Here is a 72,089-nt window from a genome sequence, read left to right on the forward strand (position 1 = left end):
GAGGATAGGAAAAAATCTATATAATTCTATAGGGAGGAAAAACCCAAGAGGGATTAATAGCTCTCAAGAATATAATTTTATGACATAGATTATGATTCTAATAATGTACCAAAGAGCCAGCCATTATCTTTTCATCTCTCCATGTATCTTGTATCTTAGTTCCAAAATAGTTGCATTTCATTTTGATCATTATAATCAATTGTAAATTTGAACATAAATGAACAGGAATTGGAAGCAAAAGTCAGAGTCTGAATACAAAAGTGGTCTGTCTATAAGAATAGTGTCATGAATGCTAAAGATCTTAATGATTTGAAATTGCTGATGAATTTTAAGGACAAAAAAAGGAATTTCTTTGATGTTATTACTGTCTAGTCAGTTATTTTGGAAGCATAAAGAAAATAAAATGAAAGAGAACACTGCTCAGAATGGATAGTATGATGATGACAGACAGCAAAGAGAAGGCAGAACAGTATTATTATGAATTTTCTTCTATTTTTTCTGCTAAGGAGAATACTCTCTATAACATGAAGGATATAAATAAAATGATTAATGAGGAACCCGAGACAATTAATGCTAAATTAACAATTGATAATAAATCCAAGATAAGTGAATAGGTTTAATGGAATACTCGTTTCACCTCTATGTGTATAAATCGCCTGATCTTGTTTGTATTACTTCCCAGGACACTGGAGAAAAAAATGACAACTGTTGTTTTTGAACTGTAATCAATAATCTTTGAAAAAGAATGAACAGGGCAGATGCTGCATGACTAGATATGGGTAAATGTCAATTTGTCAGTTTTTTTTTTAATTGGAAGAGGGTGGATTTTACATTGTGTAATCATATAATTGTGTAATCCTGACTTTGATTCATTGGAAATTCTAGAACATGTCATATGGGAACCATTTATGATTATTAGGAAGGAAATCAAAGACCTATAAAAGTCAACAGTTATATCACTAACAGATTAGTCCAGATTCATTCACTTCATTTTGTTTTCTTTTCTACTAAACTAGCATGAGAATGTGATGGCCATATTATCTGCAGATCTCAGCTGGATATGAAATGAAATATTCCATTCTGCCATTGTAAATAAGATGGAGAGTTGCAAGGTATGTATTAGTACATTTAGTAGTACAAATTTGAGACATATTGAATGATCAGTTACAAAGACTAATCATTAATGAATTGATGCTAATTTGAAGAGTTGTAAAAACTGCATGCCTGGGCATCTGTCCCTGGTCCTGTGCTAGTCAATAATCTATTATTTATTTAAATAAAGGCATTGATGGCAGGTTTGTCAAATATGCAAGTGCCAGAATGATAAGAAGGATAGGGAACACAGTGGGTGCCAGATTGAGGATTTAAACAACCTAAAAAGACTAAACTGAAGTCAGATGTAGAACTGAAATTTCATATAGATAAAGTTAAAACCAACAGTAATAGCAACTACACTGTGAGAGATAAAACTAAGCAATGCATGTGAAAACAGTATGGAAATTTGAATGGACAATAAACTCTATAAGAGTCAACAATGTGACATGGGTAGAAAAAGAAAACTAATGTGATTTAATCTGTTTTTATACAGATAAAATAGACAGAATTAGGAAAATGAATGCCACAATATGTACTTCCTTATTCAAACACATTGAAAATTGAATCTAGTTGCTAGCATTACATTTTAGGAACTGCAAAGATGAACTGAAGCCTATCCAGAACAGGGTAAACAGTATGATTAGGGGGCTTAAAAATATCCCAAACAGAGATTGGTTAAAAATACTTGATAAGCAAAAGAAAGCAACTGCTTTAATCAGCACTGGAGTGATGGACAGCAACAAATTGCTCAGAGGAACTGCATTCCACCATATTTTTTTAGCAAGGCTTATGGAGTGGCATTACCAGAAATATTGAAGGACAAGGATGGAATGCTACCAGATTAGCTACATTTATTATTACATATTATTATTGCATTTAGCTATATTTTTCACCTTTGGTATTCTAGATTGTTCATGGAGTTTAAGTAAGACCCAGCTGAATCTCTGAGATGTGGAAAGAACACTGCTACATTGTGGAAATTTCCCAAGGAGAAATAAGTTGTGTCTTCAAGTATTTTCCTTAGAATGCTATCCAAGAGAAATCATCTGAGAAGAGTGTGCATTTCCATGTTTATTCTCCACTACTTTTGGTTGGCTTGTCTGGCATATTACTGGATGATGACTCCTTTTCTTGTTAAATTCAAGGTGATGGGAGCGACAAAATGTCACCAAAGTAGATTGGCCCAGTGGTCCTTAATTACAGAGTTAACCATGTGCTAGAAAAAGTATAAATATGTTGCACATGATTCTACACTGTCTCTAACTAGTCTAGTCCCTAATTACTAAGTATTCTACTTAACTCTCCATGAATTTGAGCTCAATTGTAGGATACCTGAAAATTTAGATTAGTGAGGTGTATTGAATGATGGATCTCTTCTAGAAAGTTGTATATTGGATAGAGTACTACACTACCATATTGGGGTACTATATAGCAATGATGTTAGAAACATTAATGATAAAGCTGTAAGTCCCTGCACTTTTGTCTGTGGAGAACAAACTAGAATCCTGGCCGAAGAAATGGAAGATATTATTTCTTTATGCTTTATAATTTGTAATCTGACATATTTTTATACAGGGCACTGAATAAATATAGCTTGAAGGGATAGGAACCACAGTAGTTTTGTTGGTGTCTATTAACCAATAACATTACCAGTGTAGGAATTCATGATGGATGATCTCAGTCTTTTTAGCATTTTACAAGATAAGATAATTAGGTAAAAGATGGCATTTTGAGCTTCAGGGGGAAAAGGACAAAATTTGGAATAGCCACTGAGGTAAATATTTTAGGGAAACAGTAAATAGATTTCCATTCAGCAGTGAGAGATCAATTTCGGTTACGTATAACCTGTACTCCAGATCTCTGTATACCACCCTTTTAAAAAGAAAAATAAAGCAAAAATAAAATTCTGGCTTCACATAAGGCTTCACTTTCCTTAGAAGGCTCATTTATATTTTTCTTCAGTTCATAATAGTTCTCCCTCAGAGTTTATAACAGGGAAATTTTAGAAAAGTTTAGAGATAGCTTATAGATAGATTTCCCCAAATACAAAGTTTTTATAAGCATGTTGCAAACACTCCACTAAAATTCAATCAGAAATTATCAATTTTCCTTTTAACAAATTGCCAGTACATATGTCTATACTGTAGTGTATACTGAGTGAAGTGTTTAAATTGAATGGGAGTACACTCCCCTCAAATCCACTTTTATTATACATAAATTTGGATTTAAACCAGAGAGCACTATGTAATGATTTCCTCATAGTAGTTAGCTACTCAGGCATAGAAGTGTCAGATGATAGGAGTTAATCAATATTTAGGTTTAACAAAAAAGAAAACTTGAGGAGTCATTGGTTTCAGAAATGGAGGAAGAGGAATGACCCTATGGTACAAAGGGAAGTGAAGCTAGAATAAGTTTGTTAGGGAAATTAGGGAAAAATTAAGGTTACGATGAGGAAACATGATCTGTTTACGAAGATTAAGAGAATATGAGTAGAAAAGTGAGAGATCATAGTCAGAGAGAGATTCCAGAAATCAGGCTTTTTGTCCAACACCCTTCCTTAAAATGTTGTTACATATTACTGAACTAGAGCCATAGCTTACCAACTAGTCACTGTACCCCATCCTCCCCAACATATCCTTCATGCGATTGCCAAATTGATCAATGCTAAGGCATAGGTTGAAACACTTTACTCCTCCCTAAGTAAACTTTAATAACTCTTTAGTGATTCTAGTAGAAAGCATAAGTTACTCACTTTTGATCTTTAAAATTCTCAGAATCTGATATATCTTGCTAGATTTATCCCATTGGTCCCCTCCCCTGTTAGGAAACTCTACATGCCAGCCAAACAAATATACATCATATTAAATGTATATAACGTTTTATCTTCCACCATTCTGTCCTGTTCAAGTTCCCCCCTCCCTTCCTGTCATTTTCTTCCTCCTTAAATTCACCTCTTACAATCCCTACTTTCAGTTAAGGCTTATTTTAAGTGTGATCTCATATTTCAGACTTTTCCTAATGGTCCTTATTTTAACACCTTTCTTTTATTTGTTTTTCATTTCAATTATATTTCATTTATATTAATTCATTTATATTTCATTCACTTGCCAAGAAAAAGTCTAGCTTAGTACAGAGTGGTTCATCACTAGGAGGCTAGGCTACTGAGTAGTGAATTCATTGATGAAGGCAGCCCATGAAGCAAATAAAAAAAAAAATTTAAAGTGAACCCTGTTCCCATGTGACATCATTTCTTCTACAGTGATGCTGGTAATATATTAGGAAAGAGGTCGAGAGTACCCATAAGCAGCATATTTTAACTTAATTATTGTGAAATTTTTGTCATGACCAATAAGTAGTCATATAACAGAAGGAACTGGTGCAGTGGAAAAGGTGGGGTGGAACTGCTCTGTGGTCAGCAGTCTTTGATTCAAATGCTGCTTTTTTGATACTTCTTACCTGTGTGACTTTGGGCAAATCATTCGGTCTCAGATTACTCACCTAAAAAAAAATCAGGGCTTAGATTAGATGGACTTTGAAGCCCTTTCTAAAACTAATTAAATAATCTATGATCTGTGATATTTTGATGGATTTTTATGGACTGAATTGGAATTTATTATAATGAGGAAATAGCAGCTAAATGGAAAGATGGCTCACATATTCTGCTTGGAAAGGTAAAGACACTGATTTGATTTGATTGTGATCTCAAAAACACAAGAAGCATTATTTCAAGGGAAATAATTGCAGATTATACACCAACATTAGTCGCAGAAAGGGAAAGGTGGATAAATTAGAAGGACTTAATATGCTGAAACAAATTTAATCAACATATACTTTGACACTTGATGACTTTAATTCGTTGGAAAATGATGTCAATAGTAAAGAAAATATTGAAAGTGTGGAACAGGAATAACAAATGAGAGGGAGCAAAGACATATAAACTGTGCTTAAATTTCACATGTTTTATATCCTTTAAAAATATTTTATTTTTCCCAATTACATGTAAAAATACTTTTTAGCATTCATTTACACATTTTTTGTCTTCTAAATTCTTTCCCTCCCTGAGATGGTAAGAAAATTGATATGTTATGCTTTTGCAATCATGCAAAACATTCCTACATTGGTCATGTTGTAAAGAAAACACAGAGGAAATAAGACAAAGTTGTTTTTAAGTGTGTTTCAATCTGTGTTCAGACTCCATCAGTTCTATCTCTGGAGGTGGATAGGATTTCTTATCATGAGTCCTTTGGAATTTTCTTGGATTATTGTATTGCTGAATATAGTTAAGTCATTCAGAGTTGATCATCATACAATGTTGCTGTTACAATGTTCTTGTGGTTCTGCTTACTTTACTTTGCCTCAGTGCATGTAAGCCTTTCCAGGTTTTTCTGAAATCATAGTGCTCTTTATTTCTTATAACACAATGGTATTCCATCACAATTATATACCAAAACTTGTTCAGCCACTACCTTATCAATGGACATCCCCTCAATTTATAATTTTTTTGCCATCACTAAAAAATCTTCTGTAAATATTTTTGCACATGTAGATCCTCCTCCCCAATTTTTTTAATCCCTTTGAGACACAAACCTAGTAGTGATATTCCTGGATCAATGGGTATACACAGTTTTACAGTGCTTTGAGCATAATTCCAAATTACTCTCCAGAATGGTTGGATCAGTTCATAACACCACCAATAGTACAGTAATGACCCTGTTTTCTTATATCCCCTTCCACATTTACTATTTTCCTTTTTTGTTGTTAGCCAATTTGATGTATATGAGGAGGAAATTCACAGCTATTTTAATTTGCATTTCTCTAATCAATAGTAATTGAAGGAATTATTTTCATTTGACTATAAATAGCTTTGATTTCTTCACCCGGAACTTGCCTGATCCTGTCCTTTGACCATTTATACATTGGTAAATGAGTTGTGCTTTTAATAAATTCAGCTCAGTTCTCCATATGTTTGAGAAACAAGATCTTTATCAGATTTGAGCTGTTAAGATTTTCCCCCCAGCTTTCTGCTTTTTTTTCTTATCTTGGTTGTATTGGTTTTAATTTTGCAAAAAAAAAAGAAAAAGAAAAGAAAATGAAAATTGTTTGCTTCACATTCTGTGATGCTCTCTATTTCTTCTTTATTGTAAATTCTTCCCATCTTTTACAGTATGACAGGCAAACCATTCCCTGCTCTAATAATTTGTTTAGGATCCTTTATGTCTGTCATGAAGATATTTTGACATTATTTTGGTATATGGTGTAAGATGCTACTCTGTACTTAATTTCTGCCATATTGCTTTCTAGTTTTCCTGGAAACTTTTATCAAATAGTGAGTTCTTGTCCCAAAAGTGTGGGTCTTAGGGCTTATCCAATATGAGATTAATATGGTCATTTGCCTTTTCGTATTGTGTTCCCAATTATTCCATTAATACACCATTCTATTTCTTAGTATCAGATTGTTTTGATTGCTTTATAATACAGTTTGAGATTTGGTATGATGAGGTCATCTTCCTTCACATTTATTTTCATTAATTCCCTACATATTCTTAATCTTTTATTCTTCCAGATGGATTTTATTATTATTTTTCTAGCTCCATGAAATAGTTTGTAGTTTAATGGGTATGGCACTGAATAAGTACATTAGTTTAGGTGAAATAGTAATTTTTATCCTATTGGCTCAATGTATTCTTGAACAATTCATATTTTTCCAGTTGTTTACATCTGTCATATTTTTGTCAAAAGTATTTTGTAATTGTTCATATAGTCCCTCAATTTGTCTTGGCAAGTAGACTCCCAAGTATTTTGTATTGTCTACAGTTATTTTAAGTGGGATTTATTTTTATGTCTCTTGCTGTTTGATTTTTTTGGTAATATATAGAAGTGATGGTGATTTATGTGGGTTTATTTTATATCCTGCAAATTTGCTAAATTTATTTCAATTAATTTTTTAGTTGATTCTCTAGGATTCTTTATGTATACCATCACATTAACTGAAAAGAGTGATAGTTTTGTTTCTTCATTGCCTATTCTAATTCCTTCCATTTATTTTTCTTCTCTTATAGCTTTAGCTAGCATTTCTAGTACAATATTAAATAATAAGGGTGATAATGAGCATCCTTGCTTCACCCCTGATTTTATTTGGAAGGTTTCTAACTTATCCTCTTTACAGATATTGCTTGCTGATGGTTTTAGATATATATATTATTTTTAAAAAGCTCCATTTGTTCCTATGCTCTTTGTTGTTTTTAGAGGAATGGGTGTTGTATTTCATCAAAGACCTTTTCTATATCTATTGAGATAATCATATGACTTCTGTTGGTTTTGCTACTAATTTGGTTAATTATTCTGGAAAAATATATATATATTCACACACCACAGCTATACATATATGTGTGAAACACACATATATGTATATATATGCATGCACATAGAAACATACATAGGTACATACATCTATGCACACACATACACAATACATATATATACATACATACATGCATATGTGTGTATCTATCTATCTATCTATCTATCTATCTATCTATCTATCTATCTATCTATCCATCTATCACTAGACTTCCATCACTGGTATAAATCCCACCTGGTCATAGTATATGATCTTTGTGATACATTGCTGTAATCTCCTTGCTAGTATTTTATTTTAAAATTTATGCATCAATATCCATCAGGAAAATTGGTCTATAGTTTTCTTTCTCTGTTTTAGCTCCTTCTGATTTAGATATCAGCGCTATGTTTGTATCATAAAAGAAATTTGGTAGGACTAGTTCTTTGCTTATTTTTCCAAATTTTCTTTGTCTATGTATCTCTGCCTCTGTCTCACACACTCTCTCTTTCCTTTTCTCTATGTCTCTTTGTCTGTTTCTCTTCCCTTCTCTCTCTCTCTTCTTCCCTCCTTCCCTCCCTCCCTCCCTCTCTGTGTGTGTATATATATATGTACATATATATATACACACACACATACATACATACATACATACATACATACATACAGTCCCTTAAAATATTTGCTGGAACTCACTTGTGAATCCACCTGGCCCTGGTGATATTTTTCTTAGGGAATTCACTGATGACTTGTTCAATTTCTTTTTCTAAATGGGACTTTTTAAGTATTTTATTTTCTCTTCTGTAAATTTGGATAATTTTCATTTTTGTAAATTTTCATCTTTGGTAACTTTTAATTTTTCCTTCATTGGTGGTCTTTTTTCATTTTTGATGCTGGTAATTTGGTTTTCTTCTCTTTAAAATCAAATTAAACATCATCTATTTTATTGGTTTTTTCATAAAACCAGTTCCTAGTTTTATTTATTAATTTGCTTTCTTACTTTAAATTTTATTAATCTCATTGATTTATTTCTGTGCACTTTGTGAGGCATGAAGGGAAATTAATATTTTGATGGTAGATCACTACTGGAAGAATTCTGCAGCTATTTTTTTTTTTATGTTCTAAATCAATCTAGAAATAAAAGGGGCATTAGTATTCTGGCAAGTAGGAAGAAAATAGACTCAAGGAGAAGCTACAGCATGGATATAGTTAAAGTTGGAAAACTTTCATTTCGGCCAGGTGGAAAGAAGAAAAAACTATTTAAGGGCGTATCATTATCAAGCTAGGAAAAAGCATACCACATGGATACGTGCCTGTGCAAGAGTTTTCTCCAGCAAATGGAACAATGGTGATAGCCAGCTTGACAACTGGCTTCACCCACCCCACCCCCCCTGCCCCAACCCCTTACTGTTTGCTTTTGAAGGAACTCTGATACCAGGCAACACGTACCTCTCTGTGGATGAAGCAATTTGATGCAGCACCAGAAAGACAGAGATAACTAGAAAATACTTGTGTGAAATGAATGATTAAATATAGGGCACTGCCAATGTGTTGTATGAAATCTTTTGTCTTCTGATCCATGAAGCTACATTCAGAAGAGGTACCCCAAATTTTTATGGACCTCTAAACAAGCTGTCATCTAAGTTTGTGGATACAGCTTCAGTTTTACTAGGCACTGTGCAATGTTATAAATAGCTATATATTTGTATCATTCTATGACCCAGAATTCAATATTGGCAGTGGTATCTGGAAACTAGAGAGATGGATGCTGACTTAGGAAGGGTTTCTGCCTTTTGTTAGGATTGGATTCAGGAAGTGAGTGGAATGTATAGTCTCTGCCCATATACATAAGTATTCCTTTTTTAATGGCATTTTATGTAATCTGATTAAATGATTTTTAAAGTCAATGACCTTATAAGAAGTCAATCAGTGAAGCAGAGAAATACAGATTTAATAAAGGGGAGTTACTAGTGCATGGACACAGTAAGCCAGGTAATCTGATCAATGGGAGCATATAACCATATTCCTAGATATAAATAAAAGATAGAGAGGCAGAAACTACCCATAGAGAAGTAAAGAAAAGTCTCTGATTGTAACCAGTATGCTGAGATAGCAACAAATGGGTTGATATTTAGCAACCATTAGTATTGGGTGGACTGTGTTACTTGTCATCATTCAGTTGTTCAGTCATATTCAATTCTTCATGACCTCATGGACCATAGTGTCCATGGGGTCTTCTCATCAAAGATACTGGAGTGTTTTGTCATTTCCTTCTCTAATGGGTTAAAGTAAACAGAGGTGAAGTGACTTGCCCTTGTTCCCATAGCTAGTAAATATCAGAAGCTAGATTTGAACTCTGGTCTTGCTAACTTCAGGGCCAGTGCTCTATCCACTGAGCAAAAGCTGTGTCAGGACTGTGTTATTAAAATATGCTAAAACTCAGGTTGTATTGCTATAGTATATATACTACTACACTTATACATCTATATCTATATCTATATATATATATATAAAATATTATATAAGTGTGATTTTTCTGATGTTTTCAAGTCTAAGATAATTCCAAATTCAGAGGAAAGTAAAATAACTAATAAATGAATAAGTACACAACAGCAAAATAGCACCTAGCATCAATAAAAATATTGCACAAAAGTCAAAGATCCAAAGGTGACAACATTCCCTTAGGGAACTATGGATAATCATTTTGCAACTCGGTTTGGTATTTATAAAAAAATAATTTGACTTTTTTGATAAAAAGCAATGAATTATTGGGGAACCAAGTAGAAAAATGGTTTTTAAAAGTGGAGGAATTAGAAAATAAAATGGTAGAAGTTTGAATTTAATTCAATAACCATTATTAAGTGCCTTCTCTTTACAAGGTACTATGCTAGATGCTAGAAATACATACATGAAAAAGAAAGACAGTTCTTTCCCTCAAGAAGTTTTCAATCTACAGGAGGAAGACAACACTCAAAACAGATGAAAAGGAGGGGAACATAGTGATGGTGGAGTTCAAATCAAGGAGTGCAGATGATGGTAAATGACTAGGCTCTGAATATTCTTTAAAATGAGGTTTTAAGAAGAGTTTTACTGTGTCCTCCAGTCCTTAGATTAAAAGAGGTCATAGCACTGGAGACTAAAAATAACAACCAATAGCGTTAGCAGAAGGTTCCTATATTAAAGATGAAAATAACCAGCAGCAAAGCAGTAAAGAAAAAGAAAAAAATGGCTTTATATCATAGGAAGGCAAATTTTCACCAACACCTCAAAACCCAAAATATTGAATATAGAAGTCCTCTTAATGGATCTTCCTCATAGCGATCTCAACCATTTCCCATCTTTCCTTCTCTTACTTGCCAAATATTTTTCCAAGGTGCATGTCTGACCATGTGACTTCCCTGAAAAGCAACATCCGCATTGAGCATAGGGTGAAATAAAACTTCTCATATTGGCATCTAATCCTTCCACAAAGTGACCCCCACCATATTTTACTATTTATTTAATATTACTCTCTTTTACGAATTTTATATTACAGCCAAACTCAACTACTATCACTTTCTTGAACTTGACATTTCATTTCCTCCTTCCATACACTGACACAATCTTTCCATGGATTCTAAGGTATCCAAATGCCTGGATTGCATTCTCTCTTCATCTTGTCATCTCAAAATCCTTGTTTCCCTTCAGATTCTTTTTAATGAAGCCTCCTTCACATAGATTGCACTGATCCCCCCAGATATTAATGCTTTCTGTCTTCTCAAAAGAATAAATCATATTGTCATAGGAGAACTCAAACACCTTTGGTAGGGTTAAGTAAAGTGCAAAGGAGGACACAGGTCCAAAGAAATAGATAAGGTTTCAAGGGGGAAATTATCAGGTTATGGTGGAGATCTGATTTCAAAAGGGATTATAATACACACTAGGAGTGAGGAATGATATGGGACAGTAGCTCCTTCCCACACAGACAGCTAAAGCTTAAAAATTTGTTTCTTGTGTAATGGAAAATTTTATTCTTAGGACATCTTAACTTCTAGCTCCATTTTACCCAGTCCACAAGGCAGAGTGCTGTCTCAGACTTGGTGACTTCTTTACTCCACTTTCAATGTGTTTGCCATGACCTAGACATTGTTTCCATGAAGAAAAGAAAGATAAGGAAAGTTCTTGACACTTCACTGAACAAGCCTTGAATCAGAACCAGGCCCCAAACCATCAACATATATCTTTACCTGGTATTTTGAGTAAATTTATTTTTTTTTCTCTTCTCATTCCCCTCCTCCATTGACAAAGAAAATAAGAAAAACAAAACTTTTGTAACAAGTATACACAGTCAAGCAACCCAAACTTTCACTCTATTCAGGTCTCAAAATGCATGTTTAATTCTAGAACCCATTCCATCATCTGTCAGGAGGCAGATAGGATGCTTTCAAATCGTCAATTTCTACAGTGTTGTCAATGGCTGAATGAAATGTCATATTTGAATTTTTATCAATTGTTATGGTTCCAGAAAAAGGGACAGAGAAACTTGGGAAGACACTTGAACTGATGCAGAGTGAAGTGAGAAAAACCAGAAGAACAATTTATAAAATAACATTGTAAGAATAAATATTGTTCTCTGTATTTAACAGCTATTTCCTTATAAGCTAAGTACAACTATTCTTTTATGTTTACTTGGGCTGGGTCAGTCATTTGCACCATCTAGACATCTTTACTTAGGACAGCTAGCTTCCTGACCTCCTGACCTTATTTCTGAAAGCCTAGTGCCTTGAATATATTATAGATGTAATAAATGCTTGTTGATTTGAACTAAATTGGTGTCAGGCAGACAGACAGACCAGGCAGTGTAAGTCACATGCATAAGCATATACATATATATATATATATATGTATATTATATGTATATGTATTTGCCTTTGAATCTCTAGTCACTGTTTCAATACTTTGCACGTAGTAGGTCCCTTAAATATTTTTAAACTGAATGAAGGGAAAATATTGGGAAGCTTCTGCTGGATTACATTTGGGAGCACAAAGAGCTACATTAAATAAACATCATCACTCTTAAAGATATGAGTGAGTAAAATTGAAGCCAATTCAGTTCATAGAGTTCATTATAGGCAGTATAAATAGTGTTATATTGATAAGATAAATCAGTAAATCAGTCCTATGCCTTAAAACCACCGATATCTATATGTACAGCCCACACAGTCATGCACATCTCAATAGCTGTTAATTATCAAGAAAAAGTTAAATATAATGTACTTTGTTAATGAAGTCAGGAAGGTATATAGTTCATATTATGCATATTTTCATCAATAAATAGTAATATTAAAAAGTTTAGAGCCATTCATAGCTAAAACTTCAGTTACATGGAAAATCTCTGATTTATACTGACCCTTTTTCAATGATGGTGATAATGATAACAATTTCAACGATAAAGCTAGTTTACTGTAACACTTAACCTAGAATGGAGTCAAAAACCGCTAAAGCAACCATTGAAATATGCCCATGAAATTAAAAATAGGCTAAGTAAATGAATTCAATAGCTTTCTGATTGTTTTTTTCTTGCCTCAAGTGTCCCATCATTCTAATTCATCTTTCCTAAAGATACTAGAGTGATTTTCCTTAGTTGTAGCATTGATCATATCACTCTCTTACTTCATAAATTTCAGTGGCTCCCTATTACATATAGGAAAAATATATAAATTGTGTTGAATTATAAAGAAAAGAGAAATTCTAGGCATGGAGGAGGATGGTGAGCAAAGGACCAAATACACGAGTTTAATTTATATTTAAGTCTCAACAAAACTATATTGTTATGATAGTTAAGATTGGGGACCATCTAAAGGGTAAAGAAGGAAATTTCCTGAGATGGGTTATTCCTTTTATGGGGGATTTAGAATCATAGACTGAGAGCTGAAAGGACTTCAAAAACCATATGGTCAAATATTTTTTGTTGTTATTTTTAACCCTTCAAGACCTTGTCCCTCTATCTTTCCAGTCACATTGTACTTCACTTTCCTGGGTAATCATCAGTCCTCCTGATGAATATCGGGTCAGTGGATCCAGATGGCTCTGGAGGAGAAGTGAGGCTGGTGACCTGCACAGCCCTCCCTCACTCAAAACAAAGTCAAGTGCAAGTCATGTCATCATTTCTCTGATGTCATGGTCTTCTTCACCAATGAAGGATGAAAACACACACACACACACACACACACACATACACACACACACGTAGTTTCCTTACTTTGCTCAGTGACCCAGACAAACTGTTCTCCCCCTTCCTCAAGCATGACACTCCATCTCCTAAATTTGTTGCTTTGTACTGGTTATCCTCGTGTCTGGAATATACTCTCTCCAACTTTACCTCATGCTATCACTTGCTTCAAAATTCATCTCAAGAAAGGAAGTTGTCCCTATGTAAAGTTTTTCGTTATCATCTGAACTACTAGAGCCCTTCTTCCTTAACTACTTTGAACTTAACTACTTTATACAGAGTACAAATTTGTTGCTCATATTTATTTTATATCTAGATGTTATCAAACCCTTAGAATGTATATTCATTGAGAGTATTTCATTGAGAGGTTCACCTTTTAAAGTGCAGTTTCAATGCTTAGTAATTTCTGGAACATGAGAGGTCTTCAATAAATGCTTATTTATTGTTTAGAAGCACTGAGCTTGACCCTCATTTTCCTTTCCTAGGTGTTTACTTATAGGATGATTTAGCAGGGGTCACAAAAAATCAGAATGAAAATTAATTTTGTTATTGAGAAAGTTGTATATTACAGGAAGAGTCAGAATAAGAAGAAAGAAAACTATCACTTTTTTTCAGATGACTCAGATTTCTGATGGGGGAAAATCATTCCATACTTCCTAGTATAAAGGGTTATGGCATAACATAAACTTAACAACATCAGCCAATAGTTTCTGCTCACAAGTAAAAATATCTTCAAATTAGAAATAGGGGGAAGCTTAGAGGCAATCTTGTCCAACCCTCTTATTTTACAGATGAGGAAACTGAGGCCCAGGGAAGCTAAATGACTTCTCCAATGTCAGGCATATATCGAGCAAGAGAGGAAACTCAATATTCTTACTCTAAATGCAAAATATTTTTTATAGTGCCAGGCTGCCTAGACAGTCTTGTTATGACTAATCAGGTGATTCCAAATGACAAACAAACACAGTACACAGTGAATTATTGATATCAGGATTCATATTCAGGAACCATGATAATATAGCTTTTATTTTTTTATTAAATAATCATTTTTTGTGACAAATAGATGTCCAATACTTCATGTGAATACTGCTGAGTTGGATTATATTCTAATGTTTCTAGATAGTCTAAACAAAGACTTTTCCACTGGTTTCTCCAGGACATCTCTCCTGGATTCACCTAGCTTCTTATCATTTGGTGTAAGTCACAATTAACACCTTCTAGGAAGGTGATGTGAACCACACCCACAGAAACCAGATGAAGTAGTTTTTGGCATGCTTCCAGTTTCAAGCACTCTGACAGACTTTTCAAGCAAATGCCAATATCTCAGGAAGTCATGCTCTCATGACAAGTTGCTGCTTGCAACTACTTCTAGGTGGGACTGACTTTGCAGAAAAGCAAGGCAGATGGTGGTCTACAGGATATAATTTTAGAAGTATGAGAAAGACCTTTTGTGTACCCTATCCCAATTTCATTCTTATGCCTAATTAGTCTTTGATTCTCTAACTATTGAATGGCTTAAATTAAAAGTTTTCTCTGGAAGGTAATCCATTGACTTCTACTCCACTGACTAATATCAGATTCTTTCCTGAGTATAAATTTTTGGAAGAAGGGAATGGAAAAGAAGATAAAGACCCTGAGTCCTTGAAAGGAATATGGAAGAGAAAAAATAATCACATAAGAAAGGGGGTAAAAAAAAGAGAAGGTTTTGTGCACGGTAAACAAGGTTTTGTCTCTGTCACTTACTTGATATGCGACTTTGAGCAAGCCGCTGACTGTCTTTCAACCTCCATTTCCTCATCTGTAAAACAAGGGGAATGATATTACCCAGCTTCGAGGATTAAATTATAATTTGCATTTCTTATGTACTTATACTGTGCCATCAATGACTTTTCATTGAGTTTGAGAAGAGAGTGAATAATCAGTAAAGGAAATAGCAAAGGAGAAATTTGAGATTAAGATTGTTTCCAGGAAAACAAAATTGTAAGTTGCTATATGAAATCCCTTTCTCAGTACTACCTCTACTCCCTTGATAATTTTATCAAGAAAGAAGAAAATTTAATTATCAAAGTGGATGCTTTTACATTTTGTGCATCTATGGAAATGATTAAGAGTTAATTAACAAAAAAAGAGCTTATATTTGTGTGTGTAAGATTCATAAACTTAGAACTGGAAAGAATCTCAAAGATTTTCTAGTTCTCTGTGCCCTCCCCCCTCATTTTTCAGCTAAAGAAACTGAGGGCTCTAAATTAAGTTATTTCCCCAGCACTGTACAGCTAGTCAGAAATAGAATTCAGACACAGATCCTCTAACTCCAGGATGAGAGCTTTGGGCAATTTTATCATTCTACCTCCTTACATCAGACTCTGAACACTGAGAAAACTTTTCTATACCATGCCAATGTCACCTTCTCCTTCACCTTTCTCTGACAAAGAAGAAAAAAAATTCCTGAATAGGAATGAATACATTTCACCAACAAAATCAATTCAGATCACAAAGGAGACCTAAAAGAATTATTCATCAAAATCACCAACTATTTTATATTTGCTAGTAGACAATTGTGCCTCAAATTCATTACATATGCCTAGCCTTTTAAATATTTAATAAGCCATTGGACTCTAATTTCCAAGACTGGCTTTCTCTCTTTGATACTTCTTATGAGGATCACAGGGTATCTCAAAGAAATAGACCACAGAAGAATACAACTTCAAGTATATGATAGCAAAGGTTTTTAACTTAAACTGTAACAAATAATTTCTTGTTATTCTTCCTGTACTTAATTTTCTAGGAAATATTGTCCATCTAAATCCCATCGGCTTCTACCACGAAACTATATTCCTTGGAATGTTTTTAATTCACAAATTGCCATTTTAGAAAAAAAAAATCAAGCCTTTTAAACTTTGAATGAAATACCCTGAAAACTTAGGTCTGCCATAGAAACTTACGAAACTTCAAAGAAATCTGCAAATCTCACCTTCCCACACTGAAGTGTACATACATGAAACATCAATCCACCCTCACCCCCTTTGCCATGGAAATAAGAGCTAATTCAGCAGAAATACTGCCAATATTTCACAGTACAAAAAAGAAAATGAGCGAATGAGTCACTGCAATGTAGGACCAATCTTTAGTCAAACAAAACTGATGGGATTGTTGCCAAAGTAAGGATCTCACAACTGGGCCACCCTAGTAGATATCTCCAACAAACACAGCTAAACATTCCAGTGCTGTATGACTTGATTCATCACTCTTCAATAATTGACTCATGTGACTCTAAGGAAATAGAGACAATGGGGAAATTGACTTTTACCCCAAGACATGTTTTGGATAAGAAATAAACAGTGGGAAAGTTAGGGTCATCTTCATTTATTATATTCTAAATCATTCTGGAGGTCAGGGAGTAGTCTTATAAACTTATAGAGGGAAGTTCTCTACAGGTTATCTGAATGGGTGGTGGTGACAGTGGTATGCTGTGGATCTCCATCAATTCCTGGGAGTATATCAACCTGCCATATTCCTGTGATTTATTGGTTAAAGTGAGAACATTAACAGCTCTAAGTTTAGAGACAGAAAAGTGTGGAAGGTGATGTGGTTCACTTACAAACAGCAATTCTTTCCAGGAACCCAGTATAAACTGGGATTCAGAAACAAGTTTAAGAAAGGACTGTGAAAAGCTACTCCTACTCTGGAGAAGGTAAATATGCCTTCCCCAGTGGCAAGAGAGAGAGCAAAACAACAACAACAACAACATATATTTCCAATTATTCAGCAATTGATTAATTACACTGTCTAATTTTAAAATATTATTTAGTTATTATTCTGAGGTCAGTCATTAAAACCTAAAATTGTTTTGCCACAGCTATGTAAATGGAAGACTTCTGAACTACCATGGGTGCCTGAATACAGATTAGCAAGTGATTTGATTAAGCAAAAAGTTGTGGAACTGGTGAGGGAAAGTGGTCTGTGGGAATCTTCAGCAAGACTCTGTACCAAGAACCCCAGTTCTATTTACATGTGCAAACAAAAGAACATTTGCAGTTCTTTAGAGGTTCATCTGGGTTGTGTGTTACAAGTGGAAGTATATATATATGATTCTCTCTCTGTTCCTGTGTGTGTGTGTGTGTGTGTGTGTGTGTGTGTGTGTTCTTCCCACTAGTTTAGCATGTATAATAGGTGATGAAGGATGGTTGATTTTTTTTTTTTGATGGGGAATGTGTTGGTGATCATGCTGAAATGAAAGGGGTGGGTAGGATGGTAAACTTCTACTTCCACGGCTCTGTTAGTTGATAAGAGACACATATCTTTTAGGAAATGACTGATCTTTTCAGTGACAGGAGATATACATGAATTTCTGATTCTGAAAGTAGAACCACTGGAGAAGAATTACTTCACAGGTAATAAAATTTAAATGATCATAGATCTATCGCTTAAAGGAAACTTAGAGGGTATTTAGTCCAGCCAGATTATTTTACAAATGATGGCACTGATACACACATAATGTATGTGTATTTCCCAAGGCTATAGCAAGTGTCAGAGGAGGGCTTTGCACCCATGTTCTCTGAGTCTAGAACCAAGTTGTATAATATCATATGTAGAATCCAAGGTTTACAGTAAGAATTTCTTTTGTGGACATACATGAGTGAACAACATTATAGGTCAGCAAAGGAGAATGACTGGGTGAATATCACCCTATTCAGAGAAGCTTTACAAGGTCTAACCTAATTCAAGTCATTCCAGACTAGACTAAATCTTTGGTCACCTGCCATCTGACTGAATACTTTGCTCCTAGAGCTTATTATATATGTCCTAGGATAGTACTTGGGATCATAAAAATAGCTGATTCTTGAGCTAACCTGAGATCCTAGGTCAAAACTTACACCAACTTGACTCTACATAAGTACAGTTACCACCTACATGACTTTGAGCAAGTCATTTCAATTCTTTGTACCTCAGTTTCTACATCTGTAAAAGAAGTGCTTGGACCAAAGAGTCTCTGGGGTCCCTTCCAGTTCTGAATCTATGATGCTAATTTCTTCAGAAAAGTAATAACTAAGGGAAAACACTTCATCCTTCTTAAGGGCTCCTTTGTTTTCCCATCCTGACACACATGGAAGTGGCAGCTTCCATGCCTATCCTAGGTGATCATACTAAGCTCTTAGTACCAAACCACAGGTCATCACTGACCTGCCCATCATCATCATCATCATCATCATCATCATCATCATCATCATCATCATCATCATCATCATATCTCTCTTTCTCTCCTCCCCCTTTAATACTTTCTTATATTGGACTACCTATCCTCCTACCTCCATCAATTTTTTTCTATGTTGACATTTTCAGAGGATCTTCAATCTGCACTAAATGTGTGGTTGGAAAACAACTAATAGAATCCCTAAATTAGATAATCAGAGTTGAATGGGACATTGGAGAGTCTTAACAAACCCATATCTGAAACAGAAAACTTTCTACAAGACAGTTGTCAAACACAATGTCTGCAGGCTTCATGGAGACTCCTGAGAGTGCTTTAACCAGATTAAAATGTAATTGGGAAATATTTAGCAAAATAATTAAAAATAAAATGCAACAGATAATTTTTTATTTTAAATTAAGTCAATATGCAGTCCACAGGGATCCTTATGTGTGGATTAGTGACTCCCTTTTCTATTTGAATTTGATTCCACTGCTCTATGTCTTGGACACCAATGGAAATGTTAAACATTTATCACTCAATAGAATACCAAAAAACTAAGTTTCTGAATTTGGGGAAAAGTCATTATCTTTTCAATAATGTGCTTCTTTTATGTTCCTATATATGTAATGTGTTACAGTGGTCATGAAGACAACTGAAGCAGATGCTATGGAGTGATTAGAGATTGGTGAGATGCTGGAGTTGCCAAGGTCATGCACTACATCTCAGACCATTGCCAGTTATACTGATTTTTGTCTTGTCACTGGATTTTGGAAAAAAGAGTGAGGCTGATGACTTTGCACAACTCTGCCTCACTTGAATCCAGTTTATTCACAAGTCAAAACCTCCCCTGTGGTCCTCTTCAAAAATGAAAGATGAACAACAAACTATCCTGAGACTAAATCTCTGCATTACTTTTATTATCTTGTTTTGTTTTTAAATATTGGCCAATCTATCTTTCCTGACTTTTAAAAATGTGTTTTCATTGGCATTTTGTATTTTTAAGTGGATTTTTTGGTTTTTTTTATCCATCCTCTGGTTTCATCACTATAAGAGGCTTCTAATGAGAAACTTCCTCTTCCCAAATAAATAGTTTTAGAATTATTTGAGGACATTAAGAGGGCCAATGTCTTCCTCAAGGTTCAACAGTCAATATACTTTTTAATGTTTATTTATTTTTAGTTTTTAGCATTCATTTCCACAATATTTTGGGTTCCAAATTTTCTCCCTATCTCTCCTCTCCCTCCACCCCAAAACACCTTACATTATGATTACCCTTTTCCCAAATATACCCTCCCTTCTATCACACCCCTCCCTTCTCATCTCCATCTTCTTTGTTTTCTTGTAGGGCAAGATAGATTTCTATACCCCATTACCTGTATTTCTTATTTCCCAGTTGTATGCAAAAACAATTCTCAACATTCATTCTTAAAACTTTGAGTTCCAACTTCTCTTCATTCCTCCCTCCCCACCCATGCCCACTGAGAAGGCGAGAAATTCAATATAAGCTATATATGTGTAGTTTTGCAAGAGATTTCCATAATACTCACATTGTATAAGATTAACTATATTTCCCTCCATCCTATCCTGCCCCCCATTTATTCTATTCTCTTTTGACCTTGTCCCTCCCCAAAAGGATTAACTTCTCATTATTCCCTCCTCCCATTTGCCCTCCCTTCTATCATTCCCCCCAACAAACCTCCCCTTCTTCCCTACTTTCCTGTAGTGTAAGATAGATTTTCATACCAAATTGAGTGAGCATGTTATTCCCTCCTTAAGCCAAATGTGAAGAGAGTAAGCTTCACTTTTTCACTTTTTCCCTCTCACATCCTCCCTTTTCTCCTTCATTGAAAATGCTTTTTCTTGCCTCTTTTATGAGAGATAATTTGCCCCATTTCATTTCTTCCTTTCTCCTCCAAATATAGTCCTCTCTCACCCCTTAATTTTATTTTTTAGCATCATTCCTTCTCATTCAGCTCTCTCTGTGCTCTCTGTCTCTGTCTCTGTCTCAGTCTCTCTCTCTCTCTCTCTCTCTCTCTCTCTCTCTCTCTCTCTCTCTCTCTATATATATATATATATATATATAGAGAGAGAGAGAGAGAGAGAGAGAGAGAGAGAGAGGGAGAGAGTATGTATGTGTGTATATGTATAATCCCTCCAAATACCCAAATATTGAGAAAAGTCTCAAGAGTTACAAATATTATCTTTTCATATAAGAATATAGAGAGTTCAACTTTAGAAAGTCCCTTATGGTTTCTCTTGATTCTTGTGTTTGAAAGTCACATTTTCTATTCAGTTCTGGTCTTTTCATCAGGAATGCTTGAAAGTTCTCTATTTCATTGAATTACCATTTTTTCCCCTGAAGTATTATACTCACTTTTGCTGGGTAAGTTACTCTTGTATTTAATCCTAGTTCCTTTGACTTCTGCAATATTGTATTTCAAGCCTTTCGAGCCCTTAATGTAAAATTTGCTAGATCTTGTGTTACCCTGATTGTATTTCCACAATACTTGAATTGTTTCTATCTAGCTGCTTTCCAATAATTTTTCCTTGACCTGGAAACTCTGGAATTTGGCTACAATGTTACTAGAAGTTTCTCTTTTCAGATCTCTTTCAGGAGGTGACTGGTGGATTCTTTCAATATTTATTTTGACCTCTCATTCTAGAATATCAGGGAACTTTTTCCTTTATAATTTTGTGAAAGATGACGTTTATCTTTTTTTTAATCATGGCTTTTAGGTAGTCCCATAATTTTTAAACTGTCTCTCCTGGATCTATTTTCCAGGTCAGTTGTTTTTACAGTGAGATATTTCACTCCATCTTCTATTTTTTCATTCGTTTGGTTTTGTTTTGTAATTTCTTGGTTTCTCATAAAGTCATTAGCTTCCATCTTCTCCATTCTAATTTTTAAATAAGTATTTTCTTCAGTGAGCTTTTGAACCTCCTTTTCCATTTGGCTAATTCTGCTTTTAAAAGCGTTCTTCTCCTCATTGGCTTTTTGAACCTCTTTTGCCAATTGAGTTAGCCTATTTTTCAAGGTGTTATTTTCTTCAGCATTTTTTGGGGTCTCCTGTAGCAAGCTGCTGACTTGCTTTCATGATTTTCTTGTATCACTCTCATTTCTCTTTCCAATTTTTCCTCCACCTCTTTTAGTTGAGTTTCAAAATCCTTTTTGAGCTCTTCTGTGGCCTGATGCCATTGCATATTTATTTTAGAGGTTTTGGGTGCAGAAGCCTCTGGGGATATGTATTGTTCTTCCTCATCTGAAAGGATGGAAGAGAATGCCTGTTTACCAATAAAGTAACCTTCTATAGTCTTATTTTTTTTCACTTTTTTGCACATTTTCCCAGGCAGTTACTTGACTTTTGAGTCCTTTGTGGAGAGGAAGGTGTGCTCTGGGGACCTGTAAGTTCTCAGTTCCTCCAAAGTGGCACAGTCAAGGGAGAGGAATTTATTCCTCTCCTGGTCTATGCACTGGCCTCAGAACAGCCTTTTCTGCTCAGAAATCTGGGAGTAGAATTCCCACTCCACAACCACTTCCAACTCCACCATGTCAGTGCTCCTCCTCACCCCAGGACCTGGCTCAGGGCTGAGATTCAGATGAGTTGTTCAGTTCTCCCAGGAGCTTTAAGATGAGAGCTCCAAAAATGGACATTGCTGCTGCAGTATCTACTGATGGTGGTTCAGACTGTGTTCCCCTCTCCTGGGTGAAGGAACCCTCCCACTGACTTTTGAAGCTATCTGTGGCATTTGTGAGTTGAGGAATCTGGGAATCTCAGCTGCTGGTGGTGGCTCCCTGAAGCCTATTCTAGGTTTTGTCCTTGCCGAGCCCCGTGGCCCATGCAGGGCTGTGCTCTGCTATACGTCTGACAGGACAGACCTTTCCTGTCTGTCCTCCAGGCTGTCTTGGGCTGGAAATCTCCTTCACTTTGTCGTTTTGTGGCTTCTGCTACTCTAGATTTGGTTTAGAGTCATTTTTACAGGTACTTTATGGTCTAGGTTGGGGAGCTTCTACAGGTCCGTGTTTCTACTCCACTATCTTGGCTCTACCCCAATTGTTATTGCCACAGCCAATATTTGCCAGAGGTAGGGCTTGAACCTAGATCTTTCTTACTCTTAGTTTATCATTCAGTCCACTCTGTCAGATTAATTATTGAAAGGTAATAAAACTGTATTTCATCATTATAGCCCTTCTCCAAGGTCTCAACATGGTATAGAGGAGAACTTTCTTGAGTGCTCCATTTAAGACTCAGTTCAAGTTCAACCTCTTACATCAGACCTCTTTCCAGGTCATAATATTCTCCTAGCCCAAAATTATTCGTGGTTATTTCATATGTGTCTTGTATTGAATTATCAATTAACATATTGTTTCTCTCCCATTATTATGTAAGCTCTTATGGGTACCAATTTTTGTTCATTTTTGCCTTTGCATCTCAAGCAACTGGCATAGTGTCAGATGCATAGCTAATACTTAATAAATGTTTGTAATTAATTGAATTGTTTTGAAGGCAACCCAAGAGTCACAGAAAGTTATGCAGGTTCTGACAGGTCTTGCTTAGTTAGAAACCTTTCAGTACTGGCTCAGCATTTAATTTTGTCTTCATCAAGCTTAGCTTAGCTAAATTCAGACAGGCTTTTTCACAAAAGTCTGGTCACTAAATGATAAAACATTTGGCTAAAATGACATGGCATATCATAAACTATAGTGATATTTTGCCCATTTACTCTTTCTGCAAAGAATATATTCATGTAGACCGTGAATCTTTGGAAGAATGATCATTTTGGCTTCATTCAAATATGATGTAAAAGTTTATGAATTGGTAATCTATTGATAAAGCATATTAGCAAATAGATACACTGAGGGAAACCAGCACATTACAACCTAGATGTCATTAATGTACGTTAAGCCATTTTCTTTTTGGTATCTTTTTACTTGGCTTCCTGTTGCTGAAACAAAGGCATGGTTCACCTAGTTCTATATTCAGAAAACATTATAAACACAACTCTTAAATTATGTAAGTAGAAATCACATTTTAATATGAATAATAATTTAAAATGTTATCTTGTTATTAGATAAAGTGTTCTGGTGTTAAAAGTCATCATCCACTTTAATTTAGATTTTATAAACACCAACCATGTTGGTGTTGGGGAGAATGAAGCATCAAAGCCATTGAGTTAAATTTTGATGAATATGCATAATGAAGGCAAGCTCAGATGTCCATGAACAAAGGTCAAGGTCTTGCTCATTTCATCTAGACTTTTGTTCACACCGACCTTTTTAATCCCTTTTTATGGCTTTTGAGGAAACCAATTGACTGAGGTTAAATGATTTCCTAGTGGAAATGTAGCTAAATTAAGAGCAGAGTCAGAAGCTGAATCCAGTTATTTGCCTTCTAGTGCAGCATTTGTTGCATAATACGTGGAATTATAGACGCAATTTAATTGAATTCAAGAAAGAATTTTATCCAGCCCCTGCTATGAATGAACAAAGCACTATGACACCACAGGTGATGCAGAGACAGAACAACAAGAGTTACAAGCTCACATTCTCTTGGCAAATGTAATAGCTAAATATATAAAGAGATAGTTTGTAATAAGAGAAAGAAGAGAGTATTATCAACCTGGGGAATTAGGGAAATCTTCCTGGAAGAAGTTTGCCTGTGTCGAGTATTGAAAGAGGCTGAAGCTACTAAGAGAAGGTGAGGAGGGAGTGCATTCAAGTTATGGTAGATGGGAGATAGAATGCTGAGATCAGGAAACAGCCAGTAAGCTGCTGCAGTTGAGAGAGCAAAATGAAAATCTGAGACACCTAAGGCAAATGCAGCAGATAATTGATGATGTCAGATTGGAGCTTCAGAGAGAGAAAGGTCTGAATATGTGAATATGGAAATAATCTGATAATTGAACTCATGGTAATGATTATGATCACAATAAGAGAAAGGTTACAGAGAAAGGAGAAAAGGAGACTCAAAATAGAACCTTGTTGCTACTACCACAACTAGGGAGTAGGATATGAGGGTAATTCATAAAGAGAATAAAAAGGATTAGAGAAATGGGAGAGAACAAGAGGAACAGGAACTTAAGGGAAGTTGAGGTGATCATTCACGGTGTCTTGGGTACAGGGGAACTAGGAAGAAGTGTTTAATGGTGTCAAAAGCTGTAGAGAAGGTAAGGAGTATAGCTACTGAAAAAATGATCATTCAACACAATTACTTTTAAAACCCTTGTTCAATTCTCTATTGGTCATCATCTTCTTATTCACCTTATAAAGGGTAATATACCCAATGGTGGGAGGGGGATTAAGAAGCATCCTTTTCTCTAAACCTTTCTTCTAGAACACTATCACAGGTCAATTGGTAGACATACGTAGGAAATCTCCACTGACTAAATAGACACTATTTTGCCCATGTATTTATTTTATTTCTTTGATTTATGCTTATGTACTCTCTTTGTATCTCCATCACTGATCATAGATAGTAAAGAATCATTTGTGATCTTTTCCTGGTCAGCAGACTGTGTATAACTGACCATGTCTTTAACTAGTATTAGCCCCAAGTGATATTATACAACTTTTTTTTCCAGATGGATATGTACTAAGATCAAGAAATTTGGAAAGAGATCTCTTTTTTTTTGAACTACAGCTGGGATTTCATTGGCCTGAAGAACTTCTAGAAAGGAAACTTCCTCTACCAATCAAGGCTGACCACAAGTCTTTTAAAGTTGCCTTGTAAGTGATCTGCCTAGGTTCACAAAGGTATTTGTCAGAAGTGGCTCTTGAATTCAGATCTTCCTGACCTGAAGGCCGGATCTTTATCCACTGTAGGAACTGGCTTGTCAGCATAATAGGTGGTCTCCAGATAATTGAGATAAATAATATGATTTTTAAGATCAAAGGAATCTTAAATCTTTGTCACTGTGGCAACTTAAATTATTGGAGTTTTTGCTAGTGGATTACAAAAAGATTCTTCCCACCCACTGGTACCTTCTGAGCTAAGGGAAAATTACCTTCTGCTTTTCTGATTTAGTGATTTCCCAGCAGCCCTGACTAATGACTTCCCACCCAGTAGAGGGCAGTGATTCATCCACACTTGATTGTGTAAGTTCATAAAAAACCCAAATTAAGTGATGGGAAAAAGAACACACACACACACACACACACACACATACACACACACAGACACTCACACACACCGTTCTCAGCTGTTTTCAGTTAGGAATTGACTTCTGTCTAGTTCTTCTCAGGTGCTTTTGATTAGCAAGAAGCATGAAACTTCAGTCACTTGGTGAAACCTACTCATCCAAGCAAAATCTATCATGATGGACAAAATGAGCAGTACATCAACTTACTGATTCTCACACATGTTTCCCAGTTTTTTTGACCAGGCCTAATATGCTCCCAGATTATCAGAAAGGCATACTAACCAACTCATGTGATGAAGTTTTCATTTTATAATGTAGCTGTGGTCCATGGAGTAGAGTACTTTTCTCAATTAAGCAACTGAATAAAATCTCCACCACACACACTGGCCTGCTGTGATTAAAATTCCTCTTCATCTACAGGTATAAATTATTTTTCAGGACTAAGGATGGTATATCATGAAAAGGAATCAAATCCCAGATACCATACTGTATCACAACATAAGAATTATTATTTATTTAGTGGATCCATAATTCCATTGGTGAATATAGATTGTATCTCATCTAGCCTTTCTAATCATGTATCTACCTCTCCCCCCCATATGCTCTATATTTCAATGGATTTATGATTTCATTAATTTTTGTACTTCCAATAATAGTATAGACCAAAATCCACCGATGCCTTTTTGCTTCTGTGATGTTACGATTAGACTGCATGATTATAAATGAAAAAATGAAAATGAAAAGCTTATGAATTTACTGCCAATAGTGAGATAAATAAAATCATCCAATGACAGTCCATGGAGAGATGATTTATAATCATTTCATTGTCCCAAAATTCACCATTATCTCTAGACACATATATATTCATAACATGTATGTACAATATACACACATGTGTGTGTCTTTGTGTATGAGAGAGCTTTACTACTACTGTGTTACTTTAATACTATTGTATTATTAAATTAATCATTATTTCATGTGAATGAATCACATCTGAAATATCTACATATCTAAAGCATAAAAGCCAATTGTTTAAAATTTTCCCAGCCAGTGTCTATAATATTCCACAGTCAAAGTTAACTTTCAGATAAACATGCTCTGTTGAGAAAGGTCCAATATGTGAGGCAAAATCCCAGGAATACCGAAATAAATATTTTATGTTTACATGTACACTATCAGATGCTTCAGGAGACCAACTTGGGAGGATTGCTGGTTGGAAAAACCCATATTGTAAACACCTGGATTAAAATGTGCAACGGAAATCCTAAAAACAAACAATGCAATGTTGAACTCAAAAAACTGGCAGAAATCCTTCCCCTCCAGTCTCTTGAGAAAGCATTTAATTTCACATGAAAGTGGCTATTTGTAAGTGACAGCAAGAGAAGCAAGTGGGTGATGGAAAGTAAGAAATCATTGTTATGGAGATGGCAGTGTCTCATCATCAGAGATCATAGTGCCTTAGGACTGGTGCACCCTAAATTCAAAGAGGCAGATACTTTTGGTACTCTAGTGGTAAGATCCCCTTAGCTGTTGAAATAACTCTTTAATTTACTTTGAAATTATACAGTCAGTCCTAGACACTCAAAGTACTAACCATACATATACCCTCTGGAAGAAAAACATGGTACCTGATGAATAGGTTGCTCCAATTTAGGGGGCAACCTGGTAAATTAGAAAGACAACTGGAACTGCAGTCAGAGATCCTGAATTCAGATCCTGACTTTACTTTTTTTTATTTTCTGTGTGACCTTAAGCCAAGAATTTAGTTCTTCCAGGCTCAGTTTCTTTGTGTACCAAAATTAAACTATCTCTTAAGGCTGCTTTCAGCTTTAAATTCATGATGTTACGATCCATTTGTCAAAAAGTTCCTTCTCTTCAACCCAACAGTAGGCATAGAGATTGAGAGATACTGAGAAAGGGAACTGGAAGTGGTAGAGGGGTAGGTGGAGGTGGGAAAGAAAGGACAGAAGAGGAGAAATGAGGAAGGTAAAAGGAAGCAGAGGGGTCCGACATTTTCATAATCAATGTTTAGACTGCAGGACAACTAGAAGAAGCCAGGAGAAAGAACATTAAAAGAGCATAGGGATAAAAGTTTTTAAAAAGAAGTTTGTGGGGATGGAGGAGCAACTGTGAACCCAGAGCCAAGGATATGTTAATTGATATGTTGAGAAGGGGAAGGCCACACATTTCCACACTTGGTTGAGAGAAGCAGGAAGGGAGCAGTGAGATCCCTTACTCTTTCCCCAACCATTTGATAAAAGAGAGAAAAAAGCAAGATCAAAGACTAATTTAAAAATCTCCACCAGCTACTTTGGTTCAAACTAGGTCACATGGACTCTTCGCATGTCTTCAGAAATCTGTCTTCTTAATATCTTAGATTGATCTCTAAGGTGAAAATGCCTATCTGCATTGGCAGATCTTCCAGGGAAAGTAGTTCCCTGGAGGAGTCTTGTTCTCTGGGCTAGTTGACGTGACTGTGCATTATGTTCTTGAATCAACAGGATCTCGCTCTGCTTGACAAAAGAGTTTTTTTTTCTTAATCTTGTGACCTCTTGGGGAACATTCTTGGATAAGAGAGCAAAGTGGGGAAAGGATAGATTCACCACTTAAATAGAGAAGAGAAGAGCACTTACATAAGAAAACTCAAGTAATTCACCATCATATTTGTCCCTAATTCAACCAGTTTACTGTTTTAATCCATCAAGACACCTCAATTCCTAATATATTCCTGCAAATTTAATGATTTCCCTTCTGTGCCTTGATTAAAATCACTGAGAAAAATGTTGAACACTTTCCAGTTTTAGCACATATTGTTGAGGCACTCTACTAGAGACTTTCCAATAAAACTTATATGAAACCATCCATGATTAATCTTTGCATTCAGTAATTAAAGAAGTTCAAAATCCTTCAAATTATGCCATCGACTAGTCCACCTCTCTCCATCTTTTACATAGGAATAAAAAAGTATCAAGTGCTTTGTTAAAATTTAGATAAAACCTCAAATCTACAGCATTGTCATGTTCTGACATTTGTGTCAATCTATCTATAGTGTGATATATTTATATATCTATATACACACATATATATGTGTATGAATACATGTAGATATGTGTGTATATACAAGCATATACATATACACACCTGTACATGCATGTACATGTAGATATACCCATGTGTATGTATATATGTGTATATGTGTGCATGTGTGTGTATACACACACACACACACACACACACACTTTGTGAACCTTAAAGTGCTATAACAATTTTAACAATATTATTCAATTTTCCCATTCTCCATGACCTTTCAAAGGTCATTGGCAATGACTCAGCTATCACATCTGGGCCTGGTTACTTGAACTCATTAAGGTCAAACATTGCCTGGGAGAATTTGGACCTTTTACCATTCTGTGCAGTGTAAGCTTGCTCACGCTATTTCTTCTCTCTTATTTCTCAACCTGGAAAGCTAGCATAAAGTGAAGAAATGGAGCAAAACCCAATGGTTGCAATAAAGAACAGGGACAGAGATTCCTAATATCCTCCTTCTTGTTTAGTCTGTCCAGTTTCCTTCAATTTCCAGGGTTTGTCTCATCAGTTTCCCTTTCTATTACTACCTCATGGTACTTCTGCTGAGGCTTTTTCATCTTTTCTATTCAATTGTAAAACAAAATATAGCCTGACATCGTTTGTATCATTTTAATTTTCCTAAGAAATGTACCCAACATTTTGGAAGATAATAATTTTCCCCCCATTGATACTGACAACAAGTAGAGAGTTAAAAGGTTTTTCTCCTATATCCCCCTATTGTATTTTATGAACATGGGCACCATAGAGTCAAATGACTAGTAGTGGAATTATTGAGAAATAAGGATTTTAAAGTTTAAAAAGTGTTTCACATATATTATTTTGTTTGAGTTTCTCTACTCGGTGAGATAGGTACTACAGGCATTAATCTTTAATTTAAAGATAAGGAAACTGAAGATCACAGATGTTGAGAGTTGAAAGAGAGTTGGCAGGCATTTAATGTAACTCATATATTAAAGAAATCTCTGCTATAACATAATTGACCACTGAATATGGAAACTCTGCTCAAAGACCTTCAAAAAACAGGAAACTCAGCACTTTTCATTGTGAACCTTTCTACTTTGGGATAGCTTTAGTTCTTATGAAGTTGTTTCTTGGTTTTTTTTGTGGTCTTTCCCCCCTTACTTTAAATATAAATCCACGTCTTCGCAACTTACACCTATGGTCCCTAGCTGTACTCTCTGAGACAGAGTAGATCAAGACCGATCTCCACATGACAGTTCTCATAACATGAGAATCACTATGTACACTGGGCCACCTGGAAGGAGTGACTATTCATAATGTTTGCAGGGAAGTTCCTTAAGTTGAATACTGCTCTTACTTTGATGAAATGGTGGGAGAATTTAACATTTATTAAAATTTTCAAGGGTTGCTTTTACTCTAAAGAGCTTCTCCTCATGTGGTATAGAGGCTGTCTTAAAAAGACAACTGGAAAGTGGGCAAAGTAAAACATAAAAGGGTTGGGTTTTTGCTTCCTCAAGAACTAATAGATATATTTTGTTATCCTTGTATTTTTATACATTACTCTTAAAAATCTTGCAATAACTTATAGAGCCACTCATGTAGTTTACCTCAAAGTTCTGCTCACATTAAACTTTGTCATTTTTAGATAACTTTGCCAATATGGTAAGTGTAAAGTATTTTGTGAGAGCTTTTTTAAAATTTCATTTCTGTGATTATTGAGGAATTTCAGCATTTTTTCCCAAATAGGGTGCCTAAGTTTGATGTAGCTGGACACGGAAACAGAAAAAAGCAAAACAGCTGGGTTCAACTTCTAGCTTTGCCACTTAGTAGCTGTTTGTCACTGGATAAATTATTTTACCTCCCCTAGTTCTAAGTTTTCTCTTTTATAAATTAAGATGGTTGAGCTAGATTTTGACCTATCCCCATTCCCAATAGCAATTTGTGGTTCTATAACATCTGTTTCCTTCTTTGAAAATGTTCTTTGACCATTCTCCATCAAAGGACATATATCATTCTTTGTATCACTTCTGTATAGATTCTATAAATCATATATTTTGTCAGATAAAAATTACCTCAATAATTTTTCTGAATATATTTCTTTTTGTTTCAAAACTATTGCTTTTGTTGTCATAAAAAATCTCTTTACTTTTCTATAATCAAATCCAGCCATTTGTGTCCAATGTTATCTTCCATTTGTTGTATAGATAACATTTTTCTCTTCTCCACAACTGAGAAAGATATGTGAACAATTTTCTATTTATTGTTTTCAATATTTAGATTATTGATCTAAGAGGAGTTTATTGTAGTATATATGGGAGGTATAGATCTATACTCATTTTTATTCACACTGCCATCTGAATCTCTCAATAATTTTGCACTGAATGATTCTTTGCCTTAAGGAAAATATTTTATACTCTTGACCTTATCAAAGATTAATCTCTTATATACATAGGTTCTATTATGCATTCTCTATTCTATTCCACTGATCTATTTTTTGCATTAAAAAATCCAATACTAGACAGATTACTGTTAGACTGCTTTATTTTGAAATATGACAGGGTAAGTAACCCTTCATCATTTTTTCATAATTATCCTTGATAGTCTATTCTATCTGTTTTTTCTCATTTACCTATAGTTTTGCTAAATTCTGTAAAGCAACTTTTTTCTATTTACATTATTATTACAAAACTCTGTGAATTGATTTTGGAAATATTGGTATGTTAGTATTTTGGCTAAAAGTTCAACACTTTGATGAGTCTCTGGTACTCCCTGCTTTCAAATGTGGGTTAATACTTTTCTATGTCATTCCACAAAGGTGTAATAGACGATAAAGCATCTCCTGTGGGTATTCTAGTATTTCTTGCTCACCATGGTAACACTTGCTCTGTCTATCAGGACTACCTCATTTTTTTCTGTCATATGTCATGGATCATATATTTTATATCATCTTTCCTTGTGTTAGTCACTAGTAGTCTTATATTTCACCCTGTTTCCAACTACTCTGTTTCCCACTACCATATGCTTTCCCATTGTTGTTTGGGTGATCTGCAGTTTTGATTCTTCTGAGTTGAATATATTCTTTAAATCACATACCAATACTGACACCAGAATATTTTTGTTTTAAAGATGGATTTTGGCAACAAGGAGCAACTTGGGATAAGTGAATATGCTATTCAATTTTCAAATGCAATTCAGCACATTTTCTTCTTCATTCAATTCTAAGTGGGTATGGTTTCAGCCCATCCAAGATATATGTCCTCATAGACTAACTTAATGGAATTTCTATTAAAATGCATACTATAGTCTGGGCAATATTCATTCTTCATCCACCTGCTTTCCCCTGTGATGATTACCATCTTTTAAATTGTCATGGATCGCACTGAGGAAGATCTATAATTTTGAGGTATTTGACTCAATCAGGACAATGCCATTCACAAATTATAATGTTCTAATGAATCCCATCATCTCTAGGGAATGCTTCACCCTCTTATTTTTTCTATAGTCCTCTATGATGATGACAAGAATCTTCAAGAGAATGTGTCTCACTGTTTTATGCCTTGCTTAATACTAATAGATGATTATGGAGCAAAGAATTCTCTATGGTTGCACCTTTCAAGAAAGGTGCATATATACAAGAAAGACTGCTTGTGGGTGGATGTAATTTTAATGTAAGGTTAATGGTGGGTAGGAGGAAGAGTTAAAGATCTCCCCTATCCATTAATAGACCTCAATACCTTTTGTCAATTTCTAATGAAGCACTGGGTCATGAGGGTCATGCCATCTACCTCTAAAATGTGTGTATATACTCTGAGGTGAGATTTTCCTTTGGGGTTTAGGTTTTGGAAGAAGGAGCTGGTGCCAGATGAGACTCTGGGGAGCCACTTAGGAGCCCTCTGATTTTGAAAACCCAGATGTTGGTACTTCTCTCTCTGGTAAAAATGTATGTATATTGTCTATCGTAAGACATTTGGAAGCCCTCTCTGTTGGTCTTTCTGTTTGTAATTTCTTTTTGTAATTTCTATTTATATTTTCTCTGAAGTTTAAGGAACTGACTTTTCCCCCTGAACTAAGTGAATGATCTATGTGCTTGATTAAAGTAGATTGTTGACCCCTCAAAAGTTGCTTTCCTTTTATAAAAGCAGATCTAAGAATCCGTACGTAGGCCCTCTTGTGTATGCTAGGGTCCTTGCTGTTACTGGGGAAAGACTTGGAGGCTGCATTTTGTTCTATATTCAGATTTTTTTTCTAAAATCAGTTACTATTCAATATAGGAGAGAACCTGTGTTCTCTGGTACCCAAGTATCTATCTCTTAGAGAAAATCATATTCAAAAGCTTGCCCTTCTAATAGTTCATCAAAAATGACTTCAAGTTTATAAGTGAATAGATTATTCTGATAAAGAACTAGGAGAGATAAAAAATAGCATTTTGATCCTGATTTGGAGAACTCAGAGTGCACAGGGGAAAATGTGATACCTGATGGGCACCTACAACTGGAGATAGTCTAGATGTCTTAAAGCTAGTATGTCCCAAACTGAAGACATCATCTTTTCTCAAAAATACCTCCTCTATTTCTAAATTCTCCATTAATGTCATGATTACCACCATCCTTCCAGTCACCCAGACTTACAACCTAAGAGTCATACTCCACACTTCATCTCTGTCAACCCCTTGCCATAGCCAACCAATTTCCAAGTCCTGTCATTTCTAACTTCTAACATTCTCCACCTATGATTTTTAATTCTCACATACCCCACTATCTCTCCTCTGGCATTACCACCTCACTAGTGTGAACCTTTGTCATCTTACATCTAGATCAAAGCTTCTTTACAGTGTGTCAAGACCCCATTCCTGTAACTGAATGTAGGGGTTATAAAGAATTTCACAACAGTAAAAGGTTTCTGAATGCCCAATGACCAAAAATTAATTTGAAATCAAATATATAATGAATCTGAGGTGTTTCTGGCAACATTTGCCCATATTGCAACAATTTTTGAAATGTCTCTAAACATATTTCTGCCATTCTGTACTACTTATTAATGCAAAGCAGCATTCTCAGCATTGAGGATTATAAAATCAAAATGGCAATCAACTGTGAAAAATATTGAAGATGTTCTATATATCAAATATTCCATGAAGACTTAATTCTTTTGGTAAAAATAAATAAGCACATCCATCTTATTGGAATGAAAATTTGCTTTCACTTTTAATATACAGTAAAATTACTTGTATGCCAAAGGATTGTTTTAAAATAAATTTATGATTTATTATTGGTAAAAGTTTTATCAGTATACCTATTTTACATACCTATATGCCTGGGGTCACATAAAAAAAATTCTCAGGTGAAAAGCAGTTACAAGTTTAAGAAATCCCGATCTAGATTGTCATGATAGCTTACTGGTTGGTCTTCCTGCCTCATCTCTCCCTATAGCAGCCCAACTTCCACTCCACTGTCAGATTTATCTTCTTTCTTTTTTTAAAAATTGTTTAGTATTTTACTTCCCCCCCTCCCCCCTTGAATGTAAAAATTATTTTTAGCATTCATTTTTAAAACTTTGGGTTCCAAATTCTCTCCCTTCTTTCTCTTGAAACTTGTATTTGAAAGTTGAATTTTCTATTCAGTTCTGGTCTCTTCATCAAGAATGCTTGAAAGTCCTCTATTTCATTGAATATTCATTTTCCCCCTGAAGTATTATACTCAGTTTTGCTGAGTAGGTGATTCTTGCTTTAAATCCTCTCTTCTTTGACACCAGGAATATCATATTATTTTATTATTATATTATCATATTATTTAATGTAGAAGCTGCTTGATCTTGTGTTTTTCTGACTGTGGCCCTGTGATATTTGAATTTTTTTTTCCTACTTACTTGCAATATTTTCTCCTTGAGCTCTGGAATTTGGCTATAATATTACTAAGAGTTTTCATTTCAGGATCTCTCAGGAAGTGATCAGTATATGCTTTCAATTTCTATTTGACCTTCTAGTTCTAGAAAATCAGGACAGTTTTCCTCCATAATTTCTTGAAAGGTGATATCTAGCCTCTTTTATTTTATTTGTTTTTGATCATGGTTTCAGACAGTCCAATAATTTTAAAACTATTTCTCTTGGATCTATTTTCCAGGTCAGTTTTTTTTCCAATGAGATATTTTCTTTTCATTCCTTTGGTTTTGTTTTATTGTTTTTTTCTTTTTTTTCATTTGCTCTATTCAAATTTTTAAGGAATTATTTCCTTCAGTGAGCTTTTGTACCACCTTTCTCATTTGGCCAATTCTACTTTTAAAGAATTTTTTTTTTCTTCAGTGAATTTTTGTGCCTCTTTTTTCATTTGGCCTATTCTGCTTTTCAATACATTCTTCAGATCAATTTATACATTTTTTGGAGGCTTTGGATGTAGCAATTTTGACTTTGTTATGTTCTTCTGTGAGTGTGTTTTCATCTTGTCACTCTAGTAAATTTTTATGGTCAGATTTTTTTCTGTTTTTGGCTAATTTTTACATTTTATTTTTTTTAAAATTTATTTATTTTTAGTTTTGAACATTCATTTTCACAAGATTGTGAATTCCAAATTTTCTCCCCATCTCTCCCCTCTCCCCACCCCAAGACACCATGCATTCTGATTACCCCTTCCCCCAATCTGCCCTACCTTCTATCACACCCTTCCCTTCCCTTATTCCCATTTCCTCTATTTTGTTGTAGGGCAAGATAGATGTCTATACCCCATTAACTGTATTTCTTATTTCCCAGTTGCATGTAAAAACAATTTTTAACTTTCATCTTTAAAACTTTGAGTTCCAATTTCTCTCCATTCCTCCATTCCCACTCATCCCCACTGAGAAAGCAAGCAATTCAATATAGATTATCCATGGGTAGTTACACAAAAGACTTTCATAAAAGTCATGTTGTGAAAGACTAACTATATTTTCCCTCATTTTATCCTGCCTCCCATTTATTCTTTCCTCTCTTTTGAACTTATCTGTCCCCAAAAGTGTTTACTTCTAATTACTCCCTCGTCCCATTTCCCCTCCCTTCTATCATCCTTCCCCACACCCCACCTATTCTTTTCTCTCCCACTTTCCTGTAGTGTAACATAGATTTTCATACCAAATTGAGTGTACATGTTATGCTCTCATCAAGCCAATGTGATGAGAGAGAGCAAGCTTTTAACTCTCCATTGAAAAAACTATGTCTTCCTTCTTTTATGATAGACAATTTACCCCATTCCATTCCTCCTTTTCTTCTCCCAATATATTCCTCTCTCACCCTTTAATTTTTTTGTGTTGGATGTCATCCCTTCCTATTCAACTCACTCTGTGCCTTCTGTCTATGTGTATATAATCCCTCCAAGTACCCAAATACTGAGAAAAATCTCAAGAGTTACAAATATTATCTTTTCGTGTAGGAATGTAGACAGTTCAACTTTAGAAAGTCCCCTATGATTTCTCTTTCCTGTTTACCTTTTCATACTTCACTATATTCTTGTGTTTGAATGTCAGATTTTCTATTCAGCTCTGGTATTTTCAACAAAAATTCTTGGAAATCCTCTATTTCATTGAAATTCCATTTTTCCCTGAAGTCTTATACTCAGTTTTTCTGGGTAGGTGGTTCTTGGTTTTAATCCTACCTCTTTTCATCTCTGGAATATCATATTCAAGCTCTCTGATCCCTTAGTAGCTTAGAAGCTGCTAAATCCTCTGTTATCTTGATTGTGTTTCCATAATACTTGAATTATTTCTTTCTGACTATTTGCCATATTTTCTCCTTGACCTGGAAACTCTGGCATTTGGCTACAATATTCCTGGGAATTTTTCTTTTGAGATCTCTTTCAGGAGGTGATTGGTGGATTCTTTCAATTTTTATTTTACCCACTGGTTCTAGAATATCAGGGCAGTTTTCCTTGATAATTTCTTGAAAGATGATGTCTAGGCTCTTTTTTAGCTTTCAGGTAGTCCAATAATTTTAAATTTATCTCTCCTGGATCCATTTTCCAGGTCAGTTGTTTTTCTAATGAGATACTCCATATTGTCTTGTAGTTTTCCATTCTCAGCCAGGTGAGAGACCCTTCCCACTAACCTTACAAGCTGTCTTTAGCATTTGTGTTGAGAAGTCTGAAAACTACAGCAATTGCCAGTGATTCAGTCCATTAAGTCCTGCTCTAGTTTAGTCCATGCCAGCCCAACCCATTCTGATCTGCACTCTACTCCCAGGCTGGTGTGACAGACACTTCCTGTTGTTCTTCTAGATTATCTTGGGTTGGAAATTTGCTTCAGTTTGTAATTTTGTGTCCTGTGGCTCTAGAATTTGCTTAGAGTCATTTTTACAGATTTTTTTTTATGGCGGTTTGGTGGGAGAGCTCTAGCAGGTCCCTCCCCCTATTCTGCCATAGTGACTCCTGACTATAGTATTCTTGTAGCAATTAACAATATATTGCTTTTTGATATTTCTTTGCTGCATTTTGTTAATATGTTGCCTTAGAATTCATTTTCCCAACTAAGACTCTAAGGTCCAAAAAACTGGGGATCATAGCTTTTGTTTTTGTTGTTTACTGTTTTTCCTCTTTTGTATTTGTTTTGATTCTTGTGTATCCTACAATGTCACAGTAGACTCTCAATAAATATTTTCCAGTTAATTTAAAAAGATTATAAAATTATAAAACTTCTCTTTCAGAGTGATGATCCTTTAATCACCAAGTTCCTAAAACTCTGGCATATGTTTTTGGAGTCTATGATACATTAAGAAATGAAATATAGTCAAGGATAAATGAGTTATTTGGAGATGAGATCATGTACACAGAAGGAAAGTTAAAGTTTCTGGGAATTACTAGGAGTGAATAACAATTTCACACTTGATGGTAGCTAGTGAGCATTTGAAAATGTTTTTCATAAAAATGATTAAGATTGTTGAAACATTTTAGGCATGTTGATCTTCACAATCTTATGTACATTTCACTTGTGCAATGATTTACAAACCACAAACTCAACTGACAGTTATAGGACAGAAAATTTTGCCTTGCTAGATCATTCCCCTCCCACTTTTAAAAGGAAAATTCTAAACAAACAGAGAGAAACTGGTCTTAGTACTTGCTAAAAAACCAAGCATATATAATGTCTACAACACTTGATTTCTGGGAAAACATAATAAAGATATTTCAGCATGCCAGTCTAAAAATCATGATTATGAGCTATCCATGAATGAGGAGGTATTTCCTCCTTGGAGACTTTGATATGGCAGTTAATCTATGTCTTCTCCAGTCCTTTCAAGGTCCCACTTAATAAAGGAACTAACAATTAAAGAGTGCACTGCAAAGATCTGAAACATCCTGAAAATTCAGAATCTAAATAAAAGAGTACATTTCTCGATCTACTCGTAAAAAGTGAATTTTTATGTCCCTTTTAAAATTACTAAGGTTGGATGGTTTATACCTGCATTAAGTAAATTAACCAACAAAGTACTGTCGGTCATAACAGAGCCTCCCAGAGGCTCCATGTGGACTTTAGGAAGAGATATTGCAGTAGAGAACAAAGAATTGAGTTTGGCATGAAGAGATTAAAAGTTCTACTTTAATAAAAAGATATGGGGAATTTAAAAAAAACACAAAATGTTTTTTTCTATATTCAAAATGAGGGAAGTCTACGGGGGCTATGTGATAAGGTAGGGTTGAGGAGTAGTTGACTTATGACTATTTTCTACTGATGTACTTGGCACTGATGCTTCTCCCTACTCTGAAGACTTTACCAGTGAGACCTGAGCTATTCATGATTAAAACTGTGCTTAATGATTATGAGCTCATGATTGGAAAAAGATCAAACTGTTCCCAGGAATTTCAATGTTCTTTATTCCCCTACTCCCTGCCCTTTTTCAACCATTTCCAGACTTGCTATTATTCAAGACTTTGATTTTTTTTTTGTTACTATTTGAAAAGTATGGCAGACATTCCTTTCCCCTCTGTCTCAGCCAATGCCATATTTTCTAGCTCTGTCTCTCTACAATCACAAAAACGAGGTTGAAGATGAGGACATGGTTGATCTGAGACACACTAAGATCTACCCCTTCACCCCAATATTCAAACATAGACTCACAACCTAACAAACCTCTGGCATTTGGGGAAGGGAGGCTGCCAAGTGTTGCAGACAGAAATGAGGAAATTCTAAAATGAGCAAAACCACAGTATCATGTAGTAACAGACACAAAAAGGAAAAATGACTCAAAGGAGCGAACAAAGAACTTTCAAGACATTTCAAAGAAGCAAATAAGTAGATACAGAAAAAGTGAACCTTAAAACATCATACGAATGAGACAAATCATTATTATTTCTTTCGTTAAATAAATTGAAGTGGCATGTGCATAAGCATGTATTTATTCTTGACTTTTTATGAATAGCTTTATGATATTAAAAGATATTCTCTAATTCAGCCTTTTCTGAAAAGAGGTAACCACCTACAGGCTATTTGAATACTGACACAACATAGGAATAATTCATTACTAGAATTAAACTTTGCCTCTGGCTTTGTGGCAGGTCAGAGTAACCAGTAGCCATTCAAACATTTGTCTGCTAGGCCTTGGGCAATCCACGCTTTTCCTGGCATCTTAGCAGAAACGAACATGCTCCATTTCCCATACCTGGAGAGCCCTCCCTCATCCCCTACTCTTACCATTAGAAAGTCAGCCTATTTCCAAGGCCCAGTTCTAATACTCTCTCCTCAATAAGGCCTTCTCTGACCACCTCCTTCTGAAGTAATCACTCCCTCCATTATAGAAGCCAAGAATTTTAGGATAATAGGACCCCAAATTTGGAACTAAGAAGGGACTTCCAATTTTATGTAGTATAAACCCTCCATTATATAAACTAGGAAACTAACGCCCAGAGTGTTTAAAGTGATTTGCCCAAGATCGCAAAGCCAGTAAAGAAAACAAAAACAAACCAAAACACACACACACATACACACACACACACACACACACACACACACACACACACACACACGCAGAGAGAAAACTTGGGATTTGGACCAAGGTTCTCTGTCTCCAAATTCAGTCCTTTTTCCATTGCATTATGCTTATACCTCCTGTACAATAAACATATGTTCAAAATATACTTTGGATTATATTTGTTTTCAAACATATCTTGTGTCCCTCCTCCTAAATACATTTTAAGTTTCTTGTAGGCAAGCGATAGTATAATAGAAAAAAACATGTCTAGCCTTGAGGAGTGAGTCAGCTGAGCCCATGGGAACTGGAGATTTTATCCCTCCCTGTGCTGTACCCAGCCATGGAGTTTTGATTGTATTCAATCTTGGGAGACTGCTTCTGGAGGGAGGAGGCTTCCTTTTCTCAAATTCAATGCTTAATTCACTTGCCCATTCTGGATACCTCAAAGAAGACTTTAATTATAGTGAATTAAATTATGATTTGCAAGTCTAAAGAGTTCCCCAAAAAAGGAGAATTAAAAAAATATTTGCTCTAATTGGCACATGCAACTTATTCTTATAAAAAAAGGAATGGAATCATAAAAGAATCAGCATTCATTAACTAAGACAATATAGTAACAACTTATAACTACTGTTATGGTCTGCTAGTAAACTAATATTTAAATGTCATCAAAATATAAAATTATTTTACAAGACTGATCATCAGGCATTTTATAATTCACTTGGGTTCTGCTATATTACTCCACTTCAAACCAAGCTTTCCCTGGAATGTATATTGAACTTCTTCCAGTCAGCCTCTCCCATATCTTCTCCAACACCAACAACTACTCTCGTGAACATCATCTCTCCAAATCTGATGGATGTTCCCACTTCACCCGCATACCTCTGGTGCTTTAGAACTCACAAGGTCATGAAGAGAATGTTTATGATACACTTACCATGTTCTATGTACTTTGCTAAATTCTGGACAAAAATAGTCTCTAATCTCAGACCTCCCCATCTAACTCAGGGAGACAACATGCAAACGTATACAACATGCAAACTATATAAAAATAAGATATATGGAGATAATTGAAAATCATCTCAGAGGGAAGGCACTAAAATAAGGAAGACTGGAAAAAACTTTTGGAAGAAGCTGGGATTTTATCTGGGACTTGAAGGAAGCCAACTTGATGATGAGGGAGAAGAAAGGAAAAAGAACAAAACAGAAGGAAAACACTGATGAGACCAGGATTGCTGTTCATCCCTTCTACCCCTTTGCATGGGGCAGATAAAGCAGTAAACTCATGATCTGCCTCATGGTCACAGACAAGAAACAAACGTGGAAGATGTCTGTTCTGTTAAACAATGCTGCCCCAACCCTACTGTCAGTGTTATTGAGCAGGAGAATTCCTTTCATGGTTGGTCAAAAACACACAGAAATCCTATCATTTCTTAAAGGAACAATAGATTGATCAATTACATGCCCTTGGGATTCACAGAAATCATTAAAAGAGTTCTCCAGAATATTTTCTATTGAGCCATTTTGTCTGCTACATTTGGGTTCGATTCCTTGGTCCCTCACTTAAAAGCTATGTGTAGGAAATTGTACATAAGACATTTGCAGTTTTATGTATGATCATTTCCCCCCCTTATTATTCTTTGGGTCTCCCTTTTCTTACTGTTTTCATATAACAAGTCTAATCTCTCTGGTAATACATCTGTTTAAGTTTATATATGTATACATACCTGCATACATACCTACATATATATATATTTTCTTGTTGTTGTTGTTGATAAATTTTTGTAATCTACGAACCTGGTTTCACGTGCTTTTCCATTGTTTGTTGGGTATCCCAGAAGTTTAATTCTTTCAAGGTTCTCTTGTCCTGTGACTTGAGATCATGCAACACTCCTGGGGGGAAAAAGGATGGCATAGAAAATTATCAAAAAATTTATGAATGCTACGTTTAAATACATATATGTAGTATGGAGGGAAAGGGGAAGGAAAAAAGTTAATTCATTGAAAAGGAGTAGGAAATTGTACATAAGACATTTGCAGTTTTATGGGTGATCATTTTCTCTCTCCTCTACTGGAAAGGCTCATTTTATTTCTTAAATTCAGAAAAAAATAAATAAATAATAAAATAAAATAAAATGATTAATGTCTCTAATGTTGTGGAAAACGATAGGACCTTTCTACTTCTCAGTTCTATTTTGTTTAAAGTAATTTAAATATCTTATTTTTCTAGGCCATGACCTGAATAAATAAAATACTAATACATCCAACACTTCACTTTCCAACATTGCTTCATCATTATAGGAAATAGACTACCTGCCAACCCTCTCATTTTCTAGTATCACGTTACCAGGTTTTTTTTCCCCCTTCCATTTTTTCCCCTTTATTATGAATTAAGTTAAGAGGACAGTTCCTTTCACTTCTGGATATGATTCTAAATAGATATTGGCTGATTAAAACTATAACTACTTCTTTAAAAAGCATCACATTCATACATGACTGATATCCATTGTCAGAGTTATTATTTAATTAGTCAAAAAAATTAAAACATTTGATACCATTGAGAAAAAGGCAAATCATTTTTAAAAATATATTAGAACATGAAGATACTCACCTCCTTTGATATGAATTTAGGAATCAATTCAGACTTTATAAATTGATTTACAAAGTACCTAATACATGAGTTATCTCAATAAATGATGATAATATGTATATATTAAACGGAGATGCTATTAAATGCATCAATATATACACATAAACTTTATTAAATCCTATTTAGAACCTCATAATATCTTTGCTCCCTTAAATCAATGTAAATTTAAAAAGAATAAAAATCCTTAATAATTCTCTGAATGACCTATATCAGTAAAATGATACCCTAGGGCTCACGCATAAACACATTATTGTATTTTATTAGGAACAAAGATGTTTTAGTGTGTTAATTTTTACAGTCTTCATTCTTTTTAATTTGCAATTTGAATCGAGACTGAAGTGCCCCATTATATTTGTTGTCTATGTCATATATTATACTTGGATACATCCCCAGTAAATTATGTTCAATTGATCACTTTGTTATATACTGTGCTTAGACTGCTACAAAAATCACCAGTGGCATACAGGAATAGCATTCTGGGTTTGAAGGAAGGAAGACCCAAGTTCAAAAGAGTGGATATACTCTCAAGTGTAAGTTATCTCACTTATTCATGCCCAGGTGACTCTCTCAGAGAAGAGTTTTTTTTTAATGCCAATGATATCAGTAGGTGTCAGTAGATAAATTTTCCATATTGGGAGTTCCCAATTCTGACCAATCACAGGTCTTGACCAAAAAATAAAAGAATAAATGAATGAGTGAAACAAAATAACAATAGATAGCAGGCCATAGTCATTACATCACAAATGCTCTTCCTTCCTTTCTTCCTCACTCCTTTTCTTCTTTATTCCTTCTTTCATTTTCCCTTTCTTTTTCTATTCATTCTTCCTTCCTTCCTTTCTCCCTTTCTTTTTCTATTTTCTTTCATAATCCTTTCTTTCTATTTTCTCCTCCCCATCTCCCTTCCTCTTTCCTTCCTCCCTTTCTTCCTTCCTTCCTTCCTTCTTTTCTTCATCATTTAGTCTAATCAAGTCCGTTGATAAATATTTAAAAAAAACTTTGAAAATGAATTTTTTCCCATTTTGAAATTCATCTATAATGCCATACGATATTATATGGTATGATTAAGAAAAGATTAATTTTGAGGTCTGGGCAGCAGCAGTACTTTTATAGCAATACTATGCTATTTCAAAATAATTATATAACAAGGTCCCATATAATGTTAGGACTTAACTGAATTGCAGACTCTTTATTGTCTTTATATACCCTGTCAATTGCATCAGAAAAAGGAGGAATTCTTGAAGTGAATTTGACAATTTGATCAAATACTGAAAATATTTTTTGAATACAATAATGCCATCACTTCACTGAAGGATATTGGTTTTCCTGTGGCATTGTACCTTCCCCATGGAAGTGTCCCACATTGTCTGTGATCTCACAACATAACTCTTGGTATATTTCCTGCTGTCATCAACTTTTGTCATGACATTAGTTATTGGCCTGTTGTCACCCCAAATCAATCTTTTTGGGGTAAATGTTGGAATGTTTAACAGACACCATATTAAATTTATATCTTTCACCTGTCATCTGAATCTCCCTAAATTCATATAAAATGCCTTTTATTACTTTCAAAAGCAAGATAACCAAATTCAGCTACATGCTACTAAAAAGATTTTGAATTTTCATACAGCTTGAGTGAAAATGATATCTAAAAATGTGGTCATGGGATATTTTTACACTGGAAGCTCTTGGTATTTCAATTGAAAATATCACAGTAGGTAAAAGTTGATAGTGAGGGTGTTAGCTGAAAAAAACAATTTCCTCGCAGCTGAGGCCATTAAATACAACAGCCAGATTAGGCAATAACACTTGCACAAACGGATGCAATTATAACTGTAAAAGCAAACTTCATTCATGCAAGGGCTCTGAGGTCATTGAACAAGTCTAGTTGAGACCATGGATCTCTATTTGTGCCAGAAAATGACTCTCAGAACAGCTTGGTGGCACTTAATGTCATGTGTGGGTTTTCAAATTCAGTCCAGAGAGAGGAATTGAATCTATCAATAGCATATGTACAGTTTCTCTATAGGGTCTAGATTTTCTCTGAAGTTCAGTTTCCATTAAAATTGATGACTAGCATTTGCCTTGCCAAATCTTACTGCTGCTGCCTGAGAGAAAGCTTGGCAATACGTCATTGTTGATATGAGTTTGGTGTATGGTCATTCAAATTCTAAGCCATTTGATCCGAAGTTAGAAAATTCAGAGTGCTTGAGGGAAATATGAGGCCTATTATTGGTTATCTCCAAGTGGATATCTTGTCCAAAACTGAACTCACTGCCTTCTTCCCAAAACCTTCCACTCTTCCTAACTTACCTAGTATTATAAAAGACATACTCTACAACAGGGGTGGGGAACTTGTGGTCTAGAGGTCATGTGTGGCCCTGAGGCTGTAGGTTCTCAACCTCTGTTTTACAATCTTACCAATCACCAAGACGTACAACTTAGGTGTTATCATCAACTCCTATCTCTCTCACCACCACCACTATTGCTGCAACCACCACCACCACAACCACCTCTAGCCAATCATTTCTATCTTCATAGAAGGCTATTGCAGTTGCGTACCAGAGAAGAGACTAAGGCCTGAAGAAATGTGGTAGTTGTGTGATTAGAAAGAAGAGGACACATGAAAGACATATTGTGACGATAAAACCAAAAAGATTTCTAATTGATTGTCTATAGTACGTAAGGGAGCATGAAGAGTAAAAGAGAATTTAGAACATTTAAAAGTGGTGGCTGTAAGGGTGGCAGTACCCTTGAAAAAAGTAGGGAAGAAAGAAAGGGTGGTAGCTTGTGGAGGGGTGCATGCGGCAGATTCTATTTTGTGAATGTTAATTAGAATTCCTATGTAATATCTAGTTTAAAACATCCAACTGGTCTACAGGATGTTACTCATATGAAATATTCCATCTTCTATTAGTGATATGAAGTAGCTCAAGAGAGAAAGTTTAGATTTGTAGATCAGGGAGTAATACATAGCTAGAGTATAATTGAATCCACTGGAGTTGATCCCTAAAAGGGAGTACATAAAGGCTTAATACAGAATCATCATCACATAGCATATTCAAAAGGCTACTGATTTACCTCTAACATATAGTATTGACAATGAGATTCACATTTTCCAAAGTCAAAAAGAGGAACTCATGATAGGGCTTAATAGGGGTTGTTTATGAATAAATATGTTGGAGGTTGACATAAGGCATTCCTACCTTACTGTTGTTATTACTAGGAAAGAAACAGTGAAACAGGTTTTTATTAGATGCCTACTATGTGTCAGATGCTGTCTCAAGCTCTTATTTCACTTAATACTGTGATCATCTCAGTAGAACATAGTATGAATGAATATTTGTATTATGCTCCAAAGTTCACCTGTGAAATTATGTGAAACACTTCAGATAAAATATGTCTGGGTGATCCCTTTTCCTCTATAATCAGTTTAGTGACGGCTTATTAAGTTCAAAGTGTTTTCATAGTTGGGCATGCATCGTTTAGCTCCTGAACATTTACCAGGAAAATATTTCAAACCTTATTCGCAAGAAAAATGCTGGACAAATGCCCACAAAAGCAAGATGAAAGTTTAGGAGAGGCTCCAATAGCAATCTATTGGAGTCTGTGGTATATGGGAAAACAGGCTGTTACTTCTTCCAGGTTTTGGTAACTAGGAGCTGAGGGTATGTGAGCAAAGGGCCAGCATTGTGTTGTGGAAAGTTTGGATAAAAATTAGACACAATAATTATAGCTTACCGAGATGGAAAGAGACTTTGAAAGGTCCCATTTTACATCACTCTACTTCCCTCTTTCTCAATGTACATCTCAGAATTTATAATGGCTTTCCTATAATTTTGCTGATGTGTTGGCATATGTAATATCAACGATAATTTTTCATCTATAAAACACAATTTCCCAAGCCTAAATCATAGGGAAGAAAAAAACTAATAAGATATAATAAAAATGTTTTATAAAGTTGTTTTGTGTACTTGGTTACATGGTACACAGAGTTGGGAGAGGGGACAGTAGTGTGGGACAGTGATAGAGTTCTCACTTTTCAGGTTCTTCTTTTTAAAGACTGTGGTAAACTGTGTGCTACAATGAGTCCTCGAGTGTGTTTAACCTGGAATTCTAATATGGAATGGCATGGGATAACTTAGTTGCCCTTCACCTTTTTTATTTTTTCTGGATGCAACAAAATGCTATATAATCATGTGGTATTATTTCATAAGCATTAACAGACTTTGCAGGTTTTTCACGTACACATCCTAAGAGTAAAAGGACAAAGAAAAAAAAAAACACTGAACAAAGTGAACCACAATACAGACCTATTTCTGAGAAAAACCTCTACTAGAATCACTGATATTATTTATGGTTTCATAACTATACCATCCATCATAACTATACCATGTCTGGGTGGGGATCACCCAGGCATATTTTATCTGAAATGTTTCACATAATTTCACAGGTGAGCTTTGGAGCATAATACAAATATTCATTCATACTATGTTCTACTGAGATGATCACAGTATTAAGTGAAATAAGAGCTTGAGACAGCATCTGACACATAGTAGGCATCTAATAAAAACCTGTTTCACTGTTTCTTTCCTAGTAATAACAACAGTAAGGTAGGAATGCCTTATGTCAACCTCCAACATATTTATTCATAAACAACCCCTATGGTTTCATAACTATACCAAATTCCGAGGATTTACACTTGTAATCTTTTCTATAGTTACAACATTAAAATATCAATTTATCAATTAACAATTCAATGCCTGCTATGTACCAGGCACTCTGCCAAGTGTTAAGGGTACAAGGCCAAAGAATAAAATACTTCCCACCTACATGGAGCTTATACTCCAATGAGTTCTAATGAATAACTAAGTGAAGTCATAGCTTAAGGAACTTTCGAGATCATCTAGTCAAACAGATGATCTCCAATCCCTTCCTCCATTTTATACACAATTAAGCTCCTCTCAGCAGCTGATTACACTATTATATTTTTTAATCTGATATGTGCTCCATAAAAAAAGGAGAAGGAATTGTATGCATCTGATAGGAGAATATACTGCTTTTAGGCTAAAAAGCAAGCCAATTATTGTGACAAACTGTAGATGATTTTATCTCTTTAGAAAAGGGGGCCAATAGAAAAAGGCATTAGACATTTGAAAAGATCACAGACTGAACAATTGCCCCCACCTCATATAGTGAAGAAGTAAGCACTGTCTGGGAAGAATTCAGCTCTGTCCAATCCATCACGGAAGAGGGATTACACGCCATGGTGAGAGGATGGTACAAGTGAGTCAGGTAGAGGATTGTGGTATTAACCTTTACTCTAGGTTGTCCCTTCAGGAAGAGAAAGCATTCCACAAATGCTGTTTATAAACTGTTTATAAACACTCTCCCAAAGGTGCCAGTAGCCACCAAGCTTCTCTTCTGGGGCTCACCCACCTCACTCCTCTTCTGGCAGGTCTATATCTGACCTGGGTGAATTTCCCAAGTACTGCCTAGTTTAGTGACCTGTGCCATGCTAGACACCTAAGGACAGCGACATTGTCGATGTACATTGGCTTCTGATGTTTCTCTTCCCCCAACGCATAAAGATACCTTGCCTTCAACTTTCAACTAAAATTGCAAGATTCCCAGTTACTCTCTTGTTTCTCTCTCTTTTTTTAATTTAGTTCATTTTCCAGTCATACGGAAATCTCAGCATCAGTTGGACTCATGGGTATTCACTACAAGCTTGAGGGTCCTCCATCTAAACACGCTGGCTTGGCTCATTGAGGCTACTCAGTATTTTAAAAGGTAAAGAACCTTTGTTTATAAGAGCTGAATAATGACTTTGGTGTCCTATATTGATTTTCAGGGACCCATACTGAAAGAAGTACAGTATTCCATTACTGCCATCAGCTTCAACAATCAATCTAAATAAATGTGTTTTCTTTGTAGACCCTAGTCAATACAAATTAATTTGCAGAGTACTTACATGGGAAGAAAAAATACCAAAGCTTGTAAAGTTTAAAGTAGCCCATTTGTTGCACTGAAATATATTTTTGGAGAGGAGACAGGGAGGGAGATACAACATGTGCAGAGCTTAAGTATTTTGGAGCTATAAAAGTTTTTAAGTAGATTCTCTAACTTCCCACTAACAACAAGAACACTACTTTAAAAAAGTATCTTGGGTCTACGTGATAGTTATAATACAAGTTGCAAATAAATATTTTAAAACGAATCACTCAGGTGACTAGAAAGGATTTAGGAGAAGCAGGATAGTGATCTTAATCATCTGATCAAGAAGCAGCTTTTAACCCAGTTAATCATTTCTAGAGGCATTTCAGGCATATAGCTATGCAGCTATATCCTATAATACCTATATTTTATACCTTAAAATGTCCATAATTTATTCTTAATTGCTATATTTCATGTAATAGCTACATATTCTAGGTATAATACACTAATTATTAAATAAATAATAAAGAAATAATGTGTAGTAAAGAAATTATATTTATTATGTTAAAAAATATTTTATTTAAGTAGCAATTATGTTCTTTATTTAGGTGGCACAGTGGGTAGAGTGCGTACGTATCAGCTGGATACATCTTCATGAGTTCAAGTTCAGCTTCAGATACTTAGTAGATATGTGACCAGGGCAAGTCATTGAGCCTTGTTTACCTTAGTTTCCTCATCTGTAAAATTATCTGGGGGAAGGAAGTGGTAAACCACCCCAGTATCTTTCCCAAAAATGGGGTCATGAAGAATTGGACCCAACCGAAATGACTCAAAAACCACAAAATGTTCTTTATTGAATAAAATCACATTAATCATATATATTAATTTCAAGATACTAAGAACCTTCTTTAATAGCTATATAGTTATTTCATGGAATAATCATATGATTTAGTTTAATAAATGACTATAATATATTCCTTATTGAATAAAATCATTTTAACTAATAATTAAGAATCAATTTTCCTGACTTAACTGATGGGTTTGAGGTCCATTGGTTACCTTCAATTTGGTTTAGCCCATCTGCAGAGATAGTTTGCTGAGGTGTGGTCACTGTGGATACCATAGCTTCTCGAAGCCACAGGTGAGAGTTGAATGCCAGCTAGGCACAAGAGGTAGATGAGAAAAAGGGCTCAGCAGGTCCTCACACCAGAGATGTTGGTCCTCCTTGAACACCCTATACATCCCTCTAGAGGTCATAGGGAGCCACTAGTGTTTGTTGTTCCTAGAAATGATGTGATGAGACCTGATCTTTATGAAAATCAATTAGCCAATGAGTCTCAAACCCATTGATGAATTAGGAGAGTTTCTACCCCAAGCATATGAACACTTCTGCCAGTGGAATAGCATTTGAGAAAAATTTATTCTAACAGTCATAAAGGCAACTAAGGTTTGGTCAGACATCAAAGACAGCAAGGTTATCCACTGCATCAGACTATCAGCATTAGTCTTGATGTTTGTCTTTGATGACTCTGAACTTTGATGACTGGAAAAGAGAGTGAGGTTGATGACTTTTGCAGCTCTGCCTCATTTAAATCCAACTTACCCACAAGTCAAGATATCACACCCTCATGTCATTGATCTTCTTTGAAAACAAAAGACAACAATGACCTCTAGAAGCATAGTAGGCCCTTAGTAAATGTTTATTGAGTTGGCTTTAAAATACAAACGCAATTGTTTGGCATAAAAAGTCCTTCGTATACTTGCCCTAGCCTACATTTTTGATACCTATTTCATATTGCTTTCCTTTACGCATTCTATAGTTCCACTAAATTGTCCTGATTGTTGTTATTTTAATGTGCAACGTTACATTTCCCATCTCTGTTTCTTTGCACTGGCTGTCTCTCATGCCTATCAAGTCATTCCTCTTCATTTGTGCCTCTTAGAATCACACATTTCCTTCAGTATTCAGCTCAAGTGTGACCTTCTACAGAAAGCTTTTCTGTTCACCCCTAGTTGCTAGAAATTTCCCTAGGTTAAATTCTCTTGGATCATTTCTCAATTTTATTTATAGCTTTATATGCACATGTTGTCTCCCCTGAGAGTATATGTCTTCTGTCTTTGTATCCCCATCACTTAGCTTGACCACAGTCAACACTTGCTTCTTATTGGACTAAATGATAAAAGTGTGTGTGTGTGTGTTTTAATAAATTAAAGTGCTAAATTAATTGATATGGAATAGTATATTGAAATGCATATCAAGGCCAATCGATATGCTATCAAGTCCAGGGCATCGATACCCAGATAATGCATATTTATGTCTTACTTTTGCAGTATTTACCAACATATGACTAAAAGTGCATGGACTCCCAAGCCAAACTTTACCTATAAAAGAAAACTATAGTAAAACAGGATGACATCAATGAAAAGCATTTATCACTGTTTAAAAGTAAGTGAAATGGAAGGCACTTTTGTTTCTGTTGGGTGCTATTATGGGTAAGTAAGCAGATATCCAATTAACTTTCCCAGATGTATTCCATGAAACTAAAAGTATAATACAGATCTATTAAAATAAGGAAATAGAATTATTCTGCTCTGCACCTTAACTTTAGTAACACAGTAAATATAATTACTAAGCAATTGAATTCCTGACATGCAATGATTATTCAGATTAGGCTGTAAAACAAAAAGGAATAGAGATGGGAAAAACCCCAATTTTACATTTTCTAGCTTTACAAAACTATAGGCCTCAGGGAGATAGGTAGTACTGTTGTCTTCTTTTTTTTTTTTATCAATATGTCATAATACAATTAAATAATGCATTTGCATTAATCTGAATCATAAGTTCTAAAGCTTTTGTAAAATATCTCAATAGTTTTCTAGTCCAGTCCGTCTCTTCCTAGGAGACAAAATGCTATTCATTCTTATTTTATAGATGAGGAAATTAAGGCCCAGAGAACAAAATACTAATTTCCTTACCATGCTTGTTTGTTGACTATGTTACAGTTCTAGAAATAGAGAATTTGGTGAAGGAAGCAGTGGGTACGTGTGAGGACAGATCAATTTATTTTTGGTGGGGAGGAGCATTTAAAATTGGTTTAACTTTGTCTAAGAGAAGAAGAAACCAATGTCACATGTTAGTAAAATTTAGGAAACTGAGATATAAGGAGATAATATAATATCCCCAGAATTGCATGGGAAGAAGGGGAACAGGGAAGGGGAAGGGGAAGGGGAAGAGGGAAGCATTTATTAAGTACCTGCCATGTTCCAGATACCATGCTATATGCTTTATAAATATTATTTCATTTAATCATCACAAAAACATTGTGAAGAAAAGTCTGAATCCAAACCTAGGCTTCCTGTAGAGTTTTAAGAAAGTCACCTTATTTCCCTGAGACTAGCTTGTTGTTGTTCAGTCATTCAGTTTTGTCTGATTCTTTGTGATTCCATGTACCATAGCATGCCAGGCCATTTTATCCTCCACTATCTTATGAAGTCTGTCCAAGTTCTTGTTTGTTGTTTCTAACTTTGCTATTTCATGCTCTTCCATTTCCTTTTCCAATCAATCCCAACTTCTCATTTTGTGGCCAAAATATTTAATTTTCAGTATTTGATCTTCTAGGGAATAGTTTGAATTTTTTTTAAAGTTTTGACTGATTGGATCTCCTTCTATCCAAGACACTCTCAAAAGTCTTCTCCAACACCACAATTCAAAAGTGTTGCTTCTTCTGGCTCAGCTTTCCTTATAGTCCAATTCTCACAGCCATACATTGCTACTGAAAAACAAAGTAAAACAAAACAGAGTTTTGACTATATGGACCTTTGTCAGGAAGATCATGTAGGCTGTCCAGATTTGCCATAGCTTTCCTTCCAAGGAGCAAGCATCTTTTAATTTCATGGCTGCAGTCACCATCCGCAGCGACGTTTGAGTCCAAGAATATAAAATCTGACACTGCTTCCATTTCTTCTCTTTGCCAGAAAGTGATGTAACCAGTTGCCAAAAGCTTTGTTTTTTTTAATATTAAGTTTCAAACCAGTTTTTATATTCTCCTCTTTCAAGTTTCATTAAGAGGGTTTTAAAATTCTTTTTTCACTTTATGCCATCCATGATATTGTCTGCTCATCTGACATTGTTGATATTAATCCTAGTAACCTCAATTCTGGCTTTTGATTTATGCAGCCTGACATTTCAGATAATGTACTCTGCGTATAAGTTAAATAAATAAGGTAAAAACATACAGCTTTGTACTCCTTTTCCAATATTAAGCCAATCATATTCTGTTCTAACTGTTGGCTCTTGGGCTGCAAAAAGGTTCCTCAGGAGACAAATAATATAAACTAGTGCTTCCATTCCCTTGAGAACTTTGCAAATTTTCTTGTGATATACACAAGCAAAGACTTTAGGATACTTAGTGAAGCAGAAGTAGATGCTTCACTGGAACTTCTTTGCCATCTCCGTAAGCCAGCGATTTTTGGCAATTTGGTCTCTAATTCCTCTGCCTTTTAGAAACCAGCCTACTCTTCAGATATGTTCTCAGTTCACATCTTGCTGAAACCTAGTTTGCAGAATCTTAAACATAATCTTTCTGGCATGTGAAATGAGCATAATTGTTCCAGAATTTGAACATTCCTTGATTTCTTGCCATTGCTCTTCTTTAGGGTTGGGACATAAACTGATACTTTCCAATGCAGTGGCCACTGTTGAGTTTTCCAAATTTGCTGATATATTGAGTGTAGAACTTTAACAGCATCATCTTTTAGGATTTTGAACTGCTCAGGTGGATTTCTGTCACATCCACTAGGCTAATCGTTAGCAATGCTTCCTAAGGCCCATTTGATTTCCTTTTCTAAGATGTCTAATTCTCGATCAGTAATCACACCATCTTTCTATCAGTGATGTTAAAATCTTTCTTGCATGGTTCTTTTGTGTATTCATACTACCTCTTCTTAATCTCTTCTGCTTTTATTAAATACCCACCATTGTTGTCTTTTGTTATAATCAGTTTTACATGAAACATTCCCTTGATATCTCTAATTTTCTTAAAAAGATCTCTTTTCTTTCTCATATTTTTGTTTTCTTCTATTTCTTTGCGTTGTTCTTTTAAGAAAACCTTATCTCTCCTCACTACTCTCTGGAATTATGCATTCAATTGGGTATATCTTTCCCATTTCCCTTTCCCTTTTTTTTTTCTTCTTTCCTCAGCTCTTTTTAAAGCCTCATCAGATAGTCATTTTGCTTTCTTGTTCTTTTTCTTTGGAATGATTTTTGTGTCCTGAATAATATCGCAAACCTTTGTCCATAGTTTTTAAGAGAGTCTTTCTACAACTCTAATCCCTTATATCTATTTATCACCACATTTGATGTATAAGGGAAATTATTTAGGTCATACCTATATGATCTGATGATTTCCCCCAATTTCTTAAATTTAAACATGAATTTTGGATTAAGAAATTCATTATCTGAGCCATAATCAGTTCCGTGAGTTGTTTTAACTGACTGTATAGAGCTTCTCCACCTTTGACTCTAAAAGATACACTCAATCTGACTTCTATAATGACAATCTGCTGATGTCCATGTGTAGAATTGCCTTTTGGGTTTTGAAAAAGAGTATTTGTTATGACCAGTGAGTTATCTTAACAAAATTCTATTAGTTTCTGTCTTGCTTCATTGCCTGTTGTTCCAATTATCATTTTTTCCCTATTTTAGTATTTCAATCCCCTATGATGAATGTGATGTCCTTTTGTTACTATTACTATTTCTAGGAGATAGTGTAGGTTTTCATAGAACTGATCAGCTTTTGCCTCTTTGGCATTTCCCCTCTGTTTAAGGAAAAGTTCAAAGTAGTTGATCACTCAGCTTCCTTTCAGAAGTAAATACTCTTCTACGATCCCCAGAAGTCCATATCATGCCAATGTCAATGCTCTCTGACTCTTTATCACTCTAGTTCATTCATGAAGAAACAATAAACACATCACATTTTCAAGGCAGTTACTTCTCTTTGGGTTTTCAGTTTCAAGTTGAATGGGAGAGCCAGAAGAAATAAATCTTCAACACAGTGTCTAAGTACTTTATTTAAATAAATAGGCAATGTCAGTTTATTATACATAGAAGTCTAGACTAGATGTTTGGAGCATAAACATGGCTAAGAATTAGGGGTAGAAAATGTTAATGCAAACTTATTGAGAATGTAAATTAATTGGGTACACAGTTGACATGCTTATACACTGTGTAAGCAGAACAATGTTCATTCTAAAAAAAGGTATATATAGCTGAATAGGCATCTTTTTCTATTTCCAGTATAAATAAGCACTATCAAAAATTGAAAATATTAATAATGATATGCAATTTTATCTGCTCTAGTTATTGAAAAATATGCCAAAATTCATGTATGTGTATATGTGCATTTTATGGTTATTTAGGAAGGATACATGTCTGAGTAAATTCAGATACTCTCTTTCCCCTGACCTGATCTTGTTGCAAAATGTCTTTTGTGTTCTCTCTTCAGCCAGCTGTTATTCAGTCCTGTCTGACTCTACATGACCTCATTTAGTGTTTTCTTGGCAGATACTAGAGTGACTTGCCACTTCCTTATTTAGCTCATTTTATAGGTGAGGAAACTGAGGCAAGCAGGGTTAAGTGACTTACCCAGAGTCATATAGCTAGCAAGTGTCTGAGGCCACATTTGAACTCAGGAAGATTTTCCTGACTCCAGGCTGGGCTGTTTAGACATTGTGCAACCTAATTTTCCCTACCTATACATTAATCAAAAAATTCAAATTAATAGGCTGGATTTAGTGATATGGCTATACCTTCACTACTATGTGTATAATATGTTTAAAGTTTAATTACATGTCAAATTTAACATGGAATTATATAGTTAGCTGGTATTAGATACAGGACATACATGCTTTAAAATATTCTATGACTAATAAGCTAATTTACTGTAAATTATTTTAAAACTTCTAAACTAGTCCATTGAATGTCATTAATTGACTTTTTTGTTGTTGGATACTAGCAAATGTGTTAAGGAAGATAAAGTAGTGGTAATGCTAATTGTTATCATATTATAAAGTTATATATTTAAAACTCATATCACCAGGAAATACAATGTTTAATTAGATCCCTACCCTCCTTGAGATAACTTGGCTTGTCTCTGATTATTATTTAAGAATATTTTTTTCCTTAGGAGAGCAAAAGCCTATTTCTTGAAGCCATATCACCTCAAATTGGAAGAAGGCCAAGAACTTTCCACTTAAAACATTATCTCTCATCAGATACTTTCAGTGGAGTTCACCAAGATTGAGCATCCAAATATATTGAGGATGAAAAGATTAACGATTGAGGCAAACTAAAGGTCATTTTGAAGGCACCTTTAGGTCTTTTTTGTTAGCAAACCAAAAACAAGTAAAAGAATATGTCCAAAGTACTTCTATTATGTGTAAACTCAACTTTCCTTTAAGCAAGCTCCTCAGACACTCCACACAGGGAGATGTTATCTGGTTACATCATCTTCCTATAATATTGTGACTTTTTAGGCAAAGAGACTTGTTAGTGACTGGATTTTAACAAAACAGTTTTAAAGAGTTAATATTGTTCAGTAAATGACACGCTCACAACCTACTGGATAAAGTGAGTCAACACTCTTGAAAACAGAAGGAAAATGATTCAATAGGGAAAGACCACTTAGTAATAACAGAAAGTAACTATTACTTTTCATTCTTTACACAAAATTTAATGTGTATTAATGTGCCTGTCTTGATCATTCTAGGATCTAAAGCTAAGGCAGTGGTTCCTAATATTTTTCCTTATTTTGCCATGAGAAATTATAACATAATGTGGGAGAGTTAAGAGGCTCATGCATTATCATTTGATTGTAACTGTAAGTTACATATAATTCACCACAAATCTAGTTAAACTTAGTGTACCACCTTATGAGAACCATTATAATAAGATGTCTGACAGTTTGAAATTGATCCTGGACTGCATTAGGAAAAGCACTATATCCAGGAATTAGAGGTGAAGGTCATACCCCTGGGCCAATAACATGTGAAGCTGTGTTCAGTTTAAGGTATAAGTGATGAGGAAGAAAATGAATAAGTTGTATGGTGTAGAGAAGAGAGCAATAAGGATGTGAAATCATAGTCTTGTGTAGAAGGAGTCTGTGTACTCTTGAACCTGTAGAATGAGATTCATTAAAGGAACTAGGATATTTAACTTGGAGAAGAAAAGTGTCACAAGATGTGATAGCTGTTGTCAAATGTCTGGGGGTCTGCCATGTTGAAGAAAAACTAGAGTTGTTTCGCTTGATTCTAGAGATCAAAACTAAGAGCAATGGATGGAATTTACAAAGAAAAAAATTTAGACTTTATGTCAGGAAGAAAACTACATGAACAACAACTGTAATAACATCACCAGTAATAGCAGCAACCCTCCTAACCAGCAGAGCTAGCCCAAAGTGGAATGGGTCACCGACAATAGAGTTGAGTCTTCTTCACTAGAAGTCTTCAGTTAGAGACCAGATTACTGGATTATCAAATATGTGGTAGTAGGGATTGCTTTTGTGGATAAATGGTGGGTTACATGGTCACTGAGATCTTTATCAAGTCTGAAATTTTATAATTCATTAATAATTGATAACTATTTGTAACACCTTTAGACAACCAGAGGTTTTATTTTTAAGATTCATCAATGCATGATCATAGATGATATTTATTATATTCATTTACTTACTGATTCAAGCATTTATTAAGCACTTACTATGTACTTGTACTTGTACCATGTACAAGTATTCTGTACTTGTGGGAAATCAAAAAAGACAAGTGAAACACACTCTGTTCCCTTAATTATACTCTGGGTTAAGTTGATCAACATTCACACATTAATTCTAATTTATTTTAAATTTTGTCCAATCCATTCCCTTTGTAATACAATTTTTGAGCATGTAAAATGTGTATTTCAAGTGATATTAAGTGGGAAACTTGAAATCTTCTCTAATGCACAAAGTGATGATGAAAAAAATATAAGTAGCTATATTAGCAAATCTTTCATTATTTGTTTATTTCAGTGTCACATTGGCCACGAACTCACAGTAACACAGTTAGGCTGATATAGCACCATTACAATTTCATGAAGCATTTTTAATTATTTATGTTTGCAACCAGGGATTTACCAATTTTAATTCTTCTTTTCCTAGAAGATGAGGAGTCGTCAGGAGGGAGTTAGGTGTTGTGAAAGAATATTCTCCATTTTTAAGTAAGTTTTCAAGACTAACTTTTCTCTTTACTGAAAGCTCACTCAGACAGATTTACAATAATTGCCCTATTGGTGCTTTGGGGAACTCTCACTCTCAAAGAAACTTAATGGATACAAACGGGTTTATTACTCAATTCTTGAGGGTAAAGCAGTCAATTCCTTCAATTAATTTTTACTAGAGTGGAGACAGTTGAAAAGCAAAATTCCCTTTGGGAGCCTTGAATGAGGAACTCATAGACGGATTGTGATCCTTCAGGGGATCAAGTAGAATCTGCATTATAATCAAAGTGTGTGGAATTCTGAGGCTAGGGTAACTGTCTAATTCTCTAGAATTTTATGGCACCCTGTAGCATTTTCCTGTCTGAATGAATGAATGTTCATTGTCTTCCTTGCAAGGTCCACTGCTCATGGTGACAGTTTGGATGACCCTAGAAAGTCACGAGCAGAGGTATGCACCATATAGGAAAGGTGAGACTAACCAAATGCTGCAGAAATGTAAAGATGAAAGGATAATAATAGAAGCTTTCATCTAAGATGTTAAACTTGCTTGTTTCTTTTATAAATTAAATTCATTATTTTAAATAAGCATTTTCTCTCTTTTCCACTCCCCCTCCTCCCCACAAGGAAAAAGAAAAAGAAAAGAAAACGACACCCTAATAACAACTATGGTTAGTCAAAGGAAAAAAATAAACAATGGTCATGTCAAAAAATTGTGAGTCTTATTCTGTTTCATGAGGTAGGTAGCATTTTTTTTTTGTCATCAGTCCTTTGGAATCATGACTGGTCCTTCTACTGAGCAGATCTTACTTATGTTTTCTCTTCTCTCTCTCTCTCTCTCTTTCTCCTGTCAGAAATTACTAATGATAATTTATAAATAATTATACCTATATTTCCTCATAAATTCCAACCAAATGTACATAAATAATTCATATAAATATAGAAAAGGATGAGTTTCCTTAGAAAACTTCAGTATGAGTGATAATTTTTCCACCCCAGAATACATTAATCTTGTTATAGCTTGTTCCTTTCTAATCACAGAATGTGAACATCTCAGCAATCTTTTAGCAAAATCTGAATCTCAGAGTTTCCCTGACACTTCCTAAACTTATAATAATAATAATCTATTCATACATCCAAGAGAGACAGAGACAGAGACAGAGGCAGAGGGAAATTTTCAAATAATATGCTGAACTTGTTTTATTCTTTTAAAATTAAATTCATTCCTTTAAATAACAAGCATTTTTCTTTCCTTTCTATTTCCCTTCTCCTCCCCGCTGGAATAAGAAAAAAAGGGAAACATATATATGTACATATCTACATATACATGCAGATATATGTACATATATATGTATATACATATATATGTATATATGTGTGTGTATATATATATATATATACATATAATTCCACAAGACTACAGATCCAGCAAGCACTTCTTTTATTTTCCCTTGAAATATCCATTCACCATCCACCTTAATAAAAATTTTAACTGACACATCTATTCTGGTTAACACTGTGTTCATATCTACCATTGCCAATTTCTCAGGCAAACTCAAATTCCAAATCCCAGATAGAACATATCTTTTGGAAATGATATGAAACTGTCAATATATCTAATTATTCACAAGCCCATCATCTTTTTTTTCTCCTGCAAATAAAATCAGGTTCTCCTCTTAATGAGCCAGCCCCTCAATTTCCCCAATCATATCAATGATTTGAGGAAAGAGAAGAATCCAGGGAACATGTAAATTGTCAGAGCTGAAAAGACACCTCTAACCACATCGAGCCCATTGAAGTCTTAGCTTTATCTTAATCTTTCTTGGTGGAGTGAACTTGATCTATTTACTCTCATAGCCAAGACTATCCATTTCTTCATTTTGTAAAATATGCTTTCAGTGCTCCCACTACCTACCTCACAAGACAATTAAATGACCAAAGCACTATGCAGTTAGTAAAATGCTGCAGAAATGAAGTCAACGTTTGGGTGTAGATAATTTTAGCTTTGGAATTAAATGCCTTGCGTTCAAATCCTGTTAATCATTTACTAAATATGTGACTTTTGTCAAGTCACTTAATCTCCTAAGGAGTTTATTTCCTTATTTGCAAAACAAGGGTACTGGTCTGGGAGGTCTTTATATGACTCCTTTATTACAAGGGACAATTCTGTTCATCCTTGAGATTCATAAACTTAAAACCACTTTAGGCTTTCCTACTCTATACACAATATGCCATTATGTTCTATGACTTCTGATTTTGAAATTGCTTTTGTGTTCAGTGCTTTTTCATTCTCTCTGCTATTATTTCTTCACTTCACTCGTAGCTTATTGTATTAGTCTCACATTAATCATCGCAGTTTCCCATCCTACACATTATTCATAGATTAATCTTTCTAAAACAACACTCCTAACATGACCTTCACATCCCATATCAGCTCACAATGGTCTTTCATCACTCTGAATACTATGATAATGAAGGTAAAACTCTCTTCGCTCCTTTCCTCTCGTCTTCTGAGGATTTAGGGTCTCTTTCACTCAACTATATTCTTAGCAATGGACCTACCACCATAACTTTCTCTTATCTCCTGTATCCACTGCACTTTCTTGTAGTAAGTCATCTTGGCAGCAACACTCTTCTTGGAGAAAAGAAAAATTATTCTAAGTGGTAAAAATAGAATAAAGGTAGGTTGCTTATATACAAGGTAAATATAAACTTAGAGGAAAGATACAGAGACAATATCATGAAATTAATTTCAACAGAATTATTTCTCTAATAGGTGATCTACTCAATTTTGTAATAATAGATTGTTCAACTTGAAGGCGGGAGAAATTTTTCTCAAATCCCATTGAGCAACTAATCTACCAATATGCTATCTAAAAAAACCATAAATCAAACAGCAAAGTATTTAATTGGAGCCAAATATGTAATAAAAAAATTGAGCAGTAGAGTCATCCTAAGCCCCTGAACACAAATGGATATAATGTCCCACAGAACATGTCAATGTAGGGGGAAAATAAAAGAAGGAAACAACCATTTATTAAGTGTTCATGATGTTCCGGGCACTGTGTACTTCTCAAATGCTATATTGTTTGATACTCACAACAACTCTGGGAGGTAGGTGTTATTATTATCTCCATGTTACAGTTAGGGAAACTAAGGCAGACAGAGGTTTAATTGACATTTTCAGTCATACAGCTAGTAAGTATCTGAGACCATTTTGAACTAAGATCTTCCTGACTCCAGGGCCATAGCCCTGCCTATTGAACCACCTCATTTGCTCCAGAGAGCAAAGAAATATCAAGAAAATGTATGCTCCAAGTTGAAGAATGGTTTCAATATCTGTAGTATTTTGCTTTGCACTGTCAGGAAAAAAAAACTCTCCTGCCTCAGTTTTCATGATAACATCTTGATTTTACTGCCACCTCTGCATCACAGAATATCCTGGCATGGTATGGAACGTGCCTTTTTCCTGCCTCTCCCATCTATCCCGAGGAGCTGCTATCTCTCTCTATTTGTCATCTACTGCTTCCTCATTGCAGGGCTGCTGTCCTAGCTGCTACTGGTCACTAGGGAAAAGGCATCACACTTTAAAAAATTATTATGAATTTAATCATCAACAAATACGAATACACCAGAATAATCAAAAGAGAATTATTATGAAGCAGTAATCTGTTTCCTCTAATTTGATTGAGGGCTTATGAAACTTAATATGCTAATAATAATGATTCTCCTTTGTGTGTCTGGATTTTTGTTTTGTTTACTTCTGTGTATTTGTTTATGTTTTATTTGGTGCTTTTTTCTTTATTTTTGGTCATCTCTGTTATTACTATTTCCTCCTTAAATAGAAACAAATAAGGAGAATTAAGCAAAATGAATCAATATCTATTCATCATTTTCATATTTCCAAATGTATTGTTTATTCTGCATCTCTCATCCACAACATCTTTGCCAAGAGGCAACAGATTTGCTTTACCATCAGTGTTCTGAAGTCATGATTGGTTGCTACATTCATAAGGATAGTCTCCACTAACAGTACGCCCTTTGAAGGTCTCTTGTTTGTGTATCGCTTTATCTACAACTGACTGTAAGCTTATTGAGAGGAGAGAGAATATCATTATTTCATTAAAAAATTATAGTAAGTGCTTAATTATTTTAGGGTTAAGTGATAAATGAATTAAGAGAAAAGAATTAATCATTCTGGGGCAAGCATGTGAATATACTGTACTACATTAAATATATATTCTGCCAGGAACCTTACAGAAAGATGATTTCACAAATGAAACCACAACCAAAAATAAAGAATACAAAGGTCGTATATTTATGACTTGAACACATCAGTCGTTCTTCCTTTGATTTCATTTGGGGAGTTCAATAAGAACTAATTGATATTGAATCACTCTGATTCAGAGATTACTTGATAACTTGAAGCATCTGTGATTTTATCATATGGAGATACTCTAGATGTGGGAGTTCTCTTCACAAATATAAATCTTAACACAGTTGATGACTTAGGAAAAAAATGTCTTCAGTCTACAACACACTGACTTGTCAGTTGCTTTTGTGCTGACTAGGAGCTAAGAATGGTTTAGATGTAAAAAAACATTCTTAGCCCTAGTACAAAAACTTGTGGTGGGTTGTATTTGGCCCACACTCCATAGTCTGCTGACCTCTGATTTATAACTACAGTCCTAGGGTGTTTCTTGAGGCTATTTAAATAGAATGCTCAAAGAAAGATCTGAATTCAAAGCTTCCTGATCTCAGACTGTGTGCGTCATTTACTCGGCCATGCTGAAACTACTAAGTACTTTGGCAATTAAAATGTCTAACTTACCTAGATAACCTGGACAATGAAAGCCCTAGCCCTTTGTCCACTTTATAGTCTAAGCCTCACTTACATTGTAGACATTGAGTCATACAATATTTATATAAGAGAGAGAGGGGGAAGGAGAGAGAGAGAGAGAGAGAGAGAGAGAGAGAGAGAGAGAGAGAGAGAGAGAGAGAGAGAGAGAGAGAGAGAGAGAGAGAGAGAGAGAGAGAGAGAATGAATACAGAAGACATTTTTTTTTACCACTTAAAGAATCAGATTTTTTATTTTTCTATTTAATAGACTGTAAATTCTCATCATGGTTGTGCTCTTTCATTAAGGTGAATCATTTCCCTTTGTGTATTCTTAAATTAATGGGAAAACAATCCCATTTGGGGAGTTATAAAGCTTTATTGACAGTTATTCTGAATTACAGTTTTCCAAAGAAAAACTTACTTTCCCCTATTCATGTTTCAGTTTCACTTGATTATGGCCCACTACATGACATATTAATAGAGTTCAAGCCAAGTTTAAAATATTCTGCTTAGCAAAGTCCAAAAAATATGACCATTTCTCCAGAAAATTTTCCATTGAAATTCAGGATGTTTGCTATGTAAAAAAATTTTGAAGTCAAATTTAAATTGTTATTTTTTTTCACAATTTTGATTTAGTTGTGTAGGCAAGTGAAATTCTCTTTATTCACAAAATCCATTCATTTTAACTACATTAATCGATATTTTTAATGTTAATTATTATCATTAATAATATTACACTAACTACATTAATTAATTTAACTTCATTCATTAACATTCATTAACTACATCTTTGTGATTCCATAGAGCAGCAAAAAATGGCAGCTTTTATTTTTCAGGAAAAATCTAATCAACTTTTACTGTACTTTCCTGAGATTTCTGCTTCACTGAAGTCAAAACTAGAGCTTTCTTTTTGGAACGTTTCCAGGATAAATATCCTTTGCATTTGGTGCTTTACCCAAGGATCAGCTGTATATTCTGTTTCTAAGAGAGAGAGCCAACAATTTGTTGCATTTCTCTTTGTCTTGGTCACAAATATGTGGATCATTTGTCTGTCTTCTAATATCCATGTTCTATAACTAGCTATTGCAGAATCAGTTTGCTCTTTAATATATTCTGGTCTTGCACAGCAACAACCACAGTGTGTGAGAGTTTTTTCTGGTAGACTTAGATTTTTGTAATAACACAAGAACTTCTTACAAAAAAAAAAAAAATCCCAATGGAGGATCTCAAGGCAAAATGCCTGCCACACTCAGAGAGAGAAATATGGAAGTCACTCACATATTGTAACAGATCATGTTTGTGTATGTGTATGTGTTTGTGTATCATGTTCTGATTTGTTATAGGATTTCTTTCATTTATCTTAGTCTGACTACATAGCATGACTATAGTGAAAATATACTCAATAGGAAAGTATATGTAGAATCTATACAGAATTGTATGCAGTCGTGGGGAGGGAGGGGGGGAGTGGGGAGTAGGTGGGGGGGATAAAATCACAATTGTATGGCAGTGATTGTTAAACATTACAAAATAAAAAAAAATACTAAAAAAAATATATATATATATATATTCTGGTCTTATATAGCTAGCTACACATGTCAAATCAATGGGCTTCATAGCGTCTCCTGAGCATGAGTGCCTATTGCAACTGGACCTCTCTAAACACCTCCTCTATGTTCTAGTACCACTGACCCTAGGTTGTCCCACTGGGGATCTTCTATTATGCTCCTTAAAAGGGATAGACAAGTTTTTCAGCTCCAGCTGCTTACTCAGTGCCAATTCTAGAAGTCATTTCAATTGGATCCCATGGAGAGAACTAAAATTCACCATTTGATTACAGTATTGTATTGATTACAGCACACATTTTCTTTCTTATGATTTTTTCTAAATTAAAAAAATGCAAGTTGTCAGCATGATGAATTATTCTCTTGAATACTTTAAAAATTTTATTCTAATTTTTTTTGTTTTGAAATAGTAATCTTACCTCCCTCCCATTTCTCACCAGTTATAAAGGGGTCAAGGTAGAAACAGCTCACAAGAAAAAGGCAAAGTCAAGTAAAATCAGTGCCTCCACTGACTATGCCCCTCAAATATTTTATTCTCCACCCCACATCTATTTTCATCCCAGGATAAATAGAATCTTCACCATTGGTTCTCTGGAATTGTTGTTGATTCGAGTTGATTTTCTTTTCTTTTCTTTTGTTTTTCTTTACTAGGTTTTTACTGTATAAATTTCGCTCCTGGTTCTATTTGCTTTATTGAGTCAGTTTATATAAATCTTCCTAGGTTTCTCTGAAAAAAAAAAAGAAACCCTTTATCATTCCTTAGTAGCATAATAGTATTTTATTACATTCCTTTACCATATTTTATTCTCCATTAATGGGCACTTCCTTCATTTACAATTCTTTGACACCACAAAATAAGAGTTACTATAAATACTTTCAAATACTTTTACTTGATTTCCAGCATCTTGAATTAAGATCACACAGACTATTTGAGTTTGGCCCTTTAACAACATTATGCTTGTATCTTTCTTCAGTTCATTTTACTCTAGCATTCAAAGAGTCCATTACTAATGCAATCTTGTCAACAAAGTGACCCATGGCATCACCATTCCCATTAAATAAGCTTTTCCCAATTATGATGAGATGATATATCTGGAAGAACATTTATTTCTCCAGTTGAAAATCAAATTCCTGTAATTTTATATTCAGTTTCACTTGCCACAGGGGAGGTGAAGCTCCAACCACTACAGACAACCATGGTCAGTTCCTTTCCGATACATTCCTACTACGGGTGAAATTGTTCAATTCCCCAAAGTAAAGTGAAATGATCTTTTCTTGGGGGGCTACCTTTCTTTTTATGTGCAAAGGTTTGGCTTCGACAACACATCCATGCTATTTATTCCTTTATTGAAATCTTGATACTTTGAATTTCTTTTTTTTCTTTGCCTTTCATCCTTTACCTATCCTCATCCATCTCTCCCAAAACATACTTTTTAAAAGTGTGAAATTATGTTTTAATTTTTTAAAGGTCCTTCTTAATTTCAAAGAAGTCATTTCATTTTTTCTATTTACATTTATTTATTTATTTTTAGTTTTCAGCATTCACTTTCACAAGATTTTGAGGTCTAAACATTCCCCCTGTTTCCCCTTTCCCCTCCCCAAGACAACATGCAATGTGATGTAGGCCGTACATATATAATCATATTAAATGTATTTCCACATTAGCTATGTTATAGAGAAGAATCAGAACCAAAGGGAAGATACACAAGAAAGAAAAAGAGAGAGGGGTGGAAATAATATGTTTCAATCTCCACTCAGACTTCACATTTCTTTCTCTGGATGTGGATAGCATTTTCCATCATTAGTCTTTTGGAATTGTCTTAGGTCATTGCATTGCTGAAGAGTTAAGTCTATCAAAGTTGGTCATCACATAGTGTTGCTGTTACTTTGTACAATGTTCTCATGGTCCTGCTTACATCACTCAGTATCACTTCATTTAAGTCTCTCCCTGTTTTTTTGAAATCCACCTGCTCATAATATCTTATGGAACAATAGTGTTCCATTACATTGATATATAACACCTTGTTCAGCCATTCCTTATTTGATGGGCATCCCCTCAATCTCCAATTCTTTGCCACCACCAAAAGAGCTGCTATAAACACTTTTGTACATGTGGGTTCCTTCCCCATTTGTATGATTTCCTTGAGATACAGACCTAGAAGTGGTATTGCTGGATTAAAGTATATGCACAACTTAATAGCCCTTTGGGCATAGTTCCAAATTGCTCTCCAGAATGGTTAGATCAATTCACAACTCCACCAACAATGCATCACTTTTCTAATTTTCCCACTTCTCCAACATTTAGCCTTTTTCTGTTTTGTCATGTTAACCAATCTGATAGGTGTGATGTGGTTCCTCAGAGTTGTTTTAATTTGCACTTCTCTAATCAACCATGATTTAGACTGTATATATAGTTTAAATTTCATCTGAAAACTTCCTGTTCACATCCTTTGACCATTTATCAACTGGGTAATGACTTGTATAAAGAAATATTTTCCTATGAAGTATAAACAGTTGGATTACTGTTGACATTCACTGTAATCACTAATCTGACATAAATTATTAATGTCATGAAACCATTTTTGCTAAATTTTCTCATTTGTCTTTTTTATGTGAACAGTTTTCACTGATCTACATGTGTCTTGTATTTCATCAGGATACAAAATACTGAATCCCACAATTTTGTCTTAGACATGTGGTTTCTCTTATTTAATATTTTCCATCATTTCATTTCCTATTACTATAAGATATGTGGTGGAAGGGACAGTAGGCTGACAGTTGGAAGACCTCAGTCTACTCATTTGAAAAATAAAAAAAAAACCATAAAATGTTTAAGAATGATTAAACCTTTATAGAACAATTATCATCTCTGAGTGCAGTTTTAGCCTTCTGGTGATTTTTTTTCTAGTTAATCAGATAAAATGTTTAAGGGCAAATGTTTGTAGAATTTAGAGGTAAAAGAGGAACACAATGATCATCTTCCCATCTTTAGAAAACAGCACAGCAAATGCTATTATATGTTAATATATCTATTTCTTCTTGTTTTTCAAATAGGTATTTATAAAATTAATTTCCCTCCAATTATTTCTTCTCCCATTTGAGTAAATGGCAAAGTGAGAAAGAAACAACAAACACACATATATACATATATGTGTGTGTATTCATATGTATATATGTATATTCTGTCCAAACAACTTCCCACATTAGACATTCTCCAAATATGTCTTTTTCTGAATTTTAAATTAATTTAACACCTCTCTGAGGTGAGTGCTATGTTTCATCTTCGTTATTTTGGATTAATTGTTTATCATTACACTGATAAGAGTTATAAAGACTTTCAAAGCTATTTTTCTTTATAATGTTATTAGTGGGTGTGCGTGCGTGCGTGTGTGTGTGTGTGTGTGAATTAGCTGTGCACACTTCACCCTGCTTCAGTTCATCAAGATCCACTCAATTTCCTCTATCATTGTTCATTTAATCATTTCTCATTACATAATAATATCCCCCTATGTTAGTATATCTCAGTTTGTTTAACTACACCCTAATGGATGGACAGCCTCTCAGTTTGCAGTTTTGGAGCACCATGAAAAAGTTTCTATAAATGTTTGAACTTATACATTATTTTCCTTTTTCTTTGATTTCTTTAGGGTATAGATACATTACTTGTACAGTCAGGCAAAACAGACACACTAATGAACTGTTGGTAGAGCTGTGAAGTAACCAAACTATTTTGGAGAAAAATTTAGAACTATGCCATAAGGGCTTTTGGGCAGATAAGTGGCATACTTGATAGAGTCCCAGGTCTAGGATCAGGAAAGCTTCAGTTCAAATCCACCCTCAGTTACTTACTCCTTGTGTGACCTTGGGCAAGTCATTTGACTCTGCTTCAGTTTCCTCATCTGTAAAATGAAATGGATAAGGAAATACCTTTACACGAAAACCACAAACAGGGCCACAAATAGATATAACTGAAAGAAATGAACAACAGGAAAAGGGCTGTAAAACTGTGAATAACCTTTGACCCAACTATATCCCAAAGTAATCAGCAAAAAAGGGAAAGGACCTATTTGTACAAAAAACATTATTACAGCTCTTTTTGTGGTTGCAAAGAATTGGGCACTGAGGGATTGCCCATCAATTGAGGAATGGCTAAACTAGTTGTGGTATATGATTTTGAGGGAAAACTACTGTGCTATAAGAAACAATGAGCAGGATGGTTATAGAAAGACCTGGGAAGACCTAGAGCAACTGAAGCAGAGTGAAGTGAGAACAACCAGATCACTGTACATGATAACAGCACTTTTTAAATAGATGATTTCCTGTGAAAGACTCAGCTATTGTAATGAATATAGTGATCCTAGAAATTTGGAAGAACTCATGATGAAAACCGCCGTCCATGTCCAGAAAGAGAAATAATGAACTCAGTGCTTATTGAAGTATAATTGATTGACTTTTTAGAAAAATGTTCTTGCTTTTTGAAAGTATGGCTAATATGGAAATATGTTTTGCATGATTTTACATGTATAATGATTATTACCTTCTCAGTGGGTGAGGGATGACTGGAGGAAGGAAAAGAATTGGTTACCCCTATTTTTTTTTTTGTAAATAATTATTTTTTAAAAGAAAATGTCTGCTTATATCCTTTGACTCTTTATTGGTAAATGACTCTTGGACTTATAAGCTTCAATCAGTTCTTTATATTTGGGAATAAGACCTTTATCAGAAAAAGTTATTGCAAAGATTTCTCCTCCAGGTATTTCTCTTCTAATTTTTAATTCATTAGAACTATCTATGAAAAGCTTTTAAATTTTGTATGGTCAAAACTTGTCATTTTACTTTATATAATTCCCTCTATTCATTGTTTGCTCATAAATTCTACCCCATCCATGTATCAGAATGGTATTTTTTTCTTCCTTTCTAAATTATTCACGCTATTACCCTCTACATCTAAATTATCTCTTTATTTGGAGCTTTATGTATAACGTGAGACTTTGATCTTAATATAATTTCTCCCAGATTGCACCTAGTTTCCGAGTCAGATTTTTGTCAGATAGTGAGTCTTTCCTCCAGCAACTGAGGTTCTCAGGTTTATCAAATATTTTACTACTGTGTTTGAATAATTCTGTATATTATATAACTAATCTATTCTACTGATCTCTCCCCCCTTTCTATCTCTCTTTTTTCAATGTCTATTTGTCTCTCCTCTTTATATTTCTTTCTATCCTTTCATTTGTCTGTCTCTGTTTCTCTGTCTCCCTGTCCCTGTGTCTTCCCTCTCCCTGTCTCTATCTCTTTATTCTGTGTAATATGCTTTGTAATATACTATCTAGTATTGATAGAATCCCTTTGTTTTCACTTTTTATCATTATTACCCTTGAGATAACCAAGAGAGGGAAGGTACTAGCATTAAGACATTAGTATTACCATCTAAGGATATCATTTAATATTCTTCTCTCATTCTTAGATAGCGTCTCTTATAAGCTGATTTGCCTATTTGTACTTTAATTGAAGGTTAGGTCACAAACCTGCAAAGGTGGATGTTATCATGGGAGGGTGGACGCTATCATAGGTTTACTCCTCCTTTAGTTCACAAATACCCACCGACATACTTCCCATTAATACATAGCTATCACAAACTCAGTATTTTAGCAAAGCTTTTCCTAAAATGGTAAACAAGAACAGTTGGTATAACACAATCCACTCCTAGATCTGGAGTATACTATCCTGCAAATACATACAACTTTCATGGGAATAATACACACAAAATTAGAGTACAGTTATGAGGAGGAATATGTAGGATGTACATGTGCTCCCAGGTAACTAATACATTGATCCGAAGCCTAAAATCCTCAATTCCTGAATTGGTTGGCTTTTTAAAATTTTTGTTTTTAAATGCTTACTTGTATAGACCACAGAGGCGTGACTGATCTCTCAGCCAATCACATTGCTACATTGCTTTATTTCTTTATTTCTTGACTCAATCACAACAGTTCATAAAGACATCACAGGGCAGAGATGAGTCTTTCTTTTGAATATAGAAACTTTTTTTTAATGTGTGACTATACTAACTGAACGTGGGGAAATGATATTATGTCACCCTTCCCTTATTTTTATCTTCAGTCTCATTCTCTCTACTAACTTGTCCTTCATAATCTACAAACAAATTAAGTTCCCCCAATAGAAAGTAAGTTCTTTTGAGCCTGGGAGCAGCAACCTCATATTGAACTCAATTTTCGCAGCTTGACCAGCAACCTTGCTATGCCCCCAGATACCCTCCAAAATGGCACCAACTGTCAAGGATCAGATGATTTTGAATGTCCTAAAGGAAGATGAGGTTCTCTAGAACAAGATCACTGTTGTTGGGGTTGGTGCAGTTGGCATGGCATGTGCCATTAGTATTTTAACAAAGGAATTGACTGATTAGCTTGTCCTAATTGATGTAGTAGAAAACAAGCTAAAGGGAGAGATGATGGATCTCCAACATGGCAGCCTTTTCCTCCAAATGCCAAAGATTGTTTCTGGCAAAGACTACAGTGTGACTACAAACTCAAAACTGGTCATTGTTATGGCTGGAGCACGTCAACAGAAGGGAGAAAGTCTATTCATTTGGCCCAGAATAATGTAAATATCTTTAAATTCATCATTCCCAATATTGTTAAATATAGCCCTAATTGCAAGCTGCTTATTGTTTCTAGTGCAGTGGATATTTTGACATATGTGGCCTGGAAGCTGTGGCTTTCCTAAAAACTGTGTTATTGGAAGTGGTTGCAAACTGGATTCTGCCTGTTTCCTTTACGTAATTGGGGGAGAAACTTGGTGTCTGTTCTTCAAATTGTCATGGATGGGTCCTTGGGAAACGGAGACTCCAGTGTTCTTGTGTGAAGCAGTGTGAAGCTTGCCGGTGTGTCTCTAAAGAATCTTCATCCCCTTTTGGAAATTGATGCTAATTCAGAGAATTAGAAAGATGTTCATAAACAGATGGTTGAAAGTACTTATAAGGTAATCAAACTGAAGGGCTACACTTCTTGAGTCACTGGCTTGTCTGTGGCAGATCTGGCAGAAAGCATTATGAAGATTCTTAGGAGAGTGCATCCAATTTCCACCATGATTAAGGGCCTATTTGGCATTAATGAGGATGTCTTCCTTAGTGTCCCATGTGTCCTGGGGCAGAATGACCTTTCAGATGTGGTGAAGGTAAACCTGAATCTTGAGGAGGAGAGTCATTTAAAGAAGAGCACAGATACTCTGGAGAATTCAGAAGGAGCTGCAGTTTTAAAGCCTTTTAATGTGCTGCCATCAAGAGAACTTGACAGGGGTTGAGGGGTGATGTATGATGCACTTTTCAAATAGGTCAAATTCTTCCTCTGATTAGTGATTAAACACCAGAAATGTAAAACCTGTGAACACACTCTAGTTTCTTCCTAAAGTTAGAAATGGGGAATAGTACAGAGTGACTAATATTTGCTAAACCCTTTTGTAGTTTGCATATGATGCTGGATATAACTTGTATGTGAGTGTCATGGAGAGAGCACATGGTGGATATAACCAGTCTCAATACAGAAGCTATGGAGTATTCCAAAGAGGAACAAGAATAAAGACTGTTGTTGAAGTATCATATGAAAGGAAGATACGATCACATGGCTAGAATATTGGATGTAACTCTCAAACAACTGGGATTTCAGATCCATTCGTGTATTTAAATAATATATGTGAAACATCACCTACATCTTTATGTACTTTTGATTTGTTGTTACTATTATTGTCATTCTTAAAATTCCAGTGGGTCAGCTTGGGATTAGAGGAAGTGCCAGGGGAAGTCCTTTATTTGTATTTGAATATATTAGAGTACTTTGTCTCCAATTATAGAAGATACTTTTTGCCATTAAGCAGTCAAATTTACATAAAATCAAGGAT

The 72,089-nt window shown here is 34.9% G+C and overlaps 1 long non-coding RNA gene across 1 annotated transcript; it reads left to right on the forward strand.

Annotated features, from left to right (window-relative positions):
- Nucleotides 1-991: 991 nt before the first annotated feature.
- LOC140511676 (uncharacterized) lies at nt 992-58,246 on the forward strand. Its single transcript, XR_011969626.1, has 5 exons — nt 992-1,112; nt 48,260-48,383; nt 50,859-50,973; nt 57,719-57,777; nt 58,174-58,246. It is a non-coding gene; the product is annotated as an uncharacterized lncRNA (long non-coding RNA).
- Nucleotides 58,247-72,089: the final 13,843 nt, after the last annotated feature.

This window comes from Notamacropus eugenii, chromosome 6 (assembly GCF_028372415.1).
Source record: "Notamacropus eugenii isolate mMacEug1 chromosome 6, mMacEug1.pri_v2, whole genome shotgun sequence".
Taxonomy (NCBI): domain Eukaryota; kingdom Metazoa; phylum Chordata; class Mammalia; order Diprotodontia; family Macropodidae; genus Notamacropus; species Notamacropus eugenii.